Raw genomic sequence first — 72,089 nt, forward strand, 5'->3', positions numbered from 1 at the left:
ACTCTACTCCACTCTCCCCTCTCTCCTCTAAATCCAAACAAGCCTAAACCTTCTTTCTAAATTGTGGAGCTCAACAAGCAAGCTCACCTGCCTATCATTGTGCACTACTTTGTTCCTCAGGGACCATATCATCTCCAATGTAATGTTAGTGCCACGTAGAGACAAGTTTGTGGCAGGGCCATAGGTGCTGGGGGGGCTCAAAATTTATTGTTAAAAACAATATGTTACATAACTTTTAGATTATTAAATGTTCAGTCACATCATTTTTAGACGATTAAGTGATCAATCGCTACTTGATTAGACCATTAGTCACTTGAATAGATTAGATTTCTTTGTTATATTTTTAATTCTAACCAAAAAAAAAAAATATACAAAAAGACTCTTGAAATTTGAATCCAAATTACACTGGCCCCTCTAGATCGAGTTTAAAATTATAAGTCCCCAACGTTAGGGAAATGACCAAATTGGCCATTCTGTCACATTTTTAATAGCTAGGTTAGATGGGAAAGAATAAAAAAAATTCAGTTTTAAAATAAATATTTAATAAAATAATTCATTTTAAAACTTTATCGTATTTTTTTATTCTCTCTTATTTTTCTCCTTCATCTGTTGAGCACCCACATTGCAATTACTATAAGCCTCAATCACCATTGCCAAGCTACCAGAAATAAAGCCTAAAGAGCAAATGTCATGTACGGTTGGACCTTGCTTATCACTATCGAAGGCATTGCAAGCCTACGAAGTTTTTTAGTGGTCATGGTACTACCGTACTAATCCTTCTTCTCCTTATTTCTAACATCTTAATTACTTAATAATATAGGTTTTGATGAGCGGTAGGTTGTTGATTTAGAGGTAGATTTTAAGGGCATTTGTAGTTGCAATTGGGGCTTACACGGTTTGTTTTAACATCAATATTTTTTAGAAAATGAATCATTTTTAATTTTTTTTTTTTTTTACATTTTTCTATATTTAGTAATAACTTTAAAATGAGTTGGAAAACTATTTCTTAACTTTCTTATTTAGTTTCTTGTAAGAAAAAACTATTTTCCTTGAGATTTTAGCTAGGATTGGGGTCAAAATTTTAGGGAGCGATGAGATAGAACTCTTACCAAAACTTCCAAAAGATTTGAAGATTGAGAACAACGAAGAAAAGAAACAAAGAAAGTGAGAATCAAAGAAAGAGATTATTTAATTTTTTTTTTTATAATTTGATATTTTTAATGGAAAAAGAGAGATTTGGACCTTGAAAGTTTCCTCTGAAAACATGAAAAAGTGTAAGTTGAGCTACAATGAAGAGGGGGGGATTTAACAATGAAAAATTATGATATTAAGCAAAAATCATATGTGAAATAAGATATTTCTTCCCAAAAAGGTTGGCTTGCAAATCCCTACTTGACCCAATGTTTTAGTAGGTAGAGTTTGACTGACCAATTTTTCAAATGTCTAAAAAATCCTTTACTTAGAGCATTCACATTAGTGGTACTAAAAAACTTTAGTTTTTAACTACTCAAAAAATTATTTTATCTATTTTAACACATTACTTTACAATACACTTAGTATTAAAAATGTTTTTTTTTTTTACCAAAAAAATATATTAATATTTTTTATTCTTTACAATACAACTAAGAGAGCAAAAACATATTTTAATGAGAAATAGTTGGGTCACAAAATAAACAACATTAAAATTTATCACTTTGTAGCCATCGTATGCTGTAGCTTGGGTGTTAAAATTAAAAATGTTAGCACCACCAATATAGTATATATGTTTTTAGTGTTTTGGGTGCTAATATATATTTTTTACTGTTTGAATTAACGTGGCTTAATAAATATATATAAAATTTTACTAAAGTCTGCTAATTTATAATTATATTAACCAATTTATGATTTCCTTTAAGGGTGCAAAATATATTATTTTAAAGTTCAAAATTTTTGTCCTCGTCTATAATAATCTATACAAAACCAAAACCATTTAACTTCTGTTTGACTTATAATATCATGCCATATAACTTTTGAGATTTACTATTTTACATATTATTCTAATATTTTTTGTAAGGTAAGAATACCTCATCTGATTGTACAAGCGACGAGGTGCGTCTTTGCCCTCGTCTCCGAGTGCAGGACCAAGCAAGCAACCGCTTAGCTTGGACTTGGACTTGTAATCCCATATCGGTTAAAAGAGCGCCCCACTCATGCTTTATATGCCTCTGTGACTTGCATGAGTGTACCACTACTCACATGTGAGTAGTGGTACACTCATGCAAGTCTCAGAGGCATATAAAGCATGAGTGGGGCACTCTTCTAACCGATGTGGGATTCCAAACTTGGAGCTGAGACTATGAAACCCTCCTTACTTGCCTGCACTCGGGGACGAAGGCAAAAACCGCACCGCGCCTGGCTCCGCGGTAGGACAACAATCAGATAGGGTGGAATTCAACATTCTTACCTTACATTTTTTAATAGAAATTAAATTAAAATTTTTATTTAAACCCTCCATTAAAGTAGATTCTTGATACATCATAATTTCTTTAAATAGTATTATATAAGATTCCATTTTATAATCAATGTCTAATACTAGAACATATAGTTCCATATACAAACATAATCATAAGAGATGTATATATTTCTTTTGTGGTAATAAGAAATGTCTATAAATAACTACGAATTATCAAATTCCATGTTTAGATAAAAAAAAAAAAGTAAAAGAAATAAAAATCCATTAGGGCACTCATTAATAATCCATTTTAGGAAAATTTTGATACTACTTTAATGGGAAATGAAAAAAACTGTTAAAATATTAATTACTTTTTTTTTTCAATTTTCATAAAAATTTTTTTAAATGGATTATTAACTAGTGTTCTAAAGACACTCATTAGCATTTCTTTATCTTAAAATATCTTGTGTATTGCACGGATTACTAACTAGTGTAATAGTATTATCAAATTTTATTTTCCACATAAGTTTCGTTTGAGAAGTTCTGTGGACACAATTTTTGTGTCATAACTATTGGTTATGGCAAAAGTTATGACAAATGGTATGGTTCTAAAAAATATAGTTCAATCATTGCCCAAAAAAAAATATTTTTATGTTCCACCTAGGCATAGCAGAATTGCACTTGCTTCATCATGGTGCACAAAATAGAGAGAACATAATTTTGCAAAGTCTAGTTAACTAGAAACCAATGCATAAAAGTATAGTCTCATTGACCATACTTATAATTGTAATTTCATAAAACAAATAAGAAAAAGAAAAAGAAAGAAATAATACACTTAAAAAAGTATCATAATTCCTTAGTATAATTTCTATACAAAAAAAAATGTCATGCTTTGTATTATACACTACACAGTCCTAAAAGCTCTACCGGAATCCAGTTTACAAGATTTATTAACAAACAACACATAAAGTAACTCGTGATCAAGCCAATGCATCTAATCAAGATATAAACAATCGTACAAACAATTAAATCGGATCACCTCAACTGTAATTGCGTAACTTCATTAATAAGGATTATCACCAACATTCTTTCATAAAATACACTTATGCACAATTCTCTCTTAAGCATAATAATTTTTTGTTTTTGTCCACACTTCAAATCATTCAATTCATTAGTCATTGAACGATTACAATACTCAATTTTTTTTATTGGTACTTATACACATACCCAATTACAATACTCTTTTTATATTAAATAATTTGTTGCAAAACTTACCAAGTTTTTTTATTTTTTATATATATTTTATGTCAATAAATACAAGGACACGTTTTCAAATTTATATAATTTTTTTTTTTCATGTGAAAAATGCAGTTTGACCCGATTGCCATGCCTACGGGCCCTCCACCAAATTTGCCGCTCAAAAGTTAAAATTTTTTAATATTTTATTTTATCAAAGTATCAGACTCTTCAAATGTTAATGATTTACCAAGAAAGAAACATTTTTTACATTTTTAATAGCTGCGTGAGTGCGTGGTCGTGGAACAACAATGAAGATGGGAGAAAAAGTCTTTACTGCTAATACTTATCATAAATAATAATTGAGTATATGACCAAAATGGCCTTAGGATGAGTGGGTTTCCTACATATTTTGACTGAACCATGTGATTTAACCACCAATTGCTGCTTAATCCATGATTAACGAAACCATCAACGCCATCTTGAGCCGCATGTCGATCTCTCCCATTAATTTTGAAGCAGGCATATATGAAAGCGAAAAGTCCAAGACCACAAAATTTTCACAACTTCTTGACATAATTGTAACCTGATAGATCGAGTGTAATTGGGAAAAAAAAAAATTTGATGAAACGTTCATATATAAGTGATAATTAATTACTCACAGTCTGCTACGTTAAAATCGTGAAAAAAATTATGAAATAATTTACGGTCCTACAACTATGTAAATATAAAATTGCACCACTTGCAATCTCAACTTGCAATAATAAACAATAGTTTACAGTAATTCAACTATTACGATAAGATCAAGGAAAATCCACAGCATTTAGAAAAAAATGGGAGATATTTTTTGGACCAAAGCAAAGTGAAGACATGTCTACAAATTGGGATAGTCACAATCAAATAGGGGTCCCATTTTCGGCGTGGTGTGCTTTAAGACCACATACTTTTCACCTCCTTTTTGAGTGTCTTTGGTTGAAAATCTACGGTTTACATTATAAATAAATAAATAAATAAATAAATAAAAACTTTGAACATTACTTGACGGTAATGTGAAAAGACATGCATGAAATTCCAATTACGTAAACAAATTCTGCACTCTTTGTCTTTAGATAAAAAAATAATTTAGTTTTACCATTCCATGATTGAGTTTGTGGGTCGGCAAAACTCATCTTAATCTCTCTTTTTAGCTTATCTTTCTTCGTTTAAAAGTAAAATTAAAAAAGATGTGTAATTAATTAATATTCGGAAACTTCGATAAAGAGAAATATAGATAGGAAAGTAAATTGATTTGTATTCATACCTTTTTCTTATAGATATTGGATGCCACTCTGTAATATGACAGATTACGTGTTGAACTTTATTTTTTCTTGATAGGAAAACTTTATTTTTATCTCTCCTTATCGTTTTAGGCAAAGTAGATTACGTGGAGCTTCATCCAATCGCACATATGCTGATATGCCTTGCCGCCCTAGTATTGGTAAAAAGAATATAGGATTTTTCTCAAGATTGTAAATCAAACTTATCAAGCTGAACTTCATTCTCAAAAAAAAAGTTGAACTTGTTAGTACGAATAAATTTTAAGTCTATATTTATATATATATATATATATATTCAATAGCTTAATTGTGATTTATACTCATAAATTTTTTTTGCAACCATATTATTATTCATGATTTATTGAACTTAATTTGTTTAATAGTTGAGTCTCTATTTTTAGGTCTGCGTTTTGGTTTTTTTTTTTTTTTTTTTTTTTTAATACAAGATAGAAATTCTACTTTAATATAATCTAAGTGTATATATATGTGAAGGTTTCTCCTGAAAGCTTGAATTTCGGCCCTTACACTTTACACCTCATAAGTACTTAAATTTGTGGAGAGTGATTTGATTTTTTTTTTTTTTAGTTATTTCAAAATTGTTTATAATTGCTTAGTCCTAATTTCTCTTTATGTTACCGATTGTTAATACCTTCTTTCACTTTCACTATTTTCTTCCATCTTTTTTCTTGATCCCTTCTAAGTTCTCATATTCTTCTCAACCAAGATGAGGTGTAGTTTCATATAAAATTATAGATTGGGCAAAAGTAGTTTAACTTATCATCTTACACAATGATTAATGAGAATGTTCCTCTAAAACGCCAAAGACAAAAATAGAAGGGAAGAAAAAGAGGGGTGCGGGGAAAAATCAGTGGACAATTCTCACCCATTAATTTAAAGATTTTTTTTTGGTTGAGAGGACCATGTACTTAAGACTTTCTTACCTTTTTTTTGTACTAATATTAATATAATCTTTTTTTTTTTGAGAAAGAATATAATCTATTTTATTATCATTATTATTAAAAAACATACAGAATCTTCTTATTTTACAATAAGAAATATATATTTTCTATCTAAACTTCTGAATTGTCAAGGAATCTCACCCTTATTCAAAGGCACGAAAATTAACAACTTGTCAAATTACTTGTTGTTTATATTTAAAGAAATACAGTTCCTCACAAGGACGGCCGATGCAAAAGAGCATTGATGCTTGAATTCCTTGGAGTACAATAAGTCCAAAAATATCGACATATCAAAAAGAGTTATGAATAAGGGTAAAAAAGTAATTTCAAAAGTTGTGGGTACCAAAGCCGAGTGGGAAAACGGAAAGTCCCAAAAGGCAAAAAAGTGGGCAACGTGGACGCGGGCCGTCCTCATAACTAAAAATTTATAGCTGCCCACACCACACTTTCACACTCCAACACCAACTTCACCACCTTTCCAAATTTACCCTTCTCTCTTACGACTTTTTATATTTATTACTGTATTTCAAAAGATTTAAAAAGCCAAAAAAAAAAAAAACTAAACTAATAAAAAAAAGCCCACTAATCTTGACCACAAGTCAAATACAAGATTTTGTAATTCCAAACCGGCAAATCCCTAAAGTCAAATTTTTGGACAACATAAAAATCAGCAACAACCAATCAAAATTTGCCAACTTTTGCAACCCAAGCTAGATCTAGTCCACCAGACCAAATCTCACTAAAAAAAAAAGAAAAAAAAATAATTCACCTTGTTGTTGTTGTTTACCTACATAACCCAATGAAAGTGGTAGAATTTTTGAGAACCCAAAGCTTTTAAGCCCATCTCAACCAAAGAGAAAACAATAAAAAAAAACCCATCTAAGTTTATTATTTTACTTACCCTTTACCCACTTCTCTCTATCTCTCTCTATTTCTAAATTCTACATCTCTCACTCTCTCTACCCCAAAACCCTAGAATTTTGATATATATTTTTATTTCATTTTTCACCCTAAGCTGTAAAAAAATAAGATATTCCGGGAAACCAAACTACCACCATGTTGGAAATCTCAACTGTGCCGGAGAGCAATACCGCTACTACTGGCAACCGGGAGAACGATGAGGGTGGTGGGTCGGTGTCGGTTGGGTCTGGAGAGGAAGAGAGAGTTGGTGGTGGAGCTGAAGAGGGTGGCGACCGGAGCTTCGGCGGTAACCGGTGGCCGAGGCAAGAGACTTTGGCTATGCTCAAAATAAGGTCCGACATGGACGATGCCTTCAGAGACGCTTCTTCCAAAGCTCCTCTCTGGGAACAGGTTTCCAGGTCGGTCATTCACTCACTCGCTCACTTTTTTTTTTTTCTTTTTCATTTTCACTTTGCTTGTATTTTCTTATTCCCTGTTTGATTCCTGGGAAATTTTGAAGGCGTTGGGTTATGCAAGTATTTAAAATACAAAGTTGATGTTGTTTTTTTTTATTATTACATGAGTGGGTTTGGTTTCAGTGGAGGTTCCAAGTTCAATCTAGTTACTTCCGTTTGGTAACGAGTGGTTCTAAATGACCCAGATATAATATTATTATTAAAAGAATGATTTTTTTTTTTATTTTCCTAGCACAGATCAACTTGTTTTATTGTATTATCAAAACCCAGTTGCACTGAATTAATACCCAGTTACTTGTTATGTTCATTGGGTTTAAAGGTCTAGAATTCTCTTAAATTTATGTGCTTTTTGATTGTTTAGTTCATTCTTTTAGAGAGAGAGAGTTGGTTTTTAGTAAAAATTTTTTAAAAAATTGGAGTGCAACAATGAGATTTATGGAACTGTGTTATTCAGGAAATTAGCTGAGCTTGGGTATAATCGAAGTGCCAAGAAATGCAAGGAGAAGTTTGAGAACATTTACAAGTATCACAAGAGGACCAAGGATGTCCGGTCCAGCCGACCCAATGGCAAGGCTTATAGGTTTTTCGAGCAATTACAGGCTTTAGATGGTCACACACAACTTCCTTCTCCTTCCCCGGTGAAAATTCAGGAAACCACGATGGTGGTAAGGACAGTGGAGCCTAGGAATGTTGTTCAGAATGCAATCCCACATTCTATCGTTCGAAATGGAAATTTAGCGGAGAACTACACTCCAACCACGTCGTCATCCAGTAAAGAATCGGAAGGGATGAGAAAGAAGAAGAAGAAGTTGACAGAGTATTTTGAGGATTTGATGAAGGAAGTGATAGAGAAGCAAGAGAATTTGCAAAAGAAGTTCATAGATGTATTGGAGAAGTGTGAGCAAGATCGTATAGCAAGAGAAGAGGAGTGGAAGATTCAAGAATTGGATAGGATTAAGAGAGAACGGGAGCTTTTGGTTCAAGAAAGATCAATTGCCGCAGCTAAGGATGCAGCCGTGCTTGCATTCTTGAAGAAGTTTTCTGAGCAAGCAAGCTCAGTGCAATTGCCTGAGGAGGCGATAATGGTCACAATACCTGTGGAGAAATTTGTGGAGAGGCAAGAAAATGATAATGGTGGAAATGTTATGGACAAGCAAGAAAAGCAAAATGGTGAGAATGTTTTGGATAGGCAAGAAGATGACAATGGTGGGAATAATTTGGAGAGGCAAGAAAATGATAATGGTGAGAATTCTATTCAGATGAGCTCAGGTCGATGGCCGCAGATGAGTTCAGCTCGATGGCCTAAAGATGAAGTTGAAGCCTTGATTAAGCTGAGGACTAATCTCGATTTTCGGTATCAAGAAAATGGGCCAAAAGCACCTCTATGGGAGGAGATATCATTGGCAATGAAAAAGCTTGGTTATGATAGGAATGCAAAGAGGTGTAAAGAGAAGTGGGAGAATATAAACAAGTACTTCAAAAGGGTAAAAGAAAGCAATAAGAAAAGGTCTGATGATTCAAAAACATGTCCTTATTTTCAGCAGCTTGATGCTTTGTACAGTGGGAAGACTAAGAAGGTTGAAAATTCCGTTAATTCTGGTTGCGAGTTGAAGCCTGAGGAGCTTTTGATGCATATGATGAGTGGACAAGAAGAGAGACAAAGGACGGAGTCATTAACGGAAGATGGTGAGGGAGAAAACGTTAATGAGATTGAAGGAGATAAGGAAGATGAAGATGGGGATAACTATCAAGTTGTTGCAAGTGATCCTTCTTCAACGGCAAATTTGGGCTGAGAAGACATGGTGGGAACCCGTTCTGTGAGAACTGAAGTTGGTGTGCTTATTTTTGAAATGTGGGTCAGGGTCATTACTGAGCTACCCCACGGCAGTGTAGGTGAAATTTGTGGTGCTGAGAAATTCATTGTGATATCTTATGGGAAACGGCATCTTCTATCTATGTAGTATATGTTCATCATTAGTTGATAAAGAAGAGAGAGAGAGAGAGAGTGGAATAAGTAAATTTAGGAGGCTAGTGTGTAATTTAATACAGCTTTCTTTTGAAAGTTCACACCCCCATGTGTGCAAAAGTTGGAAATGGTTGGTTGTATTTGTTTGTATTAATAGAGACTAGCATAAGCAATGATGCAACAGTGGTAGCTGCCTTTTCATTATTTGGTTAAACAAGTGATTATATCACTCGTGGGCGAGCAATAATGTAATGATTGACAAAGGACGATAAAGCAAATCACTTTTTCTTTGATTAATCCTTGAAATTATATGGTCTATGCATTCTGTCTTCTACAGTGTTCATGATAACATCACAGTGTAATCACTTGTATTAAAACACTGCCGAAGTTGCTGTACCATGGTGGTATTGAGGTCCTGTTGATCCTGGGAAGTTATTTAGCTATCATCAGGGGGAGGGCTATGTACGTCTTTAGTTTTGAACTTGTTTACTGTTTACTACTATAGTTTTGAAAATTACTCATTCAAGGATGAAATGTGTTCAATTGACATTTGCATGATAATCATACAAAAACGTTACCGATTGTCGACACGTGTACAGTAGCATAACACGTGTACAGTGGCATAACGGATGATGAGTGGCCAGGTTTTAGAAAATAACTTAATGAATGTGAAATTATCTAGTACACCTAATGTATTACGCTTCATCTCACAAAAGGATGGGCTTCATCCTTATGTGAGAGGGAGTTGCGATGTACCAAAGTGCAATGTGAATGATGTCTAAACTTGAAAAATAGGAATTGTTAAGAAACCAAATTATGAAACAATTGACACAGTAATAGACAAAGACAATGGTTTATGGGAATAGGAGAATGTATTTGGTATTACTGGGTATATCACACCCCTCTCATCTTATATCTAATAAAACGATAATAGTAAATCAAAATAAAAAATCAAAAGATGATACATCTTTCAAGTAAGTTATCGAGCAATGATGAGCAGAGGGTAAAGGGAAGCAACCCTTTTTTCAAGGTAAGTAAAAATAGATTTCTAAAACGAAAGACAAACTCAAAAGAAGGAAAAAACACAAACACAATCATACTCAGCCATTTTGATATTCGATTATTTGCATTTATTTGTTTTTTGTTCACTGTGTTGAGTGTGTTCTCATTTAAACCATCTAATTTTGCCAAAATCCTCTTAATTGAGGGATCGTTGTACCTACTCGAACTACAATTCTCTCCAAGGTTAGAAAATTTGGTAAAGACTAAAGAGAACCAAAGACCAAGCTCAATTTGCTCTTAGATTTGTGGACGGTAAGGGTAGAATTATTGTTTATTGAGAATTTGAGATCTGAGATCAAATAGTTATGGATCTTTCGAATTCCAAGGAGTCGTGGACTTCCATAAGGATTGTCAATTAAAGAGGAAAATACACCATATAATCCATTCACTTGAAAAAAAAAATGCATATACAATGTGTTTCCACACACAAAAAAAAAAAAAAAAAAAAAAAATGACTCCAGTGTGCATTAGAGGTGACATAGGCACAACACATCTTAAAATGATTGTGTCAGCCCTGTGTCTTGTCCGCTAGGGATGTGCAGAATATCCGCTTGACCCGCTAACCCGCCTGACCAGAATCTGACCCACCCACCTTATACAAGTCATTAAGTTAGGCGGTTTGGTTGGGTGGGTTAGATGCCCAAAATAGCGGATATGGTTGGACAATGGATTAAAACAGTTTCAATACACTACAACCCGACCTGCCCGTTAATTAAACATAAATAAAAAATGTATATATTAGTTCAAATTGATTAACCGTATATTCTGTATATAAAGTTAATCAATCCACCTAATCAATTTTTACATATAATCAATAATCAATTCCTTGTTCAAAATATAAAAAGTCAACATCGAAACCCTAAAATCACTTCAACCGTATACTACATATACTCTGTATTTAGCCTTCACCTTTAGCCCCCCCCCCCCCCCCTCTTTCATGTTGTTTTGTCCTTTTCTTCCTCAACCTTTTTGAAGCCTCCTTTTATTTATTTATTTATTTATTATCCTTTCAATTCTGCACCTTCCATCAACTGTGTACTCTCCTAGACAACCACAGAGGTAGTTGTTTTTATGTCTTGTATTGCTTAATGGTTGTATCTATATTTTTATTGAGTATGTTGTTTGTCTTCTTGATTTGAGTCCCATATATTCTTGTAAATCTTGAGACCATGCATACCATTTTGAAGTTTATTTGTTATGTTGGTATGTTATTATTTTGAATCCTTGATGTGACTTTGGGAATGTTAAGACTTTGGGTTTGTTGATTTAATTTCCCTCAGTTGTAAGGCTGCAGCCTACTATTTTTTCCTTTTCTTTTTCCCTTTTTGTGGAGACAAGGTCTATTAGAGATGATATAATTATTAATGCCAACCTGCACAATCTGCCTAACTCGCAGAGTTGAAACCACCAAAATTTGTAACCAATCTGCCAGATTTAGACTTTGGTGGGTCGGTGGCAGATTGGAATTTTCCTAACCTGCTAGTGGCGGATTGGATAGAAATATTGGCTTTTACCCGCCCAATTCGACCTGCATACACCCCTACTGTCTGCTACTCATATACCTTACCCTTAGAAAGATGCGGTTTTTAGTCTTTAGAAGAGAAATAAGAACATAGATTATTTCAAAAACAACTTAAAATCTCAAAGTTTTCACATTACAATTACTTACATGTGATTTGAGACTACTGAAATCACATTTACACGAACAAGAAAATATCTAAACGATCCAACTTTGGGTTTACATCCATGGATAACACCTATTAAAATCTACGTACTATAAGAGATATGGATTATAACCTTGATAAATCAAACCTTTAGAAACCAAACTCACATACTTACACAAGTGACCTAGTAATCCATGCATTAGGGTTATAAGACGTACTTAAAGTGTTCTCTTTTTTGTTATCAAATTTCATTTTCCACATAAGTTTCATTTGAAATGTGTTCAATTGAAATTTGCATGATAATCATACAAAAACATTACCGATTGTCAACACGTGTACAGTAGCATAACACATGTACAGTGGCATAACGGATGATGAGTGGCCAAGTTTTAGAAAATAGCCTAATGAATGTGAAATTATTCAGTACACCTAATGTATTACGCTTCATCTCACAAAAAGGATGAGCTTCATTCTTATGTGAGAGCAAGTTGCGATGTACCAAAGTGCAATGAATGATGTCTGCACTTGAAAAATAGGAATTGTTAAGAATCCAAATAATAAAACAATTGACACACTAATAGATAGAGACAATTGTTTATTGGAATAGGAGAGTGTGTTTAGTATTATTGGGTATATCACACCCCTCTCATCTTATATCTAATAAAATGATAATAATAAATCAAAATAAAAAATCAAAAGATGATGCATCTTTCAAGTAAGTTATCAAGCAATGATGAGCAGAGGGTAAAGGGAAGCAACCTGTCTTTCAAGATAACTAAAAATAGATTTCTAAAGGTATACGAAAGACAAACTCAAAAGAAGGAAAAAACACAAACACAATCATACTAAGCCATTTTGATATTCGATTATCTTATATGCATTTATTTATTTTGTGTTCTCTGTGTTGGGTGTGTTCTCATTTAAACTATCTAATTTTGCCAAATCCTCTTAATTGAGGCATCGTTGTTCCTACTCGAACTCCAATTCTCTCCAACGTTAGAAAAATTGGTAAAGACTAAAGAGAACCAAAAACCAAGCTCAATTTGCTCTTAGATTTGTTAACAGTAAGTGATTATTAGACATTAAAGTGTAGAATTATTGTTTATTGAGAATTTGAGATCTGAGGTCAGATAGTTATGGATCTTTCGATTTCCAAGGAGTAGTGGACTTCCTATAAGGATTGTCAACTAAAGAGGAAAATACACCATATAATCCATTCACTTGAAAAGAAAAATGCATATACAATGTGTTTCAATAAAAAGGATTGATTTGACTCTAGTGTGCAGTGGAGGTGACATAGGCACTACACGTGTCTTAAAATGGTTACATGTTAGTCTTGTGTCCTATCTGCTACTCATATACCTTACCCTTAGAAAAATACGAATATTAGAAAAGAAATAAGAACATAGATTATTTCAAAAACAACTTAAAACCTCAAAGTTTTCGCGTTATAGTTACATGTGATTTGAGACTAGCGAAATCACATTTACATGAACAAGAAAGTAAAATATTCACATAAGACAACAATATCTAAACTAGCCAACTATGGGCTTACATCCATGGATAACACCAATCAAAATCTATGTTCTATCAGGGATATGGATTATAACCTTGATAAATCAAACTTTTAGAAACCAAACACACATACTTACACCTGTGACCTAGGAATCCATGCACTAGGGTTCCAAGATGTATTTAAAGTGTTCTCTCTTTTGTTATGATGATGCATAGAGGCTTTAAATACATCCTAATTTTCATCCAATTTTTTTAGTAAAAAATTAAGTTTTTGAAATTTTCTATTTTGTATTACAATTTCCTATCGAGCTTTATGTAATTTTATATATGAAAGAATTAATATATATATATATATATATATAAAAGCAGTGACCTCATATAGAAATGCATAAGATCATGCCATGTGGTGCCCTAATTTTGTATTTAGCATTTTTTTTTTACCTCTTTTTGTTAAGTTCTTTTTACCATTACACAAAATATTACATTAAATTATTTTTACTGTTATCTCATTAATCTCCCATTAATTGCTTGAGCTTACACCACACCTTTCTCTCTTTTCCATTTCTTTTAGCATACTTACCATTTTAGTATTAAAAAAAAAATAAAAACTAATATAATTAACCAGATAAGGCCCTAGGGAGAGATAGAGAAACAGAAAAATGTTGTGGGTTGTTAAATGAAACAATGATTCATTATTACCAAAATGAAAGACTTGAGATTGACAAAGCATTTGGAAGAGAGAGAAAAAGAGGAATTTGAGGGGCCACCACCATTGTCACAATGGTCTTCCACCACCGTCATACCACTGAAACTCCTATGGGTAAATTTTTTTGCTTCTTACGATGAATTCATTACTAACAAAGTTTTAGAACAATTATGCTATAATATATGTATAACATTATCCAAAACTATCTTATATAAAACACTAGCTTGAAACCACTTTTTTATTATTAATATATATATATATATATATATATATTTTACGATTTATTTATTCTAAACTCTTTGATTTTTGTACTTAATAACTCACTTGGATAAATATTTATGATGTGGTTCCACATTTGATTCTACAATTAAGAAATAAAACTCTTTAAGAATAAATAATTTGAGACACATGGCGTAAAATTTGAACTTTAATTTGAATTTCTCTCAGCTTTATCTATTATTATATATATAGATTACAATATTATTCGTGCATCGCACGGGCAAGTTATTAGTTATATCTAATTATAACTAATTATGTTAACAAGTTACTTATCAAAAATAGAATATAAAACTAAGAAGATAAAAAGTGATTCTTGGTGTTAGTTTACTCCTTTCTCATAGTACATGATATTTTTTTCACTAACTCTTTTTAATCAAACATGTTGACGTATATATATATGGCCTCCCAAATAATTTTTTTTTGACTCTGCCCCTATGAAAGTACTGAAGTCTCATTTAATTTTTACAATCCCTAACCTTATGAAGATGGTTTTAATGTCAAAAAAAAAAAAAAAAATGAAGATGGTGTTGAAAACCATACCATATTGGTCGTGAGGTAATAAATTAAATTCATGGCTATGATGTGACAATTGATTCCACTAGTCTTTATCTTAATAATATTAATCTTCCATTTACATTGAACTTATGCTTTGATAAAAGTTTTTTTTTTTTTTTTTCTAAATCAGTTCAGAAAAATCCCCTAAATCTCATGATATGGCTATTTAGATGACCATCAATTCATCTTATCTATTTAATTACATAATTTATTAAATCATTTAAATAAGTTATATAATCATTAAAAAAGACATAAAATTAACAACATATCAATGGTCATTTTAATTAACACCTAGTAAGTTGGTAGGATTTTCCTCCAACTCATTCAAAATGAAAATTCTATGCAGTTTAGAATTATGATGTGACTTTCACCTAAGAAATCTTTTGTTTTTGCAAGAAGACCCATGGTGCATATTGGCACCATGGTGCATCTTGGTCCCCACAAAGAGTTGATCAAGTAGGTAGGATTCATTCATTGCCTGAGCTTGAGGCACACGCTTTACCAAGTTTGGAACAAAACTTCAGCAGTCGAACTAATGATTGCAAATCCATATACACAACATGGCTATCCAATCCAAAAAGTATTAACATTTTCTTTATTTTCTTTTGAAATGGAGTGAGACCATCGAATAACATGGTATAATGGTACCGAAGAGCATGGTTTTAACGTTTTTGGAGCTTCGGCAAACAATTTTGGATTCTAATATGATGCATTCATTGAACTGGGGCAATATTTGAGTGAAGATAAATTCATTGTTCATCCATATGAATATGATAATATATGTTGTCTAATTTCCCTCATCTTGGAGTAAGTTTCATATAGAAACTTCGTAGAAGTACACCATATAATTGAGAATATTATACTATTCCTTTCTAATACTAAATTCTGCAACAAGCAAGGGTAAATTTGAGCCCAAATATGATAAAATCACAGCAAGATAGTTGTGAATTGAACCTTTGCAACGAGGTACAAATAGGTTCATACAAGATGAAAGGACATTGAAGGAGATTTGACACAAAACTGTAAAAACATAGTTCATTGTCCCAATTCTAGTAAACTAAAAAAAAAAAAGTGAAAAAAGACATAGAAAAAGAGAGAGATGAGTTCACAGGAAAAAATAACTTAATACTAATAGTAGTCCCATTGAGGCCATGGTCCTGACACAACTGTACAATTCTTGGTACCACCCAGCATTGTCCAATTCCCACCAAGAAGAAGAATTTGCAAGCTTTAGATTAGAGCAAACAAACCTTACCAAATATCCCCTGTTGTAACCAAGGGTCAGTTTAACAACGACAGCCATCAGCTCAACCTCAAAATTCACTTTCCCGCTAGCCATATCACTTGGAAGAAGATTGTCAATGAGCCAAAACTTTGCCTTCAGCTGTGTCTTTTCCCTAGGTTTTAGAACAAAAGATGGAAGTCTTTTATCATAGAGGTACTTGTGATCATGATGCATTTAGGCTTTGGTGGGTCGGTGGCGGATTGGAATTTTCCCAACTTGGCGGATTGGATAGAAATATTGGCTTTTACTTGCCCAATCCGACCTGCATACACCCCTACTGTCCACCACTCATATACCTTATCCTTAGAAAAATGTGGTTTTTAGTCTTTAGAAGAGAAATAAGAACATAGATTATTTCAAAAACAACTTAAAACCTCAAAGTTTTTGCATTACAGTTACTTACATGTGATTTGAGACTAGTGAAATCACATTTACATGAATAAGAAAATAAAATATCCACATAAGACAACAATATCTAAACTAGCCAACTTTGGGTTTACATCCACAGATAACACCAATTAAAATCTACGTACTATCAGAGATATGGATTATAACCTTGATAAATCAAACTTTTAGAAACTAAACTCACATACTTACACAAGTGACCTAGTGATCCATGCATTAGGGTTCCAAGACGTATTAAAGTGTTCTCTTTTTTGTTTCAAATTTCATTTTCAACATACGTTTCATTTGAAATGTGTTCAATTGAAATTTGCATGATAATCATACAAAAACGTTACCGATTGTCAACACGTGTACAGTAGCATAACACGTGTACAGTGGCATAACGGATGATGAGTAGCCAAGTTTTAGAAAATAGCCTAATGAATTTGAAATTATTCAGTACACCTAATGTATTACGCTTCATCTCACAAAAAGGATGAGCTTCATTCTTATGTGAGAGCAAGTTGCGATGTACCAAAGTGCAATGAATGAAGTCTGCACTTGAAAAATAGGAATTGTTAAGAATCCAAATAATGAAACAATTGACACACTAATAGATAGAGACAATTGTTTATTGGAATAGGAGAGTGTATTTAGTATTATTGGGTATGTCACATTTATCTCAGATTTAGGCTTCTTAAAACCTTACTTTTTCTCTTTCTATAACAACAACAACAACACCACCTTTGCAAATAGTTGGATGTCCTGGTTTTTGGCTTCTTAGCTTTATGTGCATCATAATTATAGAATGATTTAGCTCCTGCTATTCAATCCAAACCTTTCATATTAACTTGGAATGAAGGACTTTTGTTATTAATTTTTTCATAAGAAGATGAACAAAACTTTAATATTGAAAAGCACAAATTGAATGAAATTATAATAGAGAGATATTTGAGAGAGAGAGAGAGAGAGAGAGAGAGAGAGAGAGAGAGAGAGAGAGAAAGAGGCATGGAGATTAAGTATAGTACCATGTAATTGTATCTTTTTGGTTCTTTGATTTGGCAAGACCAAACTCCCAACTCTTTAAAATCACCATTTCTCATCAACAATCTATTTCTCAAAAAAAAAAAATGTAGTCATATTTGCAATTTACATATGCATTCAAATTTACATATATAAACACACTCTCACTCAAATAACCAACCCCCTATTCTTCTTCTAAAAAATCATGCACAAATAGTGCTTCAAAGGAAATTAATTACCAAAGCCTTAATCATATTTCAGCAGCAAATTTGGATATAAAATTTAAAACTTTAACAATAATGTGTGCCATTATCTAAAATTCAGTGTTTCTTCCAATGACAGTGCTATGCATTAAAAAAAAAAAAAAAGACAATTCGAAGATCCTCTAGAAGTTGAGCTGGTGGCTGTTTTGTGTTGCTGGAATTTTGCTCATGAAGAATAGAAAAATGCTTATATTTTAGAAGGTGATTCAGCTACATATTCATATGGGTATTGATCAACATGGTTAGAAACATCATTGAGGAGGTAAGACCATTACTGAACAACTTTGAGCACTTTGAAGTTTTTGTTGTAAAAAGAGAAGTTAACATGGAAAATCATACAGTGGCTAGGCATGCCCAATTTGTGACGAATTTGATAGTGTGGATGGATGAAGTTTTGTCCAACAACAATTTATCCTTGATGCAATTGCAATAAAATATATGTTTCCTTCAAGAAAAAAAATAGGAAAGATAAGTTATTTAATTATTTGAGAAGCATTTGGATTGGCATTTTAGAGCTTCGACAATTATGAGGGAAGCAAGTGGAGAATTATTAGTTAAACTTTCTCCTACTTTTATTTTTTGATTGTTGATGCTTAGCATTCTTTGCATATATATAAAATATATTCATTTAGAGATCATGCTTTCATAGTTGTTTACAACAAGTTTAATGAATAGGCTAATGACATAAAATTCTTTCCAGTTGTGTACTGTAATTGGAGCCTAGCATACCCAAACGTCATTGGATCATATTTTGAAAATGTTGAATCAAATGAAACAAATAAAGTACAGATATACTGTTGTCCATATTATGTTCTATTTTTTACCAGCTTGCGTGCCATCACTTGCTTGGAGAGTATATCTTAGATATGATACTGCAATATGACAATTATGGTATATTAGGCTGTTTTAATGAATTAGTCTTCTAGGGTATATGTTGACAAGTGCTGTTGCATATGATGTCAACAGTTTGCCTTTGATCTGCAATGTAGGTGTATTATGTAAACATTTTGCTTTTCATCTGGAATAGTAACTACTTGTCATTGACAATATCCTGAAATGCGTTTGCTAAAATATATTTAGTGCTGCAATATGCAGCTTTCTAAAGCTGACACGCAGCTTGGAAATGTTTGCTATATGCAAAATTCTGGTGCTGCAATATGCAACTTCCTGAAATTAATCTGAAAGAAGCCAAAACATCCGCAGTACAGATAAAAATACAAAGAAACAAAAGTAGCATTATTGCAGGCAGTATACTAGCTAATCCAAGTTACAAAAAAAATGGTTACAGGTTCATAATTTGTGTGATGGTTTGAAGGAACATATAAAAATTTGAAATAAAAGAGGTATCTCCTAATGTTTATGTAGATTAAAGGGTTCGTTTGGATACAGCTGAAAATTGAAAACTAAAACTGAAAAATACTGTAGTAAAATAATTTTTAAATATGTGAATAGTATCGTAAGACCCATTTTTAATAAAAAAAAGTTGCTGAAAAGTGAAATTTGTAGGTCCGTAAACAGTAAAATTTGTGCCGAAAAGTCAACTGTTGCAGCTACTGTTCATTAAACAGTATCCACTACAGTGCTGCTACAGTAAAAAAGAGCTAGAAACGCGTTAAAAAAAAAAAAAAAAAGGTGAAAAAACGCAGACGTCAAACGTGGTTCAAAAACGTGCCAGCCAAACGAGCACTAAAATCAATTTATCATTATGGGTTTAATATTTTTTAAGTCTTCATTCCATATTTGCATTTGATTCTCTGCTATGTACTTAAAATGTATTTGTCCATTTGCTTATCATTACGTACATATATAATAGTTTGATGAATCATTTCATTCACACCCAGGGATAAATATATCATGGTTAGCCGAGATTGGTTCTCATTATTTTTTGGATGTAATGTTAGTTGAAGATATATGTGCTAACTTTTTTTTATTTTTTGAGAAACTATATGTGCTAACTATTATTTGTTGATACAGGTTATGAGTCTCTTGAATGGTTTGTTTGCAGCAGCTTATGAGTCTCTAGAATACCTCAATCAACACTGAAACCAACACATATGAATCTCTTAGGAAATTAATTTATGCCACAACCTAAAAAGTTATTAACTTTGTACAAAGAACATTATACTTTTAGATTTCACAATCAAAACATGCAAAATCTATGAAATATGGACTAAAATCTATGAAATAATAAACTTTGTAAAAAGAACATTATATACTATCAAATTTCGAAGTCCCATAATTTCTACCCCTCTTTAAAAGTAATAAAACAGGTAAGAGGGAAAACAAATTAAAAGTAATAAAACAGGTAAGAGGGAAAACAAAAACCTAAAATTAAACAGAACTTTGTAGCATAACGCATTGACAGATTTAAATCCTAAATACACAAAAAAAAAAAAAAGAATTTCCAAAAAATATATAATAGAAATCGTTTAACACGTACAATGCACAGGAACATTTTACATATTTAAAATACTATCAACTTAACATAAGAATATAATAAAAAATACATTAAATTTCATCCGAGTAATATAGTACATCTATTGGTTTGTTTTACTTGTAACTATGATATTTATAAAATACATTGAGATACGTTAAACTTTAAATATTATAATTGTAGGGTCAGTTTTTGCGGCCCAAGCCCAAGGAGGTATGGATTTGGAACCCTCTGAGCCCAAAACAATAAATTTTGTAGAGAGTGGGCGAAAGGGCTAGGCAAATAATGAAAATTACAGTATTAAACAGCAACACCAATGAGAGAAGTTGAATTAATGTGCTCTCGGACTAATGAGTACTCTGTCCGAAGAGAAGTTGTTCATTGATAATCAAGGGTTACAATTGCTGGAGCTACAACCATGTAAGGTACCCTTTCTCTCTCCTGTTTTTCGATCCCAGGTAAAAACATAAAACCCTAAACGTTTAATGAAGTAGGGCTGAGTTGGAAATTCTGCAGAAAATTCAACCTGTGCGATTTTCGATCGATCGAGTCTATTCTTCGATCGATCGAGCCAGGCCGAGAGTCCCAAGTACTTCTGCAGCCACTCGATTCCAACTGTACAATATTAAACCAACTTTGAGCAAGTTTAAATAAGACTAAATACATTGTTTTGATCATGGTTTGCCAACATTACAAATTAGAGTTCTAAATACATAAAATCCTAAGACCTTAGAACCTAACAATTTCCAAAAAATATTCAATAGAAATCGTTTAACATGCGCAATGCACGCGAACATTTTACATATTTAAAATACTATCAACTTAACATAAGAATATAATAAAAAATACATTAAATTTCATCCGGGTAATATATTATATCTATTGGTTTGTTTTACTTTTAACTATGATATTTTAAAAATACATTGGGATACGTTAAACTTTAAATATTATAATGTTCTATCATAACAATTCTAAAATAGAAAAACTTATTAATAAGTTGTTATTTTTTCCTCTCAAATTTTCTTCTTCTTCAATGCATTTTGTTTAGTAGCCTTGCTTCGTTTGTGAAGCATTTGAATTGGCATGCTATCATCATTTGATTTTCCTCTTCAGCAGATATGGCAGTTGTAAATAGAAAACCACTTTCCTCTGTTTTTCTTACAAATTTGTCTTTTGTGTCCTGCAATAATTTTCACTTAAATTAAAAGGTGCTTCAAGAATTCACAAACATCTAATAAATCCTTAAACAATAAGTTACACTTCTCTCATAAGCAAAATTTAGATTGCTTTCATTGTACTACATTGGCTTTGAAGGTATCATGAGAAGTTCTAATATATTATTTTTAATTTGATGAGAACTTCTTATGTACTAAGCAGGTGTGCATAGTAAATAATGTGCAGATTAGGAATTCCAAACAGAAATGCTGCAAAAAAATGAGTGTGGCACAAATAATTTTAACTAAAAGCATTCTAATTTTGTGAATCCCTAGAACATGTATGGAAGTAATATCCGTTCCCAACCATATTCTAAATCTCCCTTGGTAGGACATTTACATCCAACTTCAATTTTTGTATACACATAGTCACAAATTTAGCTAAGTATACATATATACATCATAACCTGTACCATTAGTTTTTCTTATTTATTTATTTTTTATTAATAAGTTTATTGCATTCATAGTACTACTGACCTTGCAAGCTAGAAGTTGTCAAATATCATGAGTATTCTAATGAAAATTTATCTAATTTTAAGAAATGTTCAAAATTGAAATTTCTCTTCAACAATAAATAGTAATGTGCCGAATCAATCAAACCATGTGAACCTCAAATTTAAGATACAATATATAAACCATATTGGATATATTATTGTCATTAATAAAAAATAAAAATTTCTTTAACTCAAAATTTCAAGTAAATTTCAACATTCACATTCATGTCTTCATTCTAATTAATAATTTACTTTAAGTTTTTTTTATTTTATTTGATAAGTAATAAAGATGTATATTCAAGAACACTACCTTATGCAGAAAAACATAAATACTTTGAAAGACTACGTTGGAGAAATTTCACAATACAGCATACCAAGGTAACAACATTCATGAAAATCGTAAGAAAAACTAAAAAATGCTAAAGACCACAAACCAAATATACAATTTTGTTTTGAAATTGTAATTAGTAATTATAGAATTCTTACATGATGAAGCCCGAGACAATAAGAGAAAAATATTAATAAAGATAAAGTATGTAAGAGGAAAAGCTACGGAAAACATGCAACATACCTTTGTAAATTAATTTTTTTTTTTAAATGGTATATAATGATATGTATGTGTAGAACATTGGTAAAGGTTTACAAAAGTTCAACTCTCAAACAATAAAGAAATATAATTGGCGTTTCTATTTGAAATTGCCTCTGCTTGCATCTTTGAAAGTTCTTTTGCAGTCTTAGATACAATTTTCTCATCTCCTTTGTCAAACAAAATGAATATTGCAACAGCGCATCAATAATAGGAGGAACTTTCTTAAGCAAAGGCAACTTAACCTTACCCTCCATACAACAGAGAGAGAATTTTGGGTTCTTAGGCTTCTTAGATTTTACTGTTCTCTCTTTATACCATAAAATTGAACCACAATACATGCATAAATAAGGTGGACCAAAATTCCAAGGTTCAGTAGATTTTCCTATGTGAATTTTAAATATTTTCAAAGACAAATTTACACTTAGCTCAATTTACTTCACCCACTTTTTTTTGGAGAATGTCATCCAATAATGTAACATGACATTTATAAATTGCAAATCTATAGCTAAGCAATATATGTGACATGTCAATTCCAAACAGATTATATACCAGCCCAAACCCAATAAAATGGCACATTTATTCATGACCAATCTACGGTTAGATCCTATCAAAAAATTAAAAATTAAGAAAAAACTACAGTTAGAAAACATTTAGCAAAAGAATTAAAAATTAAATCAATAGTCAACTAAAATTTAGCCAAAAAAGAAGAAGAAGAAATCTATAAGTTAAAGAGAAGGTCTGTCAAGGCCCTTAAATGCCAACAACGGGCTCCTCTTTCATTTCCTAGTAAGTTTTAATTTTAATTTTTTGTACTCTTCCCTCACCTTCACTAATTAGTCACATAATAGATAATCTTCATTTTGATGTTGGCCCATATGCTTAATTTGAAAATAATAGTCTATGACTATGTTAATTTGATAATCTTCATTTCGTTTTTGTTTTTGAATTTTTTGTTCTTTGTCATAAATCTATGTTTTGAAGTTTGGTTTTACTTCCCATTTGTTTAATTCCTTCCTTTCTCCCAACAACAGTTCCTCCAACATTTTCTACCTTAAAAGTAAAACCTTGAATGTACCCATCTATTTTAAGTTCCAGTTAAGTTCTTAAAATCTCTTTTTTTTTTTAAGATTTTCTTTTCCCATAAAACGTTTGCACTTATAGTCTTATTTGTGTTGTTGTTAAGGAAATCTTTGGTCTAAATCAAAGCAATTGCAAATGGAAAAGAGATTTCATTGAACAATGAAATAAAGAGGAAAATTTAGGCTATCATACCTTTCATTTTATTGTAGAGAACCCAACGGAAAAAGTTAAATTAGCAATTCAAATAAATGACATTTGAAAGTTTGAGAAGATATGCTAACTACCCATGAGGCGTTCAACAAAACCAAACGATGCTAACCAATTGCAGCGGGCAGTATTTAAAAAGTTTTTTTTTTTTTTTTTTGAGATAAATATAGAAATTTTATTTGATAAAAGGGAAATACATGTACGAACACATAACAACCTTGTTAGGTTCTAAAGATTTAGGAATTTATGTATTTAGAACTCTAATTTGTATTGTTGGCAAACCATGATCAAAATAGATTATTTAGTCTTGTTTAGACTTGCTCAAAGTTGGGTCTTTCATGTAAAGTTGGAATCGAGTGGCTGCAAGATGCATTGGTGCATTTCGGCCTGGCTCGATCGATCGAAGGAAAAACTCGATCGATCGAAGCTCGGGCATAATGTTTTTCTTTAGAAAATTCCAGCTCAACCCTAACTCATTAAACGTTTTGGGTTTTCTGTTTTTACCCTAGGTATATAAAGAAAAATCCTAGCCACGTTTTTAGGGTTGCTCCAGTTGAGTTGTTGCTCATACTTTTCTGTTTTGTGTAAATCTCTTGTGAGATCTAGAGGAGTTTGCCTTTACACAAAGCTTAGGGTTTTCAAGGTAGAGATTACTTCAACATCTTGATGATCAACTCGATTGTTACCATTGAAGCTTAAAGAATATCAAGCGTGGGTGCTTGTAGTTGATTGGAGAATCCAAGAAAGAAGGAGTCCATGGATTCGGAGCTTACACGTGGTCGTGTCAGTAAGTTCTACTGGTAGGTAGCATTAGGAAGTCAAGCGGGGAGCATGTAGTCCTTCTGTATGAACTTCGATTCTTTCGCATAGTGGATTCAAGTTTACCTTGAGGATAGCTAGGTCAAATCCTCCCCAGGTCTTTACTGTGTGGTTTCCTGGGTGATCATATCTTATGTTATTTACTTTTCTGCTGCTTTATATTCTTGATATGATTGTTTGATTGTTTTAACCTAGAATTGCTTAATTTGACTAAGTAACAACTTGGCTAACTAACTAGGCTACTCAATCTGGTTGTGTTTTAAGGGGTCTAAAACCGTTCAAACCTTGTAAGCATAACCATAGGGGAACAAATACCTGTTCTGCAGAAAACAAAATCCGCAACAATATAAATACAGCCCATGGACATAGAATACAGAAACAGCAACAGATATTACAATTACCTTCTTGTAAACACAGATTATGCAGAAAATCCTTTCTGTTCTGCAGAAAACAGAATATGCAGTAACAGAAATACAGCCCATGGACAACATCACAGAAACAGCTACATATATTACACTCAGCCCCCCTGAAAGCATAGATTATGCAGAAAATCCAAAACATTTTCTGTAGAAAACAGAATATGCAGCAGCAGAAATACAGCCATGGACATACATCACAAAAACAGCAACATATACATCGTTTTTCTTTGGGTTCGAATAGATTCAACGTTTTTCTTTGAGTGTGGTGTTTCAAGTTTGTTTTACGCGTGTTTGTTTTTTAAGTGGGTATTTTTCCTACATGGTAGATAACTAAATCTAAATCTAAACCAATCCAACCAAGGAATTCAAACCTAAATCGTATTCAATCCCCAGATTTGAAAATGAAAAAAAAAAAAAAGCAATAACTTTACCGATTATAGGGTAATGGGTATGCGGCCTCTCTTTGTGCAGCGTGCATGTGGTTCCGACAAAAAAAAAAAACCTAAAATTAAGATTGAAAAAGAAAAAAGTAATATCAGCGTAACATTAAATTCTATACTTATTTGATCCCAAAGAAAATTTCATGGAGAACTCAAAAACCCAAAACAGAAACGAATCAAAGCCAAAATAAAATCCAAACCTATACAACAAAAAAAAACTCCATAAAAAGTAACATTGCATACCCAAATCTGGAAAAATAAAAAAAGAGAGAGAAAAATGTACCCATGCCGGTTTCGACAATCTGCAGTTCCTTCTTTGTATCCCTCTCAATCATTCTGTGTTTTAAAAACCCAAAATAAAAACAAATCAAATCTAAACCTATCCAACAGGAAAACTAGGCAAAAATTGCGAAACAGACTTTTTTTGGGAAAAAATTACGCACGTGGCATGAGTTCAAAATTATTTAGTAAGTTGGACTCCTTTTGAAAGTCGAGTTTGGCAAACTCGAATTTGGGCTGGAAAACCAACACTATAGTGGCATTTTTTTAGTGCCTATACCAGCGTTTATAGAAACGCCACTCTATGGTACCTATAGTGGCGTTTTTGACAAACGCCACTAAAAAAAATGCCACTACAATGTTCTTTTCCAGCCCAAAGTCGAGTTTGCCAAACTCGACTTTCAAAAAGAATCCAACTTACTAAATAAATTTGAACGCATGCCACGCGCCTAATTTTTTCCCAAAAATAATCTGTTTTGCATTTTTTCCCAGAAAACTCAATTAAAAGTAACATTTCGTACCCAAATCTGAAAAAATTTACCAGTGTTGATAGGCCAAAGGTTTTTCTTTCTATGTTTTTGTGGTTCCAATGGTCTAATTCTGCCTCTTTCTCTGTTTCTTTCTCCGTGTCCAAGGATCACCTCTCTCTTTCTCTGCTTCTTTCCCCGATTCCTCATTGCCTCTCTTTCTTTCATCGCCTCTCTATTTCTATTTCCGTGTTTCTTTTAATATTAACTGGTTATTTTTTTTTTTTTATATTTATAATGAGAGGCTTTTAAATTGTGCGTAGCATTGCCAAACTATAAAATGTATCGCTTTTTTAAGTTATGAGTAATTCTGCGATATCCCCCAAAAAAAGGGTGGGTACGATACCCATTAGTAGATAACTTGCTACATCAGGTTACTATTTTCTAATATTTGATGGTTCCATCCTCACATTGTGCATTCTAACATCATATGTGACAGTTCTTTTCTCACATTTGGTAATTCCTTTACTTTTTTCTCACATTTGACGGTTCCATCCTCACATTGTATAATTCCAACGTCATATGTGATAGTTCTTTTCTCACATTTGGTGATTCCCTTACTTTTTTTTCTCACATTTGACGATTCCATCCTCACATTGTGCAGTTCCAACATCTCATGTAACAATTCTTTTCTTACATTTGGTAGTTCCCTTACTTTTTTTTTTTTTTTTTTTTCACATTTGACGATTCCATCCTCATATTGTACAGTTCCAACATCATATATGATAGTTCTTTTTCACGTTGGGTGGTTCCCTTACTTTTTTCTCACATTTGACGATTTCATCCTCACATTATGCAGTTCCAACATCTCGTGTAACAATTCTTTTCTCACATTTGGTGGTTCCCTTACTTTTTTTTCACATTTGATGGTTCCATTTTCACATTGTGCAGTTCTAACATCAAATGTGACAGTTCTTTTTCCGTATTTGGTGATTCCCTTACTTTTTTTTTCTCACATTTAACGGTTCCATCATCATATTGTGCAATTCCAACATCACATGTGTCAGTTCTTTAATCATATTTGGTGGTTCCCTTATTTTTTTCTCACATTTAACGGTTTCATCCTCACATTATGCAGTTCCAATATCATATGTGACAGTTCTTTTCTTACATTTGGTGGTTTCCTTACTTTTTTTTCTCACATTTAACGGTTTCATCTTCACATTGTGTAGTTCCAATATCATATGTAACAGTTCTTTTCTCACATTTGGTGGTTCCCTTACTTTTTTTCCTCACATTTGACGATTTCATCCTCATATTGTGTAGTTCCAACATTACATGTGACAGTTCTTTTCTCACATTTAGTGGTTTCCTTACTTTTTTCTCACATTTGATGGTTCCATTGTCACATTAAGTAGTATCAACATCACATCTGACCATATTTTTGTCACATTCAGTGATACCCTATTTTTTTATTCTCAAATTTGACCATTCCATTATTACATTGGGTAGTACTCACATTACTTCTGATTGTACTTTTGCCACATTTGGTAGTACCCTATTTTCTTTTTCCTTGCAATTGACAGTTCAATCATCACATTAAGCACTACCAATATCACATCTGACCATAATTTTACATTTAAGCTTATCACTGAGGTCACTTTTTTACTTACTAATAACCGTTCATCACAATAGTAATTTTTTTTTAAGTTATTAAAAAATTTAGATCTAAAAAAAAGAAAAAAAAAAGTATCCCTTGAAATTAGCCCAACCACAATAATTACTCTTGTTCACAAAAAAAATCAACTGGAATTATCTTGGCTTCTTCCACAAATATTTGAATATATCAATTAACTTCTTACGTATCTCCCTTGATAGCTTCCATCACATTCAAGAGCATATCTCCCTATAAAATAACATAGTTGATGCCATTTTCTTGATGTTTATATTTTTATTATTTATATATGATGGTGAACCAAAAATTTGACTATCTCCAATTCGTCCATAGTGTCGTTCAAGACCAGAAGGGTCATCCAAGTGTAAGAAGCTAGTCCAACATGGAGTCACCTGGACGATCGCCAAACACTTAGAAATTTTTATTCAAAAGCTTATGATTCAGACTACGTTCTACTATTCTGAAGTAGGAGCAAAATTCTTATTCATCGCTCTAACTTTCCACTAAGTTCTTAACTTCTGATAACAATTGTAGATATTAAGTCTGAACTTTCTAACTTCCATCCACATTGAGGAAGTTACTAAACAAGTAACCACTCCAAAGCTCACTATAAAAGGACTCAACCATATGAAACCAAAGTAAATTTTTCACCACTTATAGAGTTGGAATTCCTAATTTCAAGAGAGAAAACTAACTTAAGCATCAGAGGGTTCTTGGCTAGTTCACCCCAGTCACCTTTGATCTTGTGCTTCTTTCTTTTCAAGCCTTCCAAGCAATCTCAAGCCCATTGGATGTCTAAATTTGGATTTGGATTTGGATTTAAGATCAATAAACTATTTTTTCCAATTATTATTTTCTTAAACTTTCTACATTTTAATTTTAGTAACATTTTTTAATAAATACATAAGGTAATGAAAAGGCCATTGATAATCCAATTGACAAGATGATGACTAAAAATTTGTCATCATAACCAACTAAAAATATGTCTTGCCAACTATTGACAATTAAAATGTTTTATATCAATAGAAAGAGAGAACCCTAATGCATGAGTTTTTTCACAACATTTAAAATCTCAAACTAAAAAATTGTTTCGAAGTTCTTTACCACTAAAAAGTTATATATCAAGAGAGACAATAAAGTATCCAAAATATGTGTCTTTTACAAAAAATTTAAAAGAACATACTAGGACTCAAATATATGTCATCATCAGGTTACTCCTGTCATGTTTTGAGATTCAAAACATCAAACAAAATTTATAGGCCTTATGTAACACAAATTTCAATTTTTTTTTTTTTTGAAAAAGAATTACAAAGTACCCAACAATGGGAACATCAAATAAAAATCCAAGTCCACTTTCTTCATCACTGCTTCTTTGAAGAATTCCATCATTCAATTCAATTAGGAAGCTTATATTTTCCTCATTTTCACATACCATCATTTGAAACATACCAGTATATATGACCTCTAATTCCTTGGCCTTTTTGTGATATTTTTTCTTCTCTTTATCATTTAATTTCTCCTGTCCTTGTCTTGCATCACCACCTTCTTTTTCATTTTTATTGATGAATCAATGAGATTTTTTTATTGACTAGGAAATCAATCAAAATACAAGGCAAAACAACCAAGCCATAGCAAAACTAATACTGGCCTCTGTAAAAAAAAAAAAAGTTTATAACAGACCCACTACAACAAAACAATAGGCTGTGACTACTTACACCCCTTAACAGTGTGCCATGATCTCAACAAATCAAGCTAAAACTGGCCACTCCTAAAACACAATCTACAACAAAATTTATACATTAACATCATCAAGTTATTACAACTTTTTAACACAGCAGCAACATGTCACAATTGAGCAATGAAACAGATATCCAGCAATACCAAGCTTTCAATAATTCTCCATCATAGGATAGATCAGTCACTAGTTTGATAATGTAGTAGCATTTCAAATTTGAGTCCCCATTAATAGCAAAGGATATGATTAAGCATTGAGTCACAACTACATAGTTTGCTCTCTAGTCTCCCTTGAACATCCTTCTTTATAATGCAAATAAGTTGATCTTCAGTGTATACCTTCCCAAAAAATATAATAGAATTTTTTGCTTCCATACATGATAAACAGTAGCCCACAAAGCTAGTTTGCAAAGGGTTGTTCTTAAGCTTTTTCCTTTAAGATTATTTCCCCCTAACTCATACTATCCTACCAATTAGTCTTAGCAAAAGATACTAGAAACAAGTTAATTGTAATTTCCCAAACCCTCTTGGTAAAAGAACCAAAAAATAAATGGTCCCTGAATTCAATGCCAGAGCTGCAGAAAACACAAACCATCCACTGGAACTTGGAAGACCCCATTGCAAGATTCTAGCTTTGGTTGAAAGCTTACTAAGAATAACTATCCAACCTACAAATGAATGTTTGGGAATGGCCAAGTTAAACCACAGTAAATGCCACCATTCCATATTACTACCTCTGCTCCTAATTTCATTTCAAATACCAGCACAATCAAATTTATAAGAACCAACCCATAAAGCTCTGTCTTGCTCATGAGTTTAACTAACAAATTCTTACTTTGGATATTCACTAAGTGGTCTAATCTGGCAAAGCAATAAAACAACAGAGACCCACATACACATGCTAATTCAAAAGAACAAACAGACACAAACACTAGATACCCACATACCCTTATATGCGAAAGTTTACAATTATAATAATAATAAATAAATAGAACATAATAAATGAATATTGATACTGTTAATCAACTCATATAACAAATCATGGAGAAGAATAAAGATTCCTCCCCCACCCACCCCATACCCAATACCCGTAGAAAAATCGACATTAATCCTTTGAAATAATTGCATATATCTACCTTTTCAAATGGGTAGCCTTGAAAAACCAACAAAGAAAAAGGGATACAAAACAATGGCAATGAAACTAGGTTTCATCGTTGGATCCTTACCTTTAACAATATCAAAGAGATTATGATCATCTCAAGAAACCTTCACTGGATAGTAAGTCGAAGAGGTGCTAAAGGGGAATGACAGAAAGAATGCAAGAAGAAGCAATCTGGTTTTTTAAGAAGAACTGAAGAAGCAATCAGCAAGAAACTCAGAGAAGGATAGAGAGTGGCGTGAAAGGAACAATCTGAATATTTTTTAGGTTATATATCTGACCTACTCTACCGGTAACCTGTAACCCATTAATATAAAATGAACCGTCCGGATTAAAACTCCACGAAATATATGGTCATGACTTGTGTGGGTACCGTACCCCCTAAAAAAAAAAAGGGGAACCACAGAATGACCCATAAAATCAAATTTTAAAGAAAAAATTTGTTGCAAAGTGTGCAAGATACATTAGTTATCAATTTGTTTGTTTAATTATATTGAAATAAAACAGATATGCCTTTTCACTATAGCACCAAAATGCTTAAATCAAAACCAAGCCAACCAAAATACTCCAAACTAACTCATATTTCTTAGTTCATAACCAAATCAAAGGAAAAAAAAAATTGTAACATTCAATTTCAACTAAAGAAATTGCTGCTTGTGGAGGTAATAGACTCCCTTGAGATCCTAAAATGGCAGATTTTGATCAAATCAGCGCAGGTGAAACAGAGTGGACACCATCAACTGGTGTTGAAGATTCGGATAGATGCATAACTGTACCTAATGAGCTTATGCAAATAGCTGAACACACATAACTTAAAATAATGGTCAGCCTAGCAAGTAAATCTACTTTGTACTCAAACCTCAACACATCATACTTCTCACTTTTTAGCAACAGAACAAAAGGGGAAAATGTATTTATTTTAATCATTTGATCAGGCTATTAAAAATGACAACAAATCAAGTATCAAAGAGAAAATATAATAAAATTGTACAATAGAAATACAACTTCACGGAGGACTTTGGTGGTATTTACGGAGGACCTTGACAAATTACATTGTGTTCATGCTTCTACCTTTTCACTATACCACTAACCCAACTAAAAAGCTTATAAAAACTAACTCATATTTCTTAGTTCATAACCAAATTAAAGGGAGATAAAAAATAAAAATAAAAATAAAACTTTAACATTCAATTTCAACTGAAGAAAATGTTGCTTGTGGAGGTAATAGACTCCTTTGAGATCCTAAAATGGCAGGTTTTGATCAAATCAGCGCAGGTGAAACAGACTGGGTACCATCAGCTGGTGTTGAAGACCCGGATGGATGCATTTTGCCTGCAGCAAAACTGTACCTATTCACCAAAATGACTCAATATAGTATCATTTACATATCCAATTATCTAATGAGCTTATGCAGATAACCAAATACATGACTTAAAATAATGGTCAGCCTAGCAGGTAAAAATAAGCATGAGTGTCAAATTAATAAAGTAGTAACATATGTCATTGACATAGCCAATCTTTCTTTAAAAGACTGATTTTCAATTGGTAATCTTAGTCACAGTTAATTTATGAAGTTTCTAAATGTTGATTAGAGAGTAATTAACACTGCAAATGTTTGATACCCCTTTACAGCTTCAGCTTTGTGGTCATGCCACATTGGCTGCTGCACACACAATCTTTGAATGTATTCTACAATGTGGAATTGAATGAATAAGCAGTGTCCTCCAACCAATTATGAAAATTTTATATTCTCACCTATGGTTTGTCTTTTGTAATAATTAAAAGTATGACGCACATTGTACGGGTTATAAGCTAGTTATATATAATAACCAGAGTTAATAATTGGAAATTTTAGACAAATTAAGTTTCATATGGATCACAATTTGGCTATTACAAACCCTTCATTTAATCAAATAATCCTTCCTGTATTATACACACACTCAAGTTACAGAATTCATGAAGCTTTTCACCCATTATTATGTAATCTTCTATTCATAAAATAAATGAATAAAATTAAAGCATCTATAAGCTCTATCCAAAACACTAAGACATACAGAATAAAAACAAATGAATTAAGAAAATAAACAAAGCTAACCACAAAAACATTTTAAAAAAACCTACCAATAAGCTGAGCCTATTAGCCTTAGCAATACAGAAATTAAAAGAAACAAAGTCTAACAGAACAATTTTGAAACATATGAAAAATTATTATTAACGCAAAAGGAAAGCGTAAGATGCTCCAAAAAAATAAAACAGAAACAAAATAAGCATTCTAGTAAATTAGAGACATATATCAATAAAGAAATAATAGTAAGATTAAATATCAAGAAGGAAAACAACAAAGGAAAAGCTTCATCTATTATTACGTCCAAATCATGTCACTCTGCACTCTGTAGACACTTATGTAAAAATGAAAACAAAATTTGACGTTTCAAATTTGAAGTATAATAAATGGTCTTATCAGTGAGAGGACCCTTTGTAGCATTAAGTTGTTAGAAATGAGAAGTTCAAGACTTTAGATAAACTTTTAAAAAAAAAAAAAAAAAAAAAAACTTTGACTTAGTAATCCCTAAGCATGTAGCCATCGACAAAACATAATCCCTTCAAGAAAACTAAACAAAACAAAACTCAAGAAATTGGGGGGAAAAAAAAGAAGGAAATTAGGGAAAAAGGTAGCCAAACCTCAACCCTTAATGGACACGTATAATAAATATAACCTCTGTTAGCAGAGAAAGTAAAACCTAATATGTGACCCCTTCTTTTGATTCATAATGTTGTATTACTAAAGCACATCCTTAAGATTCCTGAAAGCTCGAAAACGTGTTGAAAAACACAAGAGCTGTTTAGACCCCCGATTAAAATTACGGCTCGATAGATTTTACACAACTTTAATATAAAGTGCGGAATAGTGTAAAAGCGAGCGGATGAACAATATAGCTACTCTAATCCATAAACTAAACAACACAGCAGTGTAATGGAATATAAAAGAGTAGGGAAGAGAGATGCAAACACAGAAAATACCAAGACGTGTTTTCGAAGAGGAAACTGAAGAACTCGGCGAAAAACCTCTCTGCCGCCCTCCAAGCGGAAATCGATCCACTAGACAATCAGTTGGGATACATGAGTAAGCAAGAGACCCTCCAAGCCTAATCTACCCGATGTACCTAAGCCCTCCAAGCTCCTACTCCAACAAGGCTTCTCGGAACCGTGTCTTGTCTTAGTTNAAGCTGACAAGCGGAAACTGCAAGGACAGTGCCGAAGTTGAGGTGGCATTAGAGAAGTTAAAAGAGAGAAATAAAAATGCGTGTGGGAACCATGTGTCAGTGATACTGAGAAGTGCATAAAAGCAGTAGAGCACTTACGCATTTTTAACATCTTCAATCTTTAAAGGGCCTGTTGGAGGCAGACCAAGAATAGTTCTATCTGAACGTGATCCTACAGACCATGAATAGTCATCCAATTCAGTTTCACTCTGACTTTCCCATCTTTTAGTTCTACTGTTTTTCCAGCTTGATTGCTCCCTCCACTCAAATCCGGATGTTGAATTTCGGAAAGAAGATTCGTGCCATGAGTTAAACGACCATGTATACCATCTGTTCCCAAATGTTGCTTTAAAGATTGGCTCAGGATCATTATCAAAGTCCTCAGAAAAAGTCTTTCGTCTCAACCTACCTGAAAATGTTATAAAACGGAAGCATCAGGTTAGCCAAAAGAAAATAAAGGTAAAAATAATCAAACTTTTTGCATCGATTGCACTCTGAGATTTTACATTTTAATCTCCAGCTAAAGAAAATTAGAAATACAAGTGGTTAGAGGACGGAAATCAAAAACTGGCAATTTATCAAAGTACAATATATATGGATTGAAAGAAACAAAATAAAGGGAAAGAAAGCTCACGTTTTAGTTTATGGTGGTGAATTTTTTCAGCATCATGAGAAGAAAACTTTGATCGTACTTTCTTACTGGAGCAATATGATTGACCCTCCTGCTTTGCAAAACTGTTGGTTCCCAAATTGTGTGTTGAAAGCTTCTCTTCATTCTAGGTAAATTGCAAAGCAAAGCATATGTCAATCCCAAAAAAGTTCATGCACAATTTGACCATTAATGTGTGTGTGTGTGTGTGTATAAACATTAATCTTGTAGGCAAAGATTCTACCACTTGAAGGTTGAGTGTAAGCATTACTTAAGTGTTGAGGACCAAACATTTTGTTTCAGATTTGGATGCATGAATAGGTCTGTTTAGGCAATTTTTGGAAGTCAAATGGCTTCATCATGCTTTAAATATGGCATATACACTTTATCATTAGCGACAAGCCATTGAAATAAGTATAATTTACAACAAGCTCAAAACGATGGCATAAGATTGTTATAAGGTTTTCTACAAATATGAAATAACCATCATCATTTGTGGGATAATTGCTAACTGTTTCTAACAGCCCCATGCAAACCATGGACATGTGGTCCATGCAACCTCCAACAAATTATGTCAAACAACAACAATGAACAAGATAAAAGGGTTGAGAGTTGAGAAAGTTTTAAGTTTTTGCTTATACTCAAGACAGTTCCAACCAAATTCATAACTTGGGTAGCACCCACTTTTGCCTCATTTAATATTTTTCTTTTATTTCTAATAAAAAAAAAATAGATTAATGACTCTATTGTTCTTCCCTTCTCAAACCAGTGCATAATAATAATAATTACAAGCATTTTATTTTTATATACTCCAAAACAAAGTAGATTGACCACATTAAATGCCATGGTTGTTAAAATTGAAATTTGGATCATAAAATCATAGGATATTACAATCTGAAATATCTTATACAATTAAATTATAGCAAAAATTGTATAGTCATCAGATCGGACGGTAATCAAGATTTGGACCATAAAATCAGAAGAATTGGGAGGCATTATTGGTTTTATTTTGTATTTATAAAGTGGGCCAAAAAAACTGAAGCTCAGATGCCACATCAATGTTCAATTGGTTCAAAAACTTAACTCCAAATGCCAAATGAACTCATATTGACCCAAAACATAAAATATAAGTCCAGAAATAAACTTTTGCTCTATGTAATAACTGATATAAAAAAAATGCTGTAATACGAAATAATAATGTGCTAGCAATTAAATATTGATATTATCATATTATAATATTACATTACTATATCTATCTATTTGGTTTTCAAGATAGGTTTTGAATTTGCAAATGAATTTATATTATTCATAGAGCTTAGTTGAATGAGAATCCTACATTTTTATTTGTACTTGGTTGAGATTAATTATAGTAAGAAAGAAGAATTTATGTCATAATTTTTCTTTTAGAATTTAACATTGATTCATGCTTTTGATTCTAGTCATGTCAGCTTCTAGTCTAAAATGAAGCTCTACCTTTTGAGCACAATCCCACTTCCTTTTTTTATTTTTTTTTTGGGAGTAAAATATCCCTATTTATTTAATGGTAATACTAAAAATATAATTTTTAAGCTTTGAATAGGATTTCCTGACATATATGTCTACTATTCATAACAAATTTTCATATTCTATAAAATCTGGAATCTTCCATCCAATCTTACAATTTGATCTTGAAGATCCTCTTTCTGATCCAAGTAATATCCTGTTTACAAATAAAATACACTCCCACACACACACATTCTGTGTAATTTCTGAATCAATTGCTGACAAATACTGACAATATATGCCATTGTTCATGCCATTATAATAACATGATATTACATCAATCATTCTAAATAAGGAATTGCTAGATTTTTAAAAACAGAGGGTTGAAGAAAAGTGTACCAAAAAATTTGAGGACCCACTTTTGTAGAGGAGGTCTTTTAAAGCTCTCTTTGCATCAGCACGCTTTTGACGTATTGCATATCTGATATTTTTCTGAAATGAAAAAAATTGTGTGAGAACATCATAACACTGACAAAAAAACATTTTAATTATTTAACTGTTGGCATTGTAAAGTAGCTTTTAGCTTCAATAACTGTATTACTTTTTTTATCTTTAGTCTATTTTGCTGTGCACTTCAACAGAAGTAAGAAAGTTATATTATGTATCACGAGATTTAAATAGCTCCTATTTGCCTCAAAACTTAGCAATCTTAAGTCTTAATGCATTTCAACATCATCACCCATGAGAACAGTAGATCCGTAAAAGGAAATCAGAAGATAAATTTTTTGGTTGATGTCTAAAAGGATGGGAAAGGGACACCAATAAGACAGCTCAGTGACCAACCTACAGCTGTTGGTGAAGATGCTTTTGTACTTTCAGATAGGTATGATTTGTGGACCAACTGACCAAGAGCTTAGGGTTCAAGATTTATGATGAGAGACTGGACCTTAGAGATCCAACGATGGTGTGATCATTGGCAACTATAAGATGACAGTTGGACTGAATTCTATGAGGACAATGTGTGGAATTTAGATTAGGGTTTCATTCAGGAGTTATCACTTATCACCAAACAAATTAATAGGAATAATTATTCCATTCCAACTTAAATTCCCGATAATATTGATTCGCATTCCCTTCATAATCACCATTCCATGTACCAAATCTGCCCCAAGTTTTAAATCCTACTTTAGTCATGAAGATCTCATGAATATATGCAGCAATAGATATTCCCAATGGAGAAGAAAGCTATAATAGTTTACAAGGAACTATTACTTTACTTTTAAACATAGGATTCCTAAAGCTACTAGGAATTTGAATTGGAGCACAAACTTCATCACTAAAACGAAAAGGTAATGTAGACAATGTATATACATATGAAATTTTAGATTTGTAGTGAGGGCTGTCAGTTTGGTCCATGAATCTTATTGTATGTTTTATCATGTTATGAGGATTATTTGTGTGTTTAAAATTCTTCGGTTTGAGCTTAGTATCCAAATCCCATTAAGTCAAAATCCTATTTGGGTTAAATATTAGTGTACTTTTAAATACAGGATTCTCTAAGCTGCTAGGAGTTGAATTGGGCCACAACTTGATCACTAAAGCGATGAGATGATGCAGACAGTGAGAAACTGGTTGGTTTTATTATATTTATTCAAATTTCCAAAGTTAGGGGGATTTATATTGTTTTAGATCTGTAGATATGGGCTCTCATTTTGGTCCATGAGTCTTATTGTGGGTTTTATTATATTATTTAGTTTTATTGTGTTTAATAGTTCTCTAGTTATGTCCATTAGGGTGCAACTTTTTGCCAAAAGCTTTTATTTTCTGAAAGATGGTTAGAGTATAGTTGTACCTAGAAAAAGTGAAGCTTTAGAAAGTTGTACATAACCCAATATTGGCAAATGCACTCTAAGTTTAGCGGTCAAATCCCATTAAGTCAAAGTCCTATTATGGTTAAATAGTGCGTGTGTTTGTGCATGTGCGTGCATGTGCGCCGGGCATGGATTTGTGTGTGTTTGTGTGTGTGCGTGTGCGAGTGAGTGTTTATGTGCATGTGCATGCATGTTATGTGGGTAGGTGGTGGTTTCCATTCAATGGAGAAAATATATTTTGCTAAAATTCTAGGAGCTATGAAATTTTTGTGGTTTTTATGATGTAGAGGAAAACCTAAATGAGCTGCTTTGGATTTGTAGGAGCATTAAAGAATATTTCTTCTTCCTTCTATTGTTTTTAATTTCAAGAAATTTTTAATCAAATCCGAGACCTGATTTTTTTTTTCACCTTTCTAAGATCTAAATCAATATAACCCCAAACCATTCTTTAGATAAGTAGCACCTAAACAACTCCATAAGTGAAAAGACTTCTCAAGTCACAGTTAGCAACCCAAAAACTTGGGTTTTCTTCCTAAATTTTACCTATTTTTACCACCATAAAGCCCCAAAGCCTTTTAAATCCTACAAAAAGTTGGTGTACAGAAAATCCTGCAACGATACTTCCTATTTCTGACCCATTAGCCCTTCAAAATTCAATATTTCTTACCCAATGTGAAGCACAAAACTTATACCATCCTTCGGAACTTCAAAGCACAATCTTTTCCGTAAGATTTACTCAAATTTAGCCTAGATAAATGTCCCTCCGCTGCTGTCCAACATCAGATTTGGTGTCAAGACCTTTATTCTACTTCATAAGGTTAAAGACAATCTAACTGATGCATACACAACACTGAAGTAACATTAAGTTGCATTGATCTTTATCTGGATTTTGACCCCATTAATAGTGATAATAAATGATGATGATGATGATGATAATATTATTATCTTAATAGGTAACACAATTCATATACACTACAGGATTGAACACTTGTACGTAACTATATTATCATGTCTTAGATATTCAAAATTCAGAATATAATAGCTTTCTTCCATACAAATAATTATATAAAAGATGAAATAATCATGCACACAACCATATCTGATAAAGGGCTATTAGTCAGTGCCAATTTCAGCTGCTCTACCTAGTAAATACCAACTTGCCTACCTTAGTTGGTTCCTGACCTCCTCTTATATCCTGCAAAAAGTATTTTGACTGTCAAACTTCCTTAAGGATGGTCAGACTAAATAAAATAATAACTAGCTAAGATATGTATATTGTGTGTGTGCTCACAATCAATTGATCCACAAAAGCTGATTAAATTGCAAACAATATAAGAAGATATCTTTCACATTCAGCAAAAAAATGTACCATATAAGTAATAATGCAAGGATGACCTAACTCCTTTCTTATGGACTTGAGACATAGCTTCAACTAGAGGGAAACCATTATATTTACAATTGATTGTTCCCTTCTAAGATATACCCTATTTGATGCTGACAGGACAACCAAAACAATTTAATAACAAATATAAATAACAGGAAACTAAGGATATAATCTAGGAGTCGGCACCTAGGGTTGGCTGCAGTCAGCAACAAACCAAAAAACCAAAAGAAACTTTACTATCAATCCAAAACTCAACCCGGGGTGGTCTTACATAGAGTTCCAAAACTTCGCTTGCAAAAACAGAACTTAAACTCCTAATCCAAATAGGAGAAGAAAATAATAAAAAATTGCATAAAATGAAATCCTAATGATTAAGAGATTGGGCCTAGATCTTTAGGCCCAATTGTTAGCAGGCTCCTTCTATCTTGTGTCTGCATCAGATGATATCAACTCTAGTTAATAAACTTTTTGTTTTGATAAGTAATAAGTTTTATTGATATAAAAAATGGAACATCCAAGTACACAGGGAGTGTACAATCTAGTTAATAAACATATTAATTAGAGCCCACTATGAACACACAAACACCTCTCTTAGATTCCTTTTGGGTTTCAGAGAGGGTGAAAAGGAATAAATGAAAATTGCTAAGTTGCTTAAGAAATGAGGTTTTTTATTTAAAAGTTTGCACTATTCTTTTATTTCCCATCAAGATTTCCAAATAGGGTTTTTTTTTCCCCTTTAAATTTTAAAAACGAAAATAAAATCAATTGTTACAACAAGCGGGTGAGGGGGGATTGGAACTCTGGATTTAACAGACACGCAGCCGGCATGTGCCCACACAAACACAATTCTTGCATAACAAATTGCATAAGATGTTGAGAATGGAAGAATGACATAAAATGACATAAAAGCACCCAAAAGAAAACTAATATCCAATCTTGAACTAGAATACTAATGGGATTCTCCACAAGCTCATTGATAAGATCAGGACATACAATAAGAAGATGCCCCATTAAAAAAAAAAAATAAATCAGTTATAAGTTGTTAGAAAGAGAGGGAAACAAGAAAAGAGGGAAGAAGCTGAAAGCATTTTATTCAAAGCACAAGGAATCATTCAGCAGCATGTTTCCCCCCTTCCTACACAAAGCCAAGTACTAAAAAGTGAAAATATCCTCCATCATAATAAGAGATCAAACCAACAGTAACACAAGCTTAGCAAAATATCCAATATACATATAAGAATCAACCAAAAAGAGTTCCACAAACATGAGGCTAAAATGAAAAGGACCAAAATAAGTAGCAAAGTCCACCCTGTGTTATAAGACAATCCACCATGAAAATCTTTTTACACAATTACATTGAACCTGAAGACAACATGGATAATATCTTAGAACATGAATTACCCCGCATGAACAAATGGATAAAATCTGACAGGGTATGAACTAGATAAAGTTGAAGCCCAAACTCATTTCTTTTAAGCGAGCTGTACAGCATTGATGCTGAATAGCTAAGATATGTCAGAAGCAAAGCCATGGGCAACATCCAAGCCAATCATGAAACTGTTCTGCTATATAAGGTCCAAATGTGATAAACTAAATTAAGGGCCAAATTTGATGACCTAAAAATTATTTATATGTGGGTGTGTTACAGAGAGAGGCCTAAGAAACCAAATAATGAATCCAAATAAAAATAATTAAAAAAAATTCTAATATAACATTACAGTACATGGCTAAGCATTAGATTCTAGACTTTAGAAGATGGTATCTAATTGAATGGGATTGGCATTGGGGCAACTGATGAAATTGGTACCATATGCTAAAAAATACACGATACAATTGCAAGGGTTGATACTAGCACTCTTAAAAGATCTTCCAAAATCAATTCATCAAGAATATACAATTACTTATCTAAAAATAATCACTATAAGATATCCTTCATCTGCTAATAGATTTATTCAATAACTAACCCAAACAGACGGCCACAAAATAATTTGAAAGGAACCCCTGGAACTCAATGCAAGTTCCATTCTCTCTCTCAAACAGACGGCCACAAAATAATTTGAAAGGAACCCCTGGAACTCAATGCAAGTTCCATTCTCTCTCTCTCTCTCTCTCTCTCTCTCTTGTAAATGGAAGTTCCATTCTCTGTTTATCACCTCATCAGCATTCAGTTTACCCTTCCGTAACAACAAATTTTCAGATTCTCCATGCCCCAAACCTCATTAACTTATGTCAACATAAGCATTGACCTCCAGGTTGTATAGCTTCATGCCCTTCTCCCCAAAAAACATATGGGGCTCAAAGATGCTTAAAAGAATCCAATTTTATTACATACTAGCCTTATAATCTTAGTAATTATTATTATCAGTCCATGCAATAACCTGAGATATATTCCAAACTCTATCATCCATCAGACAAGTGACCTATACAAAATAATAGCACCCACCTTCATGCTTGACCAAGTAACATATCCATCCCTTCATGCTTAACAAATGCAATATGAAATTGAATTTAAAATGTACATGTCATTTCTTAAGCATAAAGTAAGTATTCCCAAAATGCTAATGAACTAACATAAAGATTAGAATGAACAACTTCAGACCAAAAAAAAAAAAACTTGATAGGTACATTATCACTAAACCAAAAAATTGAACTTGAAATCTCAAAATTTGAACATCTATATGGAATTCAAAACAAGACCCACCGTAGCCTATTAAGAATTAAAGGGAGTACACCATCTAAACTCCTTTTATTCTAAAAGAATATTTCTTTTTCAATATTACTATGGCAATGGCTCCACTTTGTATGCAAAATTTCAAATGTAAAACACAAATGCAAGCAGGGAAAATACAATGTGAAACAAACAGAAGAAATTCAAATCCATACAAAATACAAACTTTCACCAAATGGGTAACTTGCAAAACACCATTGCACACAGAAAAAACAAAGAAAAAAGAAAAAAAAGAGACAGAGTGTTTGAAACGAAATAGAAAGTAAGAGAAATAATAAACTCACAGACTTCCACTTGTTCTCCCACTTCTGGAACGAAGTAGGGGTAGAATGAAACGAAGCAAAATTGGTTGCTGTTGGAGTTGATGAAATCAATGAATTCTTGATCATCGAAAAGTTTCGCCATCTGGGTATCTGAAATTGCATATCGAAAAAAAAAAAAGAAAACGAAACAACTACTTGATATTGCCTATTTGCTAACAAATAAGGCTTTTTATATTCCAAAAACTGTTTGGTTAAAGATATTGTTAGCCAATTTTCAAGCATAAAGAAGCTCAGCTTCTCACGCAAAACAATTATTTAGCTATTTTCACGACTACAATTTGGTGACTTTGTGGCTCTCCAAGCTCGAGGTTAGAGAGCCTCTTCTCTGCTCTTTCTCTGTGTGTACGTTTCCTCCTATTTCTTTTTCTTTGTCAAAAAAAAAAAAAAAATCTCTGCAACGCCAAGACTTGGGCTAGGCTATGAGTTTGCACTTGGGCTAGGTATCCAACTAACTCATGGGCCTGTATCTGTGTCCAGCAAATGATGAGTTTGGGCCTATGGGGCTTAGAAATTGGATGTTCCATTCATACCATTTGTGTCTGTTTGCTTATGTGGAAAATTATTGTATAAGAGAATCTCATGAGATCTATGTCTCAATGACATGTGTCAGACTCATATATTATTGAGACATAAGTCTCATGAAACCATTTCATACAATATTTACTCGAAGACCAATACTAGTCCCAATTTGGTTCAAATTTGAGCTCCTTACTCCAAATCTAGGAAGCATAAATGCTCCAATTTTTCTCACATGTTCACATCTGATACATATTAATTCCGAAAACTTTGGGAAAGATCTTGCATGCATGTCCTAGGTTTTGTTTTTTTGATGGAATATTATATAAAAAGTTGAAGTAGCTTTTAAATATGTAATTTTAAAGTAACATTCTTGTAATTGATCCGATGTTAAATGCACGGTATATATGAAAGCAAATTTTAGTTTCTGTTTTTTTTTTTTTTTTTGGGCTAAGCAAGCAGTGTTTAGCTATAAGCCTATAAGTGATATCTTGCATCATTAAATGCACAAAGAATGATTTTGCCAAAAGATGTTTTTCTTTTTGTATATGTTCTAACAATTTTTTTTTTCTTTGCGCCAGTTAGCGCTTTATATTATACATCACCTATTTATTTATCCAAAGATATTAAGGAAAATATATATTATATCAAATAATATGTAATAACAGTTACATCCTTCCAACACCTCATTGTGTCAACATGACTCACAAACTTTAGTTATGTACTTTCGTCACGTGGTTTACTTTTTAATAGGTTTTTCTTAATTATTAAAAAGGGTCCAGTTAATGTATGTCCTTAGAACAAATATTAATCATCTATTTTAAGAAACGTTTTATGAAAAATTGAAAAAATTGTCAAGAAAGTAATCATTTTTTCATAAAAAAATTCTCTAAAATGGTTTTACTAATAAGGGCATACATTAATGAAACCCTATTAATAATACCCTTTGAATCGATCTCACAAACTTCCACGTCTCTTCATTAATTAAAAAAAAAACAGCCATCGTATGCTGTGAGAATTTATACCATGAAACAACTTGATCCATCAATTTGCCTTGATCATTCTTGTTTCTTGGAATATGAATGTCAAATTATCACATTCTTGTATCAATTTTTTTACCATAGGTCCATAGGTAACAATGCATAACATTTAAATCCCAAATGATAATTTTAGCCAAAATTTTACATAACCAACTAAAAAACACCCCATATTAAGCTCAATTAAGTAGCAAAATAAAGTTAGCAATGAAAAGTATCTTGCCACACTTAGTTTGGCATTGTCAATAAATAAATAAAGTAAGAGATAAAATATTGAGGTTAATGTAGGTGCATAAAAAATGGTTAGCTAAACTATAAGAAGTGAGTTTTTTTATTTTTTTTTTTATTTTTATAATCAATTTAGCTAAAAACTCATTGAAGCTGATGTGTATGCTCTTACATTAAGAATTTGTGGTCCTATCAATTTTTTAATCACTTTTTAAATGTAGTAATAATGTTCTTTTGTTTTTTGGTTGCAAAAAAAAAAGTAATTTTTTTTTCCCTTTCATTAAATTATAGTTTTTTTTAAAGGATATTGATAAATTAAGAAAAAAATTTAACAAAAAATGCGTAATATAAATTCACCAAAGAGATGATAAGAAAAACTATAATATGACTAGGGTAGAGCAAGGACCTACCCGACCTAACCTGAAGGGTCTTGGACGGGTTAGGTGGATGCTTAGGTTGGGTCTAGGCCAAAAACTCGGGTGAATTTTGGGTATCGGGCTGGTATTAAGTCCGATCGGACTTGTTTGGGAAAAAAGAGTCATATTTGAAACTTGACCCGACCAAAGACCCAAAATTGGGGGTTGAGTCAAGTTCCTCACTAACAAGCCTTAGATTGGGTTGCGGGTGACTGTGAACCCGACCCGACCAAATCTCAATCCTAGATATGACATTTTTTTTTTCTTTTTTGGGAAGGGAGGGGGTGGGGGTGGTTTTGCATTGGCTCTTTTTTTTTTTTTTTTTTTTATTTTTTTTTTTTGGGCAGGGCGGGGTAGGGCGCATCCCATCCCAACCTCCCCTAGCTCAGCCCGTGGTCAGATGCTTTTGATGGATTGAGACAGCTAGACAAGCCAACTTACTCAGTGTCGAAGTTCCTAGGATGTTTTGAATGCATATATTTAAGATAACATTTTGTATTAGACGTGCAAACCTTGCTTTAGCTGGTGCTCCACATGTGCATGTACATATTCGTATTACACGGCAGAATAATAGTAACCTGAATTATAAATTCATTGGTCATTCGTTTTTGATGTAGACAAGTCACTTTACTCAAATGCCATAGCTCTTTGGATAGTGATTTGCATTCATAATTTAGGTGACTTTTTTCTCTAATATCTGACTTTCAAAACTTGAAACGAATATAAAACGTTGAGGTATGAGTTGTACAACTTCTAAAAATTTGAAGATTGAATTCTACCTAATAGAAATAGATAATGCAGTTCAAGCGAATGGAGTAAACATAGGGGGACCAAAGTTTACTTACCCAGAAAAGTCTCCGAGATTGACGATGTATATCAAATTTTATGACATTCAAATAAAGTAAGAGTTAAGGTCGGCCCAGCAAACAAATGTTGAATGTTTGACACTTGGCTACATTCTGCGCCTCTCTCTCTAACTTTTCTAGTGAAAATGAAGCCAATAATTTATTCCAATGTCAACGACCTCCTTTATTTATTTATAATTATCTTGTTTTTCAGGCTATCTCTTTTTTAAGTTCAATTATAAATTAATAACGTCCTCTTAATTTGATTAGTTTTCAATTTCGTATCTAAAAGTTTGATTTTGTCAATTTTAATATCCTCATTGAACTTATATTTTATGTTCAATTTATTCCTTTTTTCACTTTTAATAAACTGTTAAATCCTAGAAAAATTATATTTTGTCTACTTAAATTATATCTCATGTTACACTTATTTTTTTTAACTAAGAAGATACATACTTTATTCTCCTAAATTATTATCCGTATAATATTTTACCACCCTAAATTAAGAAAGAGTGCACACTTTCTTGCATAAATTACTTGTGTAATACTTTGCACCATATTTCATGAATAATAATTTAGAGAAGTGAGTGTGTATTCTTATAGTTTAAGGGAGTGAGTGTAAAATGGGTCATAGTTTATGGGGTAAAATGTACATTCTTATAACTTAGAGAGTTTAGTGTAGAAGAGGGTATAGTTTGGAGAAAAGAGGGAGGGGGGGGGGGAGGTTAAGTAGTGTGCGTTCTCATAATTTAGAAGAGTAAGTGTAAAATGAGTTATAGTTTAGGGGGATAAAATGTAATTTTCTATAAATCCTGAAAATATAACCGTTAAATTGCATGATTTTTATGTTCTTAACATACACGTTAAATTTCGTGCCAATTGGATGTTATTTATTATATAATTTGTGGGGCCCGTGGCCTGACAGCCACAGCCCATTGCGTAGTAGCCCAAGGCCAGCGCCAAGGAGGACTGACCAGCCAAGGCTAAGTCAGACAAAGCCCCTTCTTGACCCACGCCGAGGACCTCTCCGTCCTCGGCATACTAGGGATAATTTTTGGGACAAGCCCAGAGCAAACTGTCACATTCGCACTTAATGCATTCACCTAACCCCTCTGGCCGCATTAATGGGGATATAACCTCTTAGCAGGGCAACGTTGATCAGAGTGAACCATTTGAGTACTGATAAGGCTTCTGATGGGACGGATGGCCAGAAGGGAGGCGAATGGGTGATCAACAGATGGAAGAAGGGGATAGGAAGATGAAGACTATATAAGAAAAGCAAGTAAAGTAAAGGAAGGGGGGGAAAAAGAAAAAGGAGAAGGAAAGGGGCTCCACGGGCCGAGGAGCATTCTCCCCGTTGTAAATTAATTCTAAGAGTTTCTTAGTAAAAGAGAGTTCATGCTTGGTGAACGACGGCCAGCGTCTAAACCTTTAACCCACTCTCTACAAATTTATTGTTTGAGCTTGTTGGGCTGAAAACCCATTCATATTCAGGGTCAAATCCAAATTGAGTCCCTACATAATCTATAAACTTATTTTTTATATATAATTTTAGATTAAAAAACTTGAAACTTAAACATTGATGGATGACATAACTATTAATCTTTGATTTTCTATAAATTTTGCAGGTGTAGAGGATATAAGAAGAAAATGTAATCTAGTGATGAATCTGTCAAAATTCACATCTAATAAAAATATATTGAATTGAGTTGCCAAGTTTTTTGTCAACTTTTGTCTTAAAAAAAACTTTTTTTAAAAAAAAATAAAGAAAATGACCTAAATTTCCAATTCATTTTATTTATTTATTTTTTTAGAATACTAAATATTTTTAACACAAACACGGAGGGAGGGGAAAAAGTTTAAAAAAAACTTATAGTGGTGTACATCTAAAAGAACCTATTTTATTTTTTTCCTCCATCTTCCTCTTTTAACATTCGGTGCTCAATGACGAGTAGGGAGGCAAACTAGAGGCGATCTCAAGTCAAGAAGATGTATCGAAGGTAGCAAACTCAATTGTGAGGTGGCCGTGGTACTCTTAAGCTTCTCCCTCTTTCATCATTGCATTGTGTCAAAAGGGATGATTCATGACTACCCAAGATTTAACCATTGACATAGTATGTAATGGTGGAATTCTAGAATGAAAAATGATATTTATGTAGCTAGGAAAGACATGAGTTAAACATTTCAAAACTCAATTCTAAAATTTTTTGGGCATTGATAGTGATTATTATGTGATACGTATCAGCACGGGTAGTAGACTACCCGTGCTTACATTTAAATATTAAATAATAGTGATCAAGAAATAATTTTTTATTTTTTATTTTTTAAATTCTGTTAATAAATTCCTTAAGAGCAGTTGTTAAGATTTATTTAATATTTTATTAATTTTTATACATTTTAAAAAAAAATAAAGTCAAAATTTATATATATATTAAGGGTCCTTTTGGATAGAACTTATTTAATCTTAATTTCAGTGCCAAATAACTCATTTAAAATTGAAATGATTTGTCGGTCAAATAAGTGTTCACCTAAGTAAAACCACATAATTCTCAAAAAAAAAAAAAAAGTAAAACCACTTTAATGAGCTCCAATCATCTTAATTGGTAAAAAATTATATATGTTGCCCAATAAAAGGTTTGGAATTTAAATCTTATTAACACTGAAAAGCAATTAGTGTCTTGTTAAATTTAAATACTATTGCATCTAATTATAAACAGTAACTTCGCACAAATTTATTATAGTTGTGTGTGTGTTTTTTATTTAGTGTGAGTTTGGATGCCACGTCCACATCTATGTTTTATGTTTTCACGCGTTTTCTTTTTTTTTTTTTTTTTTTTTTGCTTCAGCAGTACCTTTTGACTAAGTCAGCAGTGAATAGTACATTTGTGCACTATTCACAGGTCCTACAAATTACACTTTTCAACAACTTTTTCATTAAAAATGAGTTCCATGACACTATTCACACATTTAAAAATTATTTTGCTATAGTGTTTTCAATTTTCAGTTTCAGCAAAATAAGTTCTATCCAAAAGGACCCTTANGCCCATCAGCGCCAAGAATTGCCTTAACCGTATCCGAGAACCGGTGGTGAATGTCAAACCCAAATGTCCCCAACCCGTTACAGCTCTGGCTACTCAAACCCAGTAGTAACAATATTACCAGCAGTGTGCTTGATGCAAAAGTGAATGAATATGAACTAGTATAACTCAAAGCCCAAGACATCGCTTAATTAATGAACTAGAAGTTTTTGCAGAAAAAAAAAAAACGACTTGTCCTGGGTAAAGTTTACGCATGAAATGAACAAGAATGTGAAGATATTATAGGGAAATGAGTATAGCAACTAAACTACTAGCTAGAGAGGAAGTTGACCTGTAAGAAGTCGCTCTCTCTGCTGTAAGCTCAAAACTGCAGGGTGTCGTGGTCACTTTTAAATATTGCTATTTCACTACTTTTTTTTCTTCTTTTCTTTTTTAATTCAATAAAGAAAAAGAAAGTCAAATATAGAGAGAAATACTATGTGGTGATTTTTTTTTTTTTTTTTGTGTTGTTAAGACTAATCTTAATTTCAGTGCCAAATAACTCATTTAAAATTGAAATGATTTGTCGGTCAAATAAGTGTTCACCTAAGTAAAACCACATAATTCTCAAAAAAAAAAAAAAAGTAAAACACTTTAATGAGCTCCAATTACTTAATTGATAAAAATTATATATGTTGCCCAATAAAAGGTTGAATTTAAATCTTTTTAACACCAAAAGCAATTAGTGTCTTGATAAATTTAAATACTGTGGGGCCTGTGAGCCTCACAGCCTCGGCCCATCACGAAACAGGCCCAAGGCCCAGGCCGAGGAGCATATGCCATTTTTTGTTGGTGTTGCTAGGCTAACTTGGGGGAAGCCTCTTTTCCCAATCCACACCGAGGACCACCTCATCCTCGGCCTGACGAGGGGGATTTTAGAGAGAGAGACTAACCCCAAAGTAAGCTGTCATTATCACATTTAATGCATTCAACTAACTCCCCCTGGCCGCATTAATGGGGAGGTAACCCCTTGGCAGGATAACGTTGATCAGAGTGAACCACTTGAGTACCGATAAGGCCTCTGATGGGACGGATGGCCAGATAAGAAGGCAAATAGATGATCAACAGATGGAGAGAGGGATAGGAAGATGAAAACTATAAAAGAAAAGTTAGTAAAGTGAAGAAAGGGGGGAGAGGGGGAAAGAGAACGATAAGGCCTCCTCGGCCTGTGGCCGAGGAGCATCTCCCCCTTGAGAAAAACTCTTAGCACTTTTCTTCGTTGTAAGAAAATTCCTACTTGGTGATCGACGGTCAGCACCTAAACCTTTCACCCACTCTCTATAAATTTATTGTTTGGGCTTATTGGGCTGTAAACCCATCACTCAGGGTCAATCCAATTTGAGTCCCACAATTGGCGCCGTCTGTGGGGAGGATTAGGGTGCTGGCCGGTGCACCAGGTAGGTGCTTTAAGTTCTAAGTATTTGTTTTACAGTAGATTGAATGTGATAAAAGTTCTAAATTCTAAGTATTCATTTTACAAAAAAAAAATATAAATAAATAAACAGATAATATAGAAGATTTGGCAGCAAAAAAAGAGAAAGAGAAAAACGAAAGATCTTGATATTATTAGTTCATACATAGAAAAATTACATATTACAATCAGAGGCTCAGGTAGGCCTGTTTTACAAGTAAATTTACGAGCTAATAGCCACCTGCTATTCCTAGCTACTCCTACAATCAGAGGCCCAGGTGGGCCGCCCCAAGAGAAAACTAGCCGGAGGGAAGTGTCAACTCGTGCTTTATTTGGCACCAAGAGAAGGGAGAGCTTGACACACGGTGGAGGAGGTGAAGGACAATCATGCCCTGAGGTCCCCAACCACTCCCTCCTCGGCTGGGCAGAGCTGGAACGAAGAGAGGAGCAGATACAGGGGCTCCGGGATACCCTCCCCCATGATGTTCCCTCGATTCTCTCCGTTCTCTCAAGTGTTGGCCGTTGTTCCAGAGAAAGGGAGCGTAGAGTACTATGCTGCCATGGCCCGCCGTGACCGCATAATCCAGGGCCGTCACCTTGCCGCCAGTAACAACCAGTCGCCACTCACTTTTGCCAATGGAAACAATACGCTTACCGACCCCAGTTTGTCATTGTATGATCCTAAGCCACTTATGAACCTTTTTATTTTCCCTTCTTTGGTGAACTTAATTTGATTTAAGAATTGGATGATGATTGTTTAGATAAATTAGATGCTAAAATGCTGAAGAAAAAAGATGAGAGAGATAGTGTTAACTTGTATTGTTAAATTACTTATTATTTCAAAATTTTAATTTTTTTTTTGTTTAAAAATTTTAAATTATTAAAATATGATAAATTTAATTATTTAATCATATATTATAATATATATATATATATATACACAAAATTTTGAAGACAAGTCCTTTATTCAACTTTTTGTATTCAACTTTATAGCATACTCCATAACTTATTATTTAATTATCATTAGACTGAAAAATGAAAATATGCTCCCACGGTCAAGGAAATCCATGCACTTAGGAATTTTTTAGTTTCTTGGTAACGATACCGATCTTCGTTCTATTTAGGAGTTCTTCCTGTTGCTTTGTTCTAACCACTTCTTGTTTTTTGGATATTTCAGTCTGTATTATGCTAATGTTTCTGTGGGGACACCAAGTTTATCATTTTTGGTGGCATTGGACACAGGCAGTGGTTTGTTCTGGTTACCATGCGATTGTCAGAAAAACGTTGTTGGCGGTTGCAGTACCTACACATACCTATCATCTGGAGAGGTGCGTTAGTTACCTCACCATGCATATTGCTTCTCAAGTGAATATATCTGACTTTTACAAATGATTAATCCTTGCATATACGTCCACGGCGATGTGCTTGTACCAAATTTTTTCGAAGAACAAACTCTTTTTATTTATTTTATCCATATTACAAGATAGAAATAAAAACAAACACTTCTTAGCTCAACCCAAGCACGATTTAAAGATTAAAATTAAAGCCTTCAGAACCGAATCAGTTGGAAGACCCAAATAATTGACAAGCCCAGTGTAGGAAGCCCATAAAGCCCAGAATTCTAATTCGATTTTTGATCAACTTTTGTTTCTGGTCTATAGACTTATTTGGACTCGAAATTAGAATGCTTGTACGGTTATACTTGCGGCTTATTTGTTTTTTTTTGTTTTTTTTTTTGTTTTTATGCCTTTTGTTTCATTTAATTTTTACAAATAATGTAATTTTTAACTTTTTGAAAATAAGTTAACTTTTGATTTTTTGTCGCATATTTTACGTAAAAGTTGTTAAAACTGTATATTTTGATAAATATTATGTAAAAGTTATCAAAATATTTGTGGCTCCTTGTTGAACTCATATTTATGTGAGAGGGAAAAAAATACTTTTACGAGTAAAAGTGAATAATTTCACCACCTCTTCTTTTGTATTTCAATTATATAGTTTTTTTTTTTCCAAAATTCCTTTACAAGTAAATAATAATAATCAAAAATTCAAAATGATTCTTAGATAGTCAAGAGAAAAAAAAGCAAAATTTATGTTCACCACCCTTCATACTTTTTTTACTTTTGCTTGATGGACAAAAAGTTGGTCTTGAATCATATTATTGGTAAAGATATTTTTTTGGACGCTTCTTGGTGAGATGTGAGACTTTGAGAATATAGATAAAAACATTATTTTCTATACCTAGAAAGACTTTGTTGACATCCCCTAACATTGACATTAGATTTGGTTTTATCTCTAGTGAATATTTTTAAAATTTTTGATGAAAAAAAAAGGTTGCCAACATTTTCCTTTGGCCAGATTCCCTTAAAGTGTTTGAATATAGTTTGTGTATAAAATCTTACGTACGTGTAATGGTTGGTGCCAATGGCTGTCATTTTGGACTCATTAGGCCTCCTAAAGTTAATGACCCAACAGATCATAATTATGGTAAATTTCTAACGGTAAATAAGGTCATTATTTTGAGGGTAGTGCTATAGACATACAGTTACACAATAGTTTTACAACAAAATTTAAGTGGTAAACTATTTCTAGTTTTTATTTGGGCTTATAATTTACGTTGTTTTTTTTTATCTATCATTAATAGGTTGCCACCTAAACTTTGTTGTAAAAATGTGTGCTTGTATCTTTACTTTTTTTTTAGAGAGTTTCAACCTATGACGTCCACTCCTTATGATAGCTCTTTATTATCAGACCGAGACACCAATCAGTTTTTGGTGTAGGTGGGGATTGAATCCCACATCTTTTATACAACTATCAGAAACTTTACCAGTTGAGCTAACTGAAACCTACTACTTTTGTTTTAATTTGACTAATGAAAGCTACTGATATTCATTACTTGATCTTTACTAATATGGACTACAGTTACATGTATTAATTTAGGGTTTGGCTTTTCCATTATAAACTCTTCCGTCTCATTCTACATTGCCACGTCCATCTTTACGTAGGATTTGTTGCAACCAAGTTTATGGCAAAATTTTGCCCCACTTTTTTCTTTCTTTCTTTCTTTTTTTCTTTCTTTTCTTGGTGCCATTTTCTCTCCAATATCATCACTATCATCTGAGTATTGCCAAGACCAGGCCTTGCTTCACCCAAGAAGAAGGCAAATTAAAGTCAATTAAAGCAATAAGTCTCTCAAAATTTGTATTTGTTTGTTTAGACCCCTTAAAACAGATTGTTTAACCTAATATATTAGCCAAGCGATTACTTAGGTTAATTATGAGATCTAGGTTAAACAGTGAAAGATCATATCATGCACAGCAGCTGAAAAGTAAATAACACACAAATATTATTATTCAGGAAAACCAATGAAATGAACCATTTCAAGGTAAAAACTTGGAAAGCTTTGATCTAGCTATCTTCAAGGTAAACAAATCCACTAATAGAGAATAAAAGATTTTACAAAAGATTTAACCCTAAATCTATTGCTACCTCTAGCAGTAACTTATTGACATAACCACGTGCAAGTTTCGAATCCATGAACTCTTCTCTCTTGGATTTGCAGCATACAAGCTCCCATGCTTATGACTTTAAGATTCCACTCAAAGATTTCAGATCACCACTTGTTGATCTTGCAGCAGCAACTAAATTTCACCAGCACTTGATTGTATAGATCTCGTTCCAGTAGACACTTGCGGAGTTAGAAAGTACAAAGCCTCTTAGATCTCACAGCAATAACTCACAAGTCTTTCAAGAGTCTTTAAAATGTAGTTAGAGTTTTCCTTTTATACTTAAGAGTGTTGGATTGAAACCCTAAACATTTTCGCGGGCTTAGGCCTGATTTAAAATTCTGCAGAAACTGTTTTACTGTAATTTTTGATCAGTCGAGCTTCACTAAGTTTCAATTCTTTTTCTTGCAGCTTGAATGTTCTTCAGACTTGACTTGTATCACCTTGAGTAATGTCTAACACCTATTCTAGACATGTTTTTGTTCTTGGTTTGCTAACATAAACAAAATAAGACTCTAAACATTTAATTCTAAATTTTTAGAACCTAACAATTTGTATATCTGAAAAAAAAAAAAAAAAAAAAAAAAAACCATAACAGTAAAATCAAAGAAATTTTATCAATCACCCAAAATACACATACATCCATCAAATATGTCAGAAAATGAAGTGTCATAAACAAAAAGAGAGAAAACTAACCACGCAGCAGTGATGAAATCAGTGTCAAGAGGGAGAGAGATAGACGTTGGAAATTAGGAATTGAAAAATCAAAGAAATAAATTGTTGAGCTCTAAACATTTGTGGTTGCGATTTTGATACGCAGGCCACGTTTCTCAGGTGGTGTCTTTGGCATTATTTCTGATAGCTCCTTGTCATTCATGACCAAGGGTGTTGAGTGTATTACAGTGAGTTTGCTTGCTAAAGGTTGTGAGTAATTGAGAGAGAAGGACAAAATTAAGAGAAACTGAATGTGGTTATTTTTTTGCCTTTGGATCATTAGTCTGCTAACGCTAGGTGTCTTTCATCTATATTAAAATGAAGAAAACATGAAAGTTTATAACAGGAGGAGAGCCAAACCCATTAAGTTAATAGCTCAAATAATGAGTTTTATCACTTTATGGTCTGTACTCACAAGACTGAATTCTCACATCTCCACATGTTCGGCACCAAACAAATAAGCCCAATAAGAGCACCAATTATAGGCCCTTATCTCTTTTTCTCTCTTATAAATGGGGGAAATTAGTTTTATTTTTTTTCCCAAAACACTTTCCATTAAGAATTCAAGATACTTCCTTATTAACTTATGAGATTTTTGTTAAGAACTTTGTAGTTCAACCGACACTTCTTAATATTTGTAACTATAGGATCCAAATTAAAAAAAAAAAAATCCATTTTTTTTTTCTCATTCAATTAATCAAATCAAATCAAATCAAAATGATTTTTTATTTATTTATTCACTTATCCATGTTACTTAAATGTATACTCTTAATCCTTTATCAAGCAGGAAATAAACCTTAACATTTATAGTCCTTCTGCATCATCAACAAGTGAAAAAGCTCCTTGCAACATCAGTGCCTTCTGCGATCAAAATCAATGTCTTTCAGCTAGTAGTGACTGTGCTTATACGATTGGCTACGTCGATGGTTCGGCAAATTCTGGGATCTTAGTAGAGGATGTTTTGCACCTAATTACGGATGACAATCAATTAAAAGCTGTTGAAGCTCAAATTACTTTTGGGTAAGTTAATTTTCATTGCTTTGCTACCAAAAACTTTGGGGCAAATATCATTTCAAGTAACACAGTACCGATTTAATATAAATTTCTAAAAATGGGATTAAAATTAACAATTGTTGCTAAAGTGACAAAATTTCTGGAATAACTGATATTTTGTCAAATATAGATAATTTTGGTGATGAATCTGGAGTTTGGAAGGTTTTTTGTCGCCACCCGATCAAATAGGAATAATCATTAATTATATATGCGGATTGTAAAGTTGTTTGTCTCAATATGATTTTACAAGAAAAAAGTGTAGTCTTCAATATGATTTTTTTTGGAGGTGCAATCACTAGTAGGGTTGAATTAATTTTCTTATAAGTTGAAGTTGCTTCTTGTTTTTTCACTCGTGGTAAGATCTGTATAGAAAATTTTCATGTTTTGGGTGTGACCCTTGAGAGCGAATCCTGTTATTTTGTTGCAGTTGTGCACAAAATCTGGATGAGATTATAGTAAACGGTTTGCTTGGGCTTGGATTTGATGACTTATCTGTTCCTAGCATCTTAACAAGAAAAGGGCTAGGTTCAAATTCTTTTTCTATGTGTTTTGGACCTGATCATGAGCATGGGAGAATAACTTTTGGAGATGGTGGCAGCTTAGACCAAAAAGAAACGCCTTTCACCATTACGCAATCACTGTAAGTAGTCACTTTCTCGACATTTGGAAGTCATTTAGTTTGGCAAGAAGACTATATATCTTTGACCCCAATCTCATCGTACTTGCACTGATTTTGTCCTTGAAAACTTGTTACCAGTCCATATTATATGATCGGCCTCACTCAAATAACTGTGGGAAGCAGTAGTTCTAAGCTGGAGCTCAGCGCCGCCTTTGACTCCGGTACATCGATAACCATACTAAGAGACCCAGCTTATACATTTATTACTGAGAGTGTAAGTATTTTCACAAGGCATTTCCTGATATCATTGGGAATACATGTTAATGTTATAACAAATGAGTATGATTTATATTATTTTGTAGTTCGCTTCCCAAGTCAAAGAAAGGCCATCCAGTTATCAGTCGGGATCCGTTAATGGCTTTAACTTTGATTACTGTTATGACTCAAGGTCTGGCCATCTATATCTGGAGAAACCTATTCCAATTTTAGTTTTTGTTCTGATCTTTTCAACTTGATCTGAAGCACTAACTTGTAATTTTTATGCGATGCAAATCAATGCAGTAATTTGAATTTCCCTAAAATCAGTCTGACATTGAAAGGCGGAGGAGAATATTTTCTCATTGATCCAATATTCCCAATGGTTACTAATCAGGTGTGCTCTCACTTTCTAGTGCTTAATATCCGATTCTTGCTTGAGTTATGCTAAAACTTGATGTTGTGGTCTCCAGGGCGGATATTTGTATTGCTTGGGTATTAACAAAGGTGGAGATTCTGACTATAATACCATAGGACGTGAGTATTTATTTATCAAGAACTATGCTTATTACAAAACCTATTTCAATTGATGAAGTTGCATTTTCGTGTTTTTCTATCGAATTTGGAATTTTGATTTTGTGTATTGTTTTCCTTATAAGGAGACTATCATAAAACTATATTTTTTCCTGAAATTCCCCGTAACCTGCTCTCTGTTTGTGATTTTTTTTTTGATAATGAATTCTCAAGTTGACAAGAAGCAGAGAAGTGCTAGAGTAATTTTTGCTTTTTTTTTTTTTGGTAGAACCAGATTACATAATTTAAGGATTGATAGAAGTCATTTCGTGGGATAGATCAGAGCTACATCTTGGGTACAAAAACATTAACATAGCAAATTAGAAATTTAAAAACCCTTCTAGTTTAGTGATCCATCCTAGTTAAACCAACCATTTGAAATGATGTTTAAAACTCATTATGGCAAGATTCAAGAAACCTGTTCATTAGCCTCTAATTTGGAGATTGCGGAGTTTTTTATTTATTTTTATTTTTTACAAGATAGAATTCTACTCTAATACTAATCTAAGTGTATATGATGCGAAGCTCCTCCTGGAGACTTGAGCCCTGACCCTTGCCCCCACACCCCACACCCCACACCCCACAAACACTTATATTTCTGAAGTGACCATTGTACCAAGGGTGTGCAGTAGTAGAGATTACTAAGTTTATATATATATATTAAAAAATTTCAATCTATGATGTTCACTATTAATCTATTATAAAGTTTACATTGTAATTTTGTAAGACATTATTAACAAGTGATTCGAATAAAAAGGAGGCTGGTCAGCTGTATCAATATATTAACTTAGACATTAAAATTTACACTTGAACTAAAAAATTAACATGGTTTTCATTTACTCAGTGCATTGTTAAACAACCAGTATCCTAACATATTTAAATTAAAATATTGCCATGTTAGCAAATGTTCTTAGAAAAATATTAATAAATTTTTTAAAAAGTTTAAATACCACTTTTATGAAAAATATAAATAACTGTCAAAATAATTAATTGTTTTATCATTTTCTCATAAAAATATTTATAAAAGTAATTATTAAATTAATACCAGAGCGTTTATTAACTTTTTCAATTGAAAAATTGCCACTTTACAATATGAATTTATTTACTATAATGCAGAAAACTTAATGACTGGTTATCGCCTAGTTTTCAATCGTGAGAAGATGGTAATAGGTTGGAAGGCATCTGACTGTGAGTATAGATAGTTCAACCCTTTTCTTAGATAATTTCAATGTTCGATTTTTTACTTCTCTTTGTAAATTCTTTCAAGTGTTTGTAATAAGACTTGCTATTTCCCAGGTGGCTACAGCCCATCGCAATCTCCTCCTACACCCATTGATAATTCGAACTCTCCGCCACAGTCTCCTCCGGCACCCAATGGTAATTCGAACTCTCCGCCACAGTCTCCTCCGGCACCCAATGGTAATTCGAACTCTCCACCAGAGTCTCCTCCAGCACCCAATCGTAATTCGAACTCTCCACCAAAGTCTCCTCCGGCACCCAATCATAATTCGAACTCTCCACCAAAGCTCCTCCGGCACCCAATCATAATTCGAACTCTCCACCTACTACCCCATCACAGTCTCTTCCTTTTTCTCCTCCACTAGCAGCAGGGGTCCTGGAAACGATTATTATGTACCGACAACACCTCTATCCATGATCAATCATTCACCTGAGTTGATTAAGTCTTTTACTTGCGCCCTTATGATGCTTCTTGTTTCTTTCTTTGCCATTGTGTGATTTTCTTTTTATTTGGTGAGGCTTTTAGCTTTCTCATTCCAATCATTCGCCCAAATTGTATGCATTGATGGCTTTTATTTATTTATTTATTTATTTTGTTGGTGTTGGGTCTGGAAAACTGTTTGAATAAGTATTGTTTGAAAATTCATGGTTTCAATAATTGCTAATATGAAGGTTGGAGTGTTCAGTAATTTCGATTAAAAGAGAAATTGTGTTCTATTTGGCTGAAATTTATTTCAATAACAAATTCCTAAAAATGACATAACTATTATATAATTGTTTTTTCCCCTCATTAATTTACACGAGCTAAATAAAAGAAGAATTAAAAAAAAAAAATTATCAACTTATATATTTATTATTAGAGATGGGTTCAAGTTACACCTGGTGTAACTCTATAAGAGTTACACCCTTTTTAAGTCGTAGATTCCTAAAAGATCGAACGGTTAAAAACAAAACACTATTATCCATTACATCTATTAAATATTTAACAAATTAATAGCATATTCATTATCTCTTTCCTTATTAAATGCTCCTGTATTTTTCTCTCTCCTTATTGAGTCATTCATTGTAATTTCTTTTTCTATGCAATTCCTTCCATCATTTACTTAGTTTTTTCCCTAAATAAAACCTCATCCCTTTTTTACAAAATGTTCAAGCACAATTGAAAAAAAGGCATCAGAATTTATTTTCTCGTCCTCGTAGCTACAAGCATGAATATTTTCCCATACACTTTGCTGCTCCTGAACCAGAAAATTTCTCGAGTACCTTTAGTTTCAATGTACTTGATTCCAGTTTTAATCAACGCAAACAGGTTAAGTAAAACTGCTAATATAGAGATAGTAAAGAGGAACCAACGGTCTGATGGCTTGAGATTCTTTGCACCATTGCAAATAATTGTTAATATTACTCCTTGAAACACAAAGTAGTAATTTGCAAGAGCGAAAGCGGACGATTGAAGATTGTTGAGACGCGTATCTATCTTTTCTATTACTGCGCTCGGTTCCTCTTTTTGCTTCACAAGTCTTTCCAACTCTTTGCCAATATCCATGAGTGCTAAAAAATTCAAAAGAGATGGATTTGTGAATGAGAAATGCAAATAAGATACTATGGTTGTTTTATTTTAATTTTTCTTTTGCCTAGTTAACGAGCATTTCCTTATTTATATAGGAATCAATCGACTATATATAGAAAGCAAAAAATTCCAGGGCCCACTTTCATTAAACTGAGGCATACTAGCACCTATATAGGGGTTGTACTCAAACTAGTGCTCTAATTCAATTTGGGAAAATGCTTTGAGTACTAAAAATAATTAGAAGTTCTTTTCAAGAAATTTGTGCTCTTGTTGTAGTCTGATGCTATTTGTAACTCCTGCTGTGAATATTTTTGCTTGAACATTTTGTTAAAAAGGATGAGGAAAGTGATAGGTTTTATTTAGTGGAGAAAAAACTGACTAAAATAAGAAAAGCATAAAAAGATGGAGATGGTAGAAACGTGCTAGGAATTGCATAGAAAAAGGAACTACAATGAAAATTGAAAAAATTAATAAGGAGAGAGAAAATGAGACACAAAAAGTATTTAATAAGGAAAGAGATAATGAGTATACTATTAATTTGGTAAATATTAAATGATATAATAATGGATAACAGTGTTTTATTTTAACCGTTCGATCTTTTAGGAATCTACGGCTTAAAAAGGGTGTAACTCTTATAGAGTTACACCAGGTGTAACTTGAACCCATCTCTTATTATTAACCCGACCCCTTCAATTTATGTTCTCAATTGTGAGCAACATCTCTTAAAAAGAAGGTTACTCCTAGCTAGTTCAAAACTGTTATAGTCATAGCATTCACATCCTCTTAGTGGCAAAGTTAGAATTTATGGGGGTGGGGGGACTTTAGTATATTCTATGTGCATGCATTGATATATATATATATATATATTACTTGACATAAAAAAGCAATACATATATTTTAATGATATTTTAATGTAATAAGACTTACGTAACAATAGCATTTTCACTATATTTTGTTTATTATCAATAAAGAACTTTTTGCATGAATAAGCCTTTTATTTTTCTTCAAAGTCAAAATGCCACTTATAAATGAAAATATTTTTAATAGTTAAATAGATACTAAGTACAACTTATGTAATAAATTTATGTTTTTATGGAATTATCTCAATTTTTTTAGGGATTCATAATGCTTTAATATTGTTATTTGTTAACTCTTAAACCTTTTTTTTTTTGATTTATTTATTTTTTTTTATAGAAAAGTGTTAACTCTTAAACTTAATCAATCAATCCTAGTGTCTTTTATTAATTTTCTGAATGAACCCAACTTGACTTTTTACGTACTCTTCAGTTAGATTTGTCTTAGTTTTCGATATCATTTGAAATTTACATATAAGTATTGATAATTTGTTTGGTTTATATATTGTTTGTTTATACTTTTTTTTAGGGGAGGTGTTTTTGAGAGGTTATTATTTAATTAAAGATGTATTTATAATTTATGTAATAATAGATTCTAGTGTTGACTTTTCCAGTCTTTACAACAACCATAAAACGAGCTTTTTAGCTATAAAACTTGTAAAAACAAGACTTCGTAATACAATGGAGGACGAACTTTTGGCAGATTATATGGTAGTTTATATAGAAAAGGATATTGCAAACAATTTCAATATAGAGATGATAATGGATGAATTTTACTTTGCAAAAGATTGTCACTAGGTATAATTTTGATGTGAATTGTTCTTATTTGAATATTTTCGTATATATGTATATGGTATACTAGGCAATTTTTGTATGGTAAACTATACAATTTTTGTATGTTAATTAACATTTAAGAATATGATGATATATCAAAATTAATTGTTTTCTATTTATAATAGATTTATGAATTATGATTATCATATACAATTTTTGTATGTTAATTAGAATTTAAGAATATGATGATATATCAAAATTAATTGTTTTCTATTTATAATAGATTTATAAATTATGATTATCATATCAACACTATAACTCGGCCCTCTAAGTGAAAATTTTTGACTACGCCCTAGGCGTAGCTTGTTCATAGAATATGTAATTTTAAAGTATGTACATAACATACTTGCAATTGATCCATGTAAAATGCACGGTACATGCAAGGGCGGAGTCATGTAGTCCTTGGGGGGCCGTGGCCTCTGCCAAAAAAAAAAAAAAAAAACTGCTAGAGTATATAGAAAAATTAATTAGGCCCCCCCAATGATGAACATTTGGCCCTCCCATATCTTCTCTATTCTCCCAAGTTGCTTTAGGGTATGTTTTGTAGGGGTGAAAACAGGAATGATAGAAAGTAGGATGGAAAATAGCGGTGTACATGGGTCGGGTTGGGTCGGGTTAAGGGAATTTTTTGACCCAACCCATCATGGTGGGTCAAAAAAATTTTGACTCAACCCAACCCAACCCAACCCACATGGGTTGGGTTGAACCATGGGTTTGACAAATTTATTATTATTATTATTAAATTGAGTAGAAAAAATATAAATATTAATATATTAAAAAAAATTCAAAGATTAGTATCAATATAACTCCTTAAAGGCAAACAACACTAATTACTAAACAACAATAGTAATTTACTAAGGTTTGTGTGAACTAATTGGCTTTTATATGGGATAGGAAGAGTTGGTTATTTTAAAAAAAAATTATTTATATAATATATATATATTAAATTAGTATTAGTAGGAGGAACCGAGGAAGTGCTGCTCTATAACTAGTTTTTTTNAACCTGATTATCGTCCTCGTTTATATACACCAGCGCCCTCAGCACCTTCTGCAAGTCTTCTCGGTTGACAAGATGGAAGTGACGTCAAAAGCGTGCAGGTTTGCAAACGGAAAGCACCACCGCATTAGTAAAAAAAAAAAAAAAAAAAAAAAAAAAGGGAAAGAAAAAAGACAAGAACTTGAAACCTTTTCTGTCTCCCACAGCCCCACCTGGTATTCCCTCTGTTGTTGGGCAGTGAAGGTCATCGTGCCACTCTCCTGACACGATGAGAAAATCCTCGTAGAACCCCTTGCTAGACTCGGGGAGGCACTGAATGAGTCGCACCCTGTCGTCCCTCGTCTTCAGGTAATACGACTTACCCTTAAGAAGTTGAAGGTTGTAACACCAGTTCACGTCGTGGTGGATCAACCTCAGCCCCATCTTCTCGTTCAGGGCGTCCACACAGCCCAGAATCCTAAAGACGTTTATCCCACACTGGGTGGGGGCCAACCGGAAGTGCATGAGGTAATCCCTCATCACCGTCCCCAGGGAGATTGTCATCCCCTCTTCAAGGAAGGCGACTATAGGAATTACTACCTTGCCCTCCTGCTTGTGTATGCGCCACTCCCCGTCCTCAAAATATCTCAGACCTACATTGCCGGGAATTCTGCGGTCGGTGATGAATTGCTCCATCGCCTCCGCAGTATCGACGTATTTCTTAAACCTACCCATCCCAGTTGACGCTTAAAAGAACTAAGAAAGAACAGGCAAAGTAGAAAAAAGGGTAAAGAGAAAGAGAGGTCAGAGAGAGACAGAGCGACTTACTGGAAAGAGGAAGAGCTCCTCGAACAGGCTTTTATGCTGGAGGTGCTAGTGAGAGTGTGGCTGAACTCAGGAGGGGCGCACGAATATTCTCGATTACAAATGAGGAACAGGAAGAAGCGGTTCGTACGGGTATTTATACCCCAAATTGAGGAACCATACGGGTTTTCTCGCTCATAAATGCAAGATGAACGTCCACCGTTGGATGGGTAACGCCTCATTAGACGTGGGGAGCACAGAGCCGCCTGAATTTAATGATGGGCACGTTACGTGCTCCGAAACGTCAGCGACGTGCCTTGGGCAGGTGAATAGACCCCAGCACTGATGGGGGTGGGGGGGTAAGGCCGAGGATGTCAAAATCCTTCTCCCCACCCAAGGATGCGTGCAGCAAGATTTTGAGGGGCTATTGTGGGGCCAGAAAATCGGGTAGCCTCAGCCCACTTCAACCTAGGCCCAAATGGCCCACGCCGAGGATGACCCTAGCCTCGGTCGTCCGAGACCTCAGTACGAAGAAGGGGCAAGCCCTGGGCGAACTGTCACCTCGGCATTGAATACGCTCACCTAACCTTTCTGGCCGCATTAATAGGGATGTAACCCCTTGACAGAGCATCATCGATCAGGGCGAACCACTGGAGCATGGATATGGCCTTTGATGGGACGGACGGTCAGAAGGAAGGCCAATAGATGATCAACAGGAGGAGGAAGTGAGGGATATATAAGAAATGTGAACAAAATGTAAAGGAGGGGTTTTTTGGAGGAGTTTTTGGAAGGGGGGAAGAGAAAACCTCCTCGGCCATGGGCCGAGGAGCATCCCCCAGTTGTAAATTGTACTAAGTATTTTTCAATAAAAGAAAAGAGTTCATGCTTCGTGAATGCTGGCCAGCCCCTAAACCTTCGATCCACTCTCTACAAATTCATTGTTCTGGGTTCATTGGGCCTTTAACCCATATCCTTTGGGCTTGGGCAACAAAAACTGACCCTACAGGTTTTTATACTAAAATTTTAACAATAAATACAATCAAAATTAGTTGTCAATAACTTCTCATTGTCTACTCTCTTTACTGGTACACTAATTGTTTACTATGGTCAACCACAAATTTTCAATATTACTCTAAATTATGTATTTGCATAATGTATCTGCATAATATATCATCACTGCATAGTATCTGCATAATATATCATCACTGCATAGTATCTGCATAATGTATTTACCAACAAATGCAACTCCGCTAAACAATTATCATTCATTATATAACAATATTATTAATTTGCCGTAAAGTTTGTCCCATGTAAAAGCAATTTAGAGCAATATAGGCACCATGTTTAAAGTTTTCGTCTTTCACTTCATTCATTCTTTCTTCTCCTTTTTTTTTTTTAATTTATTTTTTTTACACTTTTATGTGCAAAAAGAAGTAACTTTTGCTTGGAATTCATCAAACCAAAAATTTCTTAGACCAAAAAAAAAAGTCATGCTTGAAATTCAAAGAAAAAAAATATATGATCAGAGAAAAAGTGATAGAGCTTACCATGAGAGAGAAGAAGCCAAAAAATTAAGGGCCCGTTTGGTTTAGAGGTGTCTCAATTTTCATATCTCAATTCTTAGTTTTCATGACTCAAACTCAAAACCCATAACTCACCACTCAAACTCCACCATCACTCAAAAAATCCCAACACTTTGTTTGGTCACAAAACTCAGTCATTTATCTCAGTTTTTAACTTCACTTTTTTCCAAAATGATGGACCCACCCACTGACACTGCACAGAAAAATACGGTTGCTACCCGCGTCCCTTTTCTTTTCTGCTCTTCAAACCCAGCTTCACCGAAACTCATCTCCACCACCACCAACGACAAACCCTTCATCCACCAACATCAACCCAGCTCCACCACCACCACCACTACTAATGGCAAACCCAGAAATCCACAACCACAACCACCACCACCAACAGCCCTCAACACAACCACAACCTCCACCAAAAAATTCGAATGAATCAAAAATCCAAACCCACCAACAGCCTTCAACCAAAACCACAACCTCCATTAAAAAATCCAAGCCTCAAACCACCACAACCACAACAACAACAACAACAACAACAACAACAACAAAAAAGAAAAAAAAAAAAAAAAACCCAAACACAAACCCAAATCCTTAGATCAGAGACCCAAACTCAACCATCTCTACCATCACCGCTTGAAGAAAAAAAAAAGAAAAAAAAAAAGCAGCTAAGAGAAGAAACCAAAGCGAAGAACAAAGAAAGAAGAAGAAGAAGAAGCAAAAAAAAAAAAAAACCTTAGAGTAGGTCTGAAGAAGAAAGAAAAATAAAGAAGAAGATGAGGGAAAAAAATAAAAGCCTTGAAATCGAAGCCCCAAAAGCATACCTTAACCCGATTAAAACGCAAATCACAACTAAAATCGAAGACCTTTGCCATCTCTGCCATCATCGCGTGAAGAAAAAGAAGAAAAGAAACTAGAGTGAAGAAGAAAGAAAGAAAAGAAAAAAAGAAAAAAAAATAGAAGAAGATGAAATTACCCAGCCGTGAAGAAGAAAGAAAGAAAAGAAAAAAAAAAAGAGAAGAAGATGAAAAAACCCAGCCGTGAAGAAGGAAAAAAAAAGATAAGAAAAAGAGAAATAGCTGAAAGAACCCAGCTTGAAGAAGAAAAGAAAGAAAGGAAGAAAAGAGAGAAGAGGTGATGGTGGAGAGAAAAAGTGGTCTTGAGTGTCTGACCGTATGTAAAGTGCATCTTACAACACTTTTTTCTCCTTATTTTCCTTCCAAATTGGGAGGATAAAAAAAGGTGGACTCGGAGGGAAAATTTTCCTCTCTATTTTATGTCTCTCTTGTTTTCTCTCCTCAACCAAACAGAGAAAAATGTCATTTTCCAGTAGGGGTGTGCAGAAACCCACCGACCCGCCAAACCCGACCCGACCCAACTCGACCCGCCGAGTTGGGTCGGTTTTTAGGGTTTGGTGGGTTGGGTTGGGTTACAAAAAAAATTTTATGGCAGGTTGGGTTGGGTTTGGGTCATAAAATTACAAACCCGCCAAACCCGACCCGACCCACCAATATTTAATATATATTTAATAATTTTTAAAATTTAAAAAAAAAAAAAAAACTAGTTGTAGGGCACTTATATATATTATATATTTAATCATTTTTTAAAAAAACCAGTTATAGAGCAGCACTTCCTCGGTTCCTCCTACTAATACTAATTTAATATATATATATTATATAAATAATTTTTTTTTAAAATAACCAACTCTTCCTATCCCATATAAAAGCCAATTAGTTCACACAAACCTTAGTAAATTACTATTGTTGTTTAGTAATTAGTGTTGTTTGCCTTTAAGGAGTTATATTGATACTAATCTTTGAATTTTTTTTAATATATTAATATTTATATTTTTTCTACTCAATTTAATAATAATAATAATAAATTTGTCAAACCCATGGGTTCAACCCAACCCATGTGGGTTGGGTTGGGTTGGGTTGAGTCAAAATTTTTTTGACCCACCATGATGGGTTGGGTCAAAAAATTCCCTTAACCCGACCCAACCCGACCCATGTACACCGCTATTTTCCATCCTACTTTCTATCATTCCTGTTTTCACCCCTACAAAACATACCCTAAAGCAACTTGGGAGAATAGAGAAGATATGGGAGGGCCAAATGTTCATCATTGGGGGGGCCTAATTAATTTTTCTATATACTCTAGCAGTTTTTTTTTTTTTTTTTTTGGCAGAGGCCACGGCCCCCCAAGGGACTACATGACTCCGCCCTTGCATGTACCGTGCATTTTACATGGGATCAATTGCAAGTATGTTATGTACATACTTTAAAATTACATATTCTATGAACAAGCTACGCCTAGGGGCGTAGTCAAAAATTTTCACTTAGAGGGCCGAGTTATAGTGTTGATATGATAATCATAATTTATAAATCTATTATAAATAGAAACAATTAATTTTGATATATCATCATATTTAATTCTAATAACATACAAATTGTATATGATAATCATAATTCATAAATCTATTATAAATAGAAAACAATTAATTTTATATATCATCATATTCTTAAATGTTAATTAACATACAAAAATTGTATAGTTTACCATACAAAAATTGCCTAGTATACCATATACATATATACGAAAATATTCAAATAAGAACAATTCACATCAAAATTATACCTAGTGACAATCTTTTGCAAAGTAAAATTCATCCTTATCATCTCTATATTGAAATTGTTTGCAATATCCTTTTCTATATAAACTACCATATAATCTGCCAAAAGTTCTCCTCCATTGTATTAGAAGTCTTGTTTTTACAAGTTTTATAGCTAAAAAGCTCGTTTTATGGTTTTGTAAAACTGGAAAGTCAACACTAGAATCTATTATTACATAAATTATAAATACATCTTTAATTAAATAATAAACCCTCAAAAACACCTCCCCTAAAAAAAAGTATAAACAAACAATATATAAACCAAACAAATTATCAATACTTATATGTAAATTTCAAATGATATCGAAAACTAAGACAAATCTAACTGAAGAGTACGTAAAAAGTCAAGTTGGGTTCATTCAGAAAATTAATAAAAGACACTAGGATTGATTGATTAAGTTTAAGAGTTAACACTTTTCTAATAAAAAAAAAAAAAAGGTTTAAGAGTTAACAAATAACAATATTAAAGCATTATGAATCCCTAATAAAAATTGAGATAATTCCATAAAAACATAAATTTATTACATAAGTTGTACTTAGTATCTATTTAACTATTAAAAATATTTTCATTTATAAGTGGCATTTGACTTTGAAGAAAAATAAAAGGCTTATTCATGCAAAAGTTCTTTATTGATAATAAACAAAATATAGTGAAAATGCTATTGTTACGTAAGTCTTATTACATTAAAATATCATTAAAATATATGTATTGCTTTTTTATGTCAAGTAATATATATATATATATATATCAATGCATGCACATAGAATATACTAAAGTCCCCCCACCCCCATAAATTCTAACTTTGCCACTAAGAGGATGTGAATGCTATGACTATAACAGTTTTGAACTAGCTAGGAGTAACCTTCTTTTTAAGAGATGTTGCTCACAATTGAGAACATAAATTGAAGGGGTCGGGTTAATAATAAGAGATGGGTTCAAGTTACACCTGGTGTAACTCTATAAGAGTTACACCCTTTTTAAGCCGTAGATTCCTAAAAGATCGAACGGTTAAAAATAAAACACTGTTATCCATTATTTATCATTTAATATTTACCAAATTAATAGTATACTCATTATCTCTTTCCTTATTAAATACTTTTTGTGTCTCATTTTCTCTCTCCTTATTAATTTTTTCAATTTTCATTGTAGTTCCTTTTTCTATGCAATTCCTAGCACGTTTCTACCATCTCCATCTTTTTATGCTTTTCTTATTTTTAGTCAGTTTTTTCTCCACTAAATAAAACCTATCACTTTCCTCATCCTTTTTAAAAAATGTTCAAGCAAAAATATTCACAGCAGGAGTTACAAATAGCATCAGACACAACAAGAGCACAAATTTCTTGAAAAGAACTTCTAATTATTTTTAGTACTCAAAGCATTTTCCCAAATTGAATTAGAGCACTAGTTTGAGTACAACCCCTATATAGGTGCTAGTATGCCTCAGTTTAATGAAAGTGGGCCCTGGAATTTTTTGCTTTCTATATATAGTCGATTGATTCCTATATAAATAAGGAAATGCTCGTAACTAGGCAAAAGAAAAATTAAAATAAACACAACCATAGTATCTTATTTGCATTTCTCATTCACAATCCATCTCTTTTGAATTTTTTAGCACTCATGGATATTGGCAAAGAGTTGGAAAGACTTGTGAAGCAAAAAGAGGAACTGAGCGCAGTAATAGAAAAGATAGATACGCGTCTCAACAATCTTCAATTGTCCGCTTTCGCTCTGCAAATTACTACTTTGTGTTTCAAGGAGTAATATTAACAATTATTTGCAATGGTGCAAAGAATCTCAAGCCATCAGACCGTTGGTTCCTCTTTACTATCTCTATATTAGCAGTTACTTAACCTGTTTGCGTTGATTAAAACTGGAATCAAGTACATTGAAACTAAAGGTACTCGAGAAAATTTTCTGGTTCAGGAGCAGCAAAGTGTATGGGAAAATATTCATGCTTGTAGCTACGAGGACGAGAAAATAAATTCTGATGCCTTTTTTTCAATTGTGGCTTGAACATTTTGTAAAAAGGGATGAGGTTTTTATTAGGGAAAAACACAATTATGGAAGGAATTGATAGAAAGGAATTACATAAGAAATAAAGAACAAATACCCTCAATTTAAGTTATATTTTTTCTTTTTTTCTTCTCTCTTCCTTGGGTAACAACGTTGCCCCCCTCCCCCCTTTTTTGAGCAATCACATTGCCAGTTGTCACTTTTTTTTTTCTTTTTCTTTTTTTCTTGGGCATTAACATTGCCTCTTTTGTACTTCAAATAAAACAAAAACTTGGCCCACCTTACATTTAAATACCCAAAAGTCCAAACACTTCACAACAAAATTTTACTTTATCAACCCATTCTCAATCTCAAAAAATCCATGGAATCCCTTTCTTTCTTATTCTTTTTTTTCTCTTCTGTGGTACACTGCCACTGGCTTTTTGGCTTTGGCTTCACAAACCTCGTTCAATTCTAATAAACTTTTTGAGACATGCCATTTTTCTCTATGCAAAAACCTTCTAGCTAGGCTATGGATTGGGCTTCTTCAACTTGTACTACTTGTTCATATTCATTCACCTTCGTATCACTCATGCTACTGCTATTGTTACTACTGGGTTTGAGTTCCCAGAGCTATTACGGGTTGGAGACATTTGGGCTTGACATTCACCACCGATTCTCGGATACGATTAAGGAAATTCTTGGCATTGATGGGCTTCCAGAGAAAGGAAGCATAGAGTACCATGTTGCTATGGCCCGCCATGACCGCATAATTCGAGGTCATCACCTTGCTGCCAATAACAACCAATCGCAACCCACTTTCGCCAATGGAAACAAGACCATGTTTTTGCCATCGTATGGGTATGATTAACAAATGCTGCATTTTTTTATGAATAATTTTTATACAAAAAGAGAAAAAATAATTAATGTTTTGATATATATATATATATTTTAAATTTTTCTTAAAAGTGGTATCAGAATTTTTTTTAATAATTTATTAATAATTGAGGCACCCATTAACATGACTTTTTATTTATTAATTCATTCATGTCTATTGGTCTTATTATTCAACCAAGACAAATACACAAAAATTATTGTTTTTTAATATATTAAGATATAATCATCTACCAATAAAAACAAAAAACACAAAACACTATTGTTTCTTAATACACAAAACATTATTGTTTTTGTCACTTACTTAGTCTCACTACCGATACTATGAATTTATTCTTCATTACCAATAAACACTTTTTCTAACTTTACAATTTTTAATCCTATTGAATTACTATTCCTCTTTCTATCACTTGTCCCTATTATTGTCTAACTACCTAATAGTCACAGACTCACAAAGCCAAAAAGCCACCAAAAAAAAAAAAAAAAAAACCACAAGCACAGATGCATATATTCAATTCATAATCACCATCATCACTCATCAGTAAAAACACAAACACCACAAGAACAGATTCTGAGATTCACAAACATTATATAGGTTTTGAAGGATGAAGTGTAAATACTTAATTAAGTGTGAAGTGTGAACTGTGAAGGCTGGAACAACGAAGTTGGGCTGGGTAGATCGAGTCAACCAGCAGCAGGATAGGTCTCGCGTGGTAGCATTGGTGTGGCCATTTGGGTCTGCGTCAGGGCAGCAAGATGGGTTTCGCGTGGTGGTGGCTTGGGCAACGAGATGGGTCTTTGGTCTTGCGTGTTGGCAAAGTGGGCAACGGCAAGATAGGTGTTGCTGTCTCAGACTCTTGTTCTCTCTCGCCTCTTAGTTTCTCTCTGTATCACCTACTCTCTACTCTATAGGTCTCTCTTGCCACTTTTTTCTCTGTCTCGCTCTCAAAAAATTTTTTTTCATTTGTTTTGCCATTTGGACTATTGGGTTTACATTTTTTTGGATTTACATTTTTTTTAAAGATTTATATGGAATGGGTTAATGATTCATGATTTTGGAGGGGGCCCAACAAGCTACAAAGTAAGGAGACCCAAGTCTTTTTTATTTTTATTTTTTAAATCTGAAAATAAGCTACTAATTTTTTTTGGGCTGGGGGGGGGGGGGGGGGAGCTTGGCCCCCACCTAGGTCCGTCCTTGGTTTTGAATGTCACAAAACTATTTGCCTCTCCATATATTCCCTCTCAGTTGTTATGAATTCATGAGGCAAAATGACCAAGGCATTATTATATAAGTTTTAGATCCAACCCATATATGAAAAATTATTGAATATTCTAGAAGTACCATAAATGTATACTTCTTCCTCTCACATGAATTGTGGGTTCCACATAAATTTAATTAGTGGTATCCACAGTTATATGAGAGAGGAGAGTAAGCATTTATGGTACTCTGAAAGTATTCAATAATTACCCCTATATATAGGTTTTCATTGAATTTTTGGTTTTATTCACTCTTTGGCCTGAGATGCAAAAAAGGAAAGTGGCGGTGGTGACCGGAAGTTTCAGTTGAACCATCTCCAATTTCGTGACCAAAAGTCAACTATTCAACATAATAAACAATAAACTAAGACATTTCAAATAATCAAAGCCCGTGCAATTTTTTGACCACCTGTCTTGAATAGTACTCTAATCTACATAGAATT

At 33.1% G+C, this 72,089-nt stretch overlaps 3 protein-coding genes and 1 long non-coding RNA gene across 4 annotated transcripts; 2 read left to right on the forward strand and 2 right to left on the reverse strand.

The window, feature by feature from the left end:
* The first annotated feature begins 6,688 nt into the window (after positions 1 to 6,688).
* On the forward strand, positions 6,689 to 9,581 carry LOC112038131 (trihelix transcription factor DF1). Its single transcript, XM_024070948.2, has 2 exons — positions 6,689 to 7,261; positions 7,773 to 9,581. Exons 1-2 carry the CDS (start codon positions 6,999 to 7,001, stop codon positions 9,109 to 9,111), a joined length of 1,602 nt encoding a protein of 533 aa, XP_023926716.1. The 5' UTR covers positions 6,689 to 6,998; the 3' UTR covers positions 9,112 to 9,581.
* Positions 9,582 to 21,276: 11,695 nt separating this feature from the next.
* Positions 21,277 to 26,103, reverse strand: LOC111984288 (uncharacterized). Its single transcript, XR_010626237.1, has 3 exons — positions 26,000 to 26,103; positions 25,708 to 25,778; positions 21,277 to 21,634 (listed from the first exon to the last, which is right to left on the reverse strand). It is a non-coding gene; the product is annotated as an uncharacterized LOC111984288 (long non-coding RNA).
* Positions 26,104 to 32,291: 6,188 nt separating this feature from the next.
* LOC112039143 (uncharacterized) lies at positions 32,292 to 43,095 on the reverse strand. The gene is made up of 8 exons (XM_065766576.1): positions 42,692 to 43,095; positions 39,461 to 39,490; positions 36,824 to 36,916; positions 34,928 to 35,069; positions 34,393 to 34,702; positions 34,195 to 34,271; positions 32,653 to 32,719; positions 32,292 to 32,379 (listed from the first exon to the last, which is right to left on the reverse strand). The coding sequence occupies exons 1-8, from the start codon at positions 42,950 to 42,952 to the stop codon at positions 32,292 to 32,294; spliced, it is 1,068 nt and encodes a 355-aa protein (XP_065622648.1). The 5' UTR covers positions 42,953 to 43,095.
* A 7,644-nt stretch (positions 43,096 to 50,739) lies between these two features.
* LOC112039131 (aspartyl protease family protein 1) lies at positions 50,740 to 58,584 on the forward strand. The gene is made up of 10 exons (XM_065766577.1): positions 50,740 to 50,933; positions 51,438 to 51,588; positions 55,268 to 55,500; positions 55,961 to 56,173; positions 56,291 to 56,426; positions 56,515 to 56,600; positions 56,714 to 56,804; positions 56,881 to 56,944; positions 58,097 to 58,168; positions 58,277 to 58,584. Exons 1-10 carry the CDS (start codon positions 50,740 to 50,742, stop codon positions 58,582 to 58,584), a joined length of 1,548 nt encoding a protein of 515 aa, XP_065622649.1.
* Positions 58,585 to 72,089: the final 13,505 nt, after the last annotated feature.

This window comes from Quercus suber, unplaced genomic scaffold (genome assembly GCF_002906115.3).
Source record: "Quercus suber isolate HL8 unplaced genomic scaffold, Cork oak 2.0 scaffold_721, whole genome shotgun sequence".
Classification (NCBI taxonomy): Eukaryota; Viridiplantae; Streptophyta; class Magnoliopsida; order Fagales; family Fagaceae; genus Quercus; species Quercus suber.

Excerpts from the sequence above, each read along its gene's own strand:
- LOC112039131 (XM_065766577.1), top strand. The coding sequence starts at position 50,740 with ATGATGTTCCCTCGATTCTCTCCGTTCTCTCAAGTGTTGGCCGTTGTT. Across the intron at positions 56,601-56,713 it reads GATTACTGTTATGACTCAAG|TAATTTGAATTTCCCTAAAA; the intron begins GTCTGGCCATCT and ends AAATCAATGCAG. Across the intron at positions 56,805-56,880 it reads TCCCAATGGTTACTAATCAG|GGCGGATATTTGTATTGCTT; the intron begins GTGTGCTCTCAC and ends TGTGGTCTCCAG.
- LOC112038131 (XM_024070948.2), top strand. The coding sequence starts at position 6,999 with ATGTTGGAAATCTCAACTGTGCCGGAGAGCAATACCGCTACTACTGGC. Across the intron at positions 7,262-7,772 it reads CTCTGGGAACAGGTTTCCAG|GAAATTAGCTGAGCTTGGGT; the intron begins GTCGGTCATTCA and ends TGTGTTATTCAG.